The sequence below is a fragment of the Myxine glutinosa genome, chromosome 5 (genome assembly GCF_964187855.1).
Source record: "Myxine glutinosa chromosome 5, kmMyxGlut1.1, whole genome shotgun sequence".
In the NCBI taxonomy this organism is placed as follows: Eukaryota; Metazoa; Chordata; class Myxini; order Myxiniformes; family Myxinidae; genus Myxine; species Myxine glutinosa.
Window position 1 is genome coordinate 43,000,340 of NC_136265.1, and position 72,089 is coordinate 43,072,428.

General features: G+C 44.9%; 2 protein-coding genes across 2 annotated transcripts in view; both read right to left on the reverse strand.

The window, feature by feature from the left end:
• Window positions 1-18,059: 18,059 nt before the first annotated feature.
• On the reverse strand, window positions 18,060-52,320 carry LOC137427608 (uncharacterized; the record flags this gene model as incomplete). Its single annotated transcript, XM_078777280.1, has 18 exons — window positions 18,060-18,510; window positions 19,052-19,175; window positions 19,530-19,572; window positions 19,682-19,807; window positions 22,934-22,965; window positions 25,298-25,466; window positions 25,865-25,896; window positions 32,759-32,856; window positions 33,046-33,118; window positions 33,351-33,523; window positions 38,735-38,960; window positions 39,933-40,119; window positions 40,223-40,461; window positions 41,210-41,384; window positions 47,669-47,865; window positions 48,493-48,537; window positions 48,843-49,733; window positions 50,043-52,320. Coding segments are annotated over 18 exons (5,262 nt in total), but the record flags the coding sequence as incomplete, so codon positions are not given.
• A 16,213-nt stretch (window positions 52,321-68,533) lies between these two features.
• The window catches only part of LOC144892099 (mucin-2-like), an 11,988-nt gene continuing 8,432 nt past the window's right edge, over window positions 68,534-72,089 (reverse strand). Inside the window, exons 6-9 of the mRNA XM_078777281.1 lie at window positions 70,010-70,249; window positions 69,651-69,807; window positions 69,200-69,325; window positions 68,534-69,114 (exon numbers count right to left, since the gene is read on the reverse strand). Coding sequence (XP_078633407.1) covers window positions 68,963-69,114; window positions 69,200-69,325; window positions 69,651-69,807; window positions 70,010-70,249 — 675 coding nt within the window. The 3' untranslated portion in view covers window positions 68,534-68,962. The remainder of the gene's footprint in view (window positions 69,115-69,199; window positions 69,326-69,650; window positions 69,808-70,009; window positions 70,250-72,089) is intronic.

A 72,089-nucleotide genomic window follows, 5' to 3' on the forward strand; every position in this document is an offset into this window, starting at 1 on the left:
ACAATAACGAAGTGTATGGAGACACCTGGATGTGTGAGGAGAAAAAGGAACGAGTGGTGTGAGTATGTACGGGGAGCATCGAAGCTAAACGGAGCAGCGGTTATACCGACGGTTAGCCGACGCGAGCCCTCGGTCCGTGCCGGGCTTTGGGTACTGCGGGAACCGGCGGGGGTCGTAATCATGGCGGTTTCAAAAGAACCGCCGTGCACGATCTGGGCCGGGCCCCACCCCGCACGGTCGAGTCCGGGCTTTGCCGGGCAAGGTGACCGGTCCGGTTCGAGGGAAGGTAGGAGGGATTGGAATGGCGCCCCCTTGTGGTGGCGGCGTTCTACCCAGGCAAGGTTGGCCCATCGCGCTTGGGAGCGAGGGGCCCTGTGTAGGGATGGTGCTTTAAACCTGGGCCCAACCAAACCTCCTCCCCTGAACCGAATGCCGGACGGACCCAACCGTGGTAGACAAACCACCTGCATTCATTGCTCGGCTTTGCGAAGCCGAGCTTTGAAAATGTAACGACGTACCGAGAGGCTCAAGTTTAATGGACTGTGAAGATGATAGTGTTTCGATTCGAAATTGGGGGTAGGAAATTGATGATTGGCAAATTGGATTGGCAAATTTGATGGGCAATTTGATTGGCAAGAATTGGATGGGCGAAATTGATAGTGGGAGATGCCCGTGGTGGAGGGATGGCAAATCCACCATCCCTCACATCCAACCCGGGCACATGAGCATTAGTTATGGGGTTATGGCGGTGAAAACCAAGCCAGGGAGGGTTTGGATAAATGTATAGGGACCTAGAGATGACGATTAGTCTAGTAGGAAGACTAGGTCCCCCTGCACCCCCCGGAGATATACTTCTAATCAGTGTTTCTAGATTGGAAAAAATGTGTAGAAAATGACTAGCTATGGCCCCAAGCTGAAAAAATGTCCCACATACCATTTTTATGCAAATTACTGCTGCCATTATCAAAAAAAGACTAGGTCCCCCTGCACCCCCCGGAGATATACTTCTAATCAGTGTTTCTAGATTGGAAAAAATGTGTAGAAAATGACTAGCTATGGCCCCAAGCTGAAAAAATGTCCCACATACCATTTTTATGCAAATTACTGCTGCCATTATCAAAAAAAGACTAGGTCCCCCTGCACCCCCCGGAGATATACTGAAACTGGCAGTGACTGGTGATTGAAATGCGGTGCCTTTTTGTGTTTCAGGTCGAGGTACGTGAACTCCCCACGATCTACAGCAACCAGGAAGAGACTGATACCAGGGTGGTTCTGTACCTCCATCATGCTGCTACCATCGGATACAAGAACGCTGTAGTCAGAACACCGGACACAGACATCCTCCTGATCCTGCTCCACCATGCCCACAACATCAAGCTGACGGTGTACCTGGATACAGGGTCAGGGAAGCATCGCCAACTTGTCAACGTCTCTGAGCTGGCAGAATCCCTGGGAGAGGACTACTGTGCCACTCTCCTGGGGTACTATGTGTTCAGCGGAGAAGACTGCACCAGTGCCTTCAAAGGGAAGGGAAAAGTCGGGCCCTTGAAAAAGCTGGAGAAGAATCCCAGGTTTCACAGGGCATTCGGTGAATTTCACAGGGTATTTAGAAAAATAAAACTTTGTGTTAACGTCTGTGTAGACGGACCTTAATATGAGTCTATTATTTCGTAAAACTGTGATTATTTTGTAAATAAAGCACTAATTAGCATACTAGTATACCATAGACACATGTAATCATGTTATGAATAGTTCTATCATGATCTATGCCCTTCAAAACATGGGTCTAGACACCTTCATTTTTCAATTATCTGCAATATTGGCTGAGATATGTCAAAAATCGTTTTTTTGATAATGGCAGCAGTAATTTGCATAAAAATGGTATGTGGGACATTTTTTCAGCTTGGGGCCATAGCTAGTCATTTTCTACACATTTTTTCCAATCTAGAAACACTGATTAGAAGTATATCTCCGGGGGGTGCAGGGGGACCTAGTCTTTTTTTGATAATGGCAGCAGTAATTTGCATAAAAATGGTATGTGGGACATTTTTTCAGCTTGGGGCCATAGCTAGTCATTTTCTACACATTTTTTCCAATCTAGAAACACTGATTAGAAGTATATCTCCGGGGGGTGCAGGGGGACCTAGTCTTCCTACTAGACTAGATAGGTAACTGTAGGATTAAGTAGTGACATTGTACAAGTAGTGGGGGACGTAGAATAGATTAGGTAGATTATAACGACGAGGGAGCGCAATAATATAAGGGGCAACTGGGAAGCGTGAGTTTTAGAAGGGCACCAGGTAGATCAGATGATGCCGTGTGTGTGAGAATCTTTGTGTTGAGCAAATGAGGCAATGCTCGTGAATGGTGCAGTGTGTGTGAAGGAGGTGATGGAGCAGCGTATGGTGGAAAGTGCGATTGTGAGTTGTATTGAACGAATGGTCCTGGAGGAAGGAGGGTGCAGGGAGCACCAGGTGTGATGGCACAGGTGTGCAAGTGAACAGGTGTGCAAGTGAACAGGTGTATGGAGAATGTTGGATGAAATGAATGGTCTGGGAAACATGGAGTATGGAATGGATGGTGTGGAGTGAGTATGGTGGAAAACGTGGAGTGGAGTGGTTGGTGCGAAGGGTGTGGATGGGGAGGATGGACCCCTATCACGAATACCCGGGGAGGGTAGTTTAAGAGTAGGTAGAGGGGGTAGGTAAATTGTGGTGGATATTGGCATCTGTGGTGCATGTGGTAGAATGGTGTTTGGATGGGTGCATTAGTGACGTGGAAATGGCTGGGCGTGTGGCCTGTTAGTGTGTATGGTTAAATGGGCACTCCGCCACTGTGAGGATGTCGGCCAGGTGAGGCCGCAGGTGGGCTGTGGGAGCTGGTAGAATTGTGAATGGGGCCCGAGGATCCGGAGGACGGACCCGGGTAACCCAGTGTCAGAGAGGGCACCGAGTGGGGAGAGCGCCAGAGGGCCTTCCCCAAGTAGATAGGTTAGGGTAAGGAGCAGGTAAGCTCGGAGGCAACTGCAGTGGCGGAGGTGTGCAGGTGAGTGGACCTGCTAGGGGAGCCACACGACTCAGCCCCGAAATTGTGCGAAGACACAGGGAGTTGAACCGGGGGAGTGAGACCCCAAATTGGAGAGCACCACAGTATATGCAATGGGAGTTCGGTTTTTGGAACCGCATAGTGTAAGACGGCCAATAGTTTTGCAGGGAAAGACCCCGGGTAGAGTAAAAGTGTTAAAGTCATTTAGAGGATAGTTACTATGGAAATCTTCTCGCACCATCTACATTCACTCACCTGAGGTGACGACAGTGCTCCACGCCATGCCATGGTTTGATTATCTTTTTGTGCAAATGTTTTTGGGAATGTGAGACGCATCATGACGTGGGTGAGACATTGTGCTGGTTGTTCCATCTCTTCCTCCTTAAGAGGGATTGATGATGAATGGGTGATGGCAAATTTGGTTAAGAGGGATTGGGGACAAATTTGGTATAAGGAGATATGGGGAGGATGAGACAGTAGAGACGAATTTGTAAATTGTTGTGTAAATACGGGGTAAGGGGCGAGGGTAGAGTAGGTGACAAGGGGGGGGGGGGTGACGTACTTTAGGGACGAGCTTTCTCCGCTCGCTCTCCAGGCGCACCTCACCTCTGCATTGCCTTGTGTTGATGTGTACCCTTGCGGCCTTCCCGATCGCTGACTCTGCTTTGTCTTCCTCCCCACCCATGGACCGTGCTCTCTGGGCACTGAGGGGAAAGCGTGCGGGAGCCACATCTGTGTGCCCGCTGCCAGCTGCCTGGACCGATGCACCACTTTATGGACCGCACGTCTTGCGGCCAAGCACCGCACTTATGGACCACGGTTCTGTGGCCGAGCACCACTGATGGACCCCACGTTTTGGGGCCTGACCCCTCTGCTGGGACCAGCCAGGTTGGCCAGAAAAAGATCTTCGCTTGCGGACCTCGGTGAGGTGGCACTATGCCCTACAGGTGGACCACCATAGTTGGCCCCTGCTGGCCATAAAAAAAAAAACGGACGCGATCTGTGCCTTGTGTTTTTATACCCACCAAATAGGCCGCAAGCCAAGAACATGAAGAACACGAAGAAAGGTATAACATCAAGAACGACAGCCCAGCAGAGCAGGAGTGAGAAGACCATCAGTTTGTTTTCATTGGTTGTGTGCTTATTATTTTTGAAATGTAGCACTGGATGGTGCTTATTTGTGCTTTGGTGCTTGCATGCTCGGGGATGCATTGCAATATCAATTCTGCATCCCCGGGCATGTGAGGGTGGTGTATCGGTGCAGTGCATTCTTTTCCTCCCTCCCACAGGGTTCTTTTTGTTTCCAAAAAAATGACAGGTCCTGGGTTGCAATGTAAATACAAATAGTGTCTTGTAATTAATGCTCCCCACCGTAAATGTGTAGTTTGAGAATAATTCCGCAATTCGGTTATTCTGTGGGTGTGAATCTGTTTGGTAGGGTGCAACGTAGCAGGCGGGACATATTTAACTCTTTTTAAAATGTCGCACTCAGGGGAGAAGTTAATAGTAGAGGGTTACCACACCTGAGTGTCACATTAAGTAAAGTTTTCGGGCCGGGACGTCCCGTGAGGACTGAGGGTGCTGTGTTACGGTTTTTAGAACCTTCACATGTAAATTTAGTAGTAAATTCCCTTATAAATGACCCCTGTGTACATGTCCCCTAAATTGGCTGTTAATTAAAGATTGCACCTTAGTTAGTCCATGTACAACACGTAGGACACTTTAAGACCTCTCTATAGTTATGTCATTATTATGTGTTCCAGGTAAGGCTGTGTTTCCAATAGTTGACTCCACGTTGCATCAATCAAATAAGATAGGTCCCAATCGTCTCTTCAAAGTGCCAGAAAGGCAGCGTTTGTCACCGTTGCATTGGGCTGTTTTCGGCGAGGTTCGTCGCCGTTGCATTGGGCTGTTTTCGTTGGCGTTCGTCGCCGTTGCATTGGGCTGTTTTCGTTGGCACCACACCCCAAAACTCCATTGCACACGAGGCCAAGATGGGAGAAGAAGGGGGGAGGAGCCGCCGGATCACGGGCGTGGCACCACCTCGTCATCAAAGGTGGAGTCAGAGAGCCCTTACCAACCAACCATCGCCGAGGTGAGCCCACCGGTAGGCGTGTCAGCGGGGCCGGCGGCTTGATACGGCCAAGGCCAATAAAAGGGACTGCGAGGGACTGCTTATGGAGATGAGTGAGGAGAGGCAGCAGATGAAGAGAGGAGTGAGGGAGCACGAGAGTCGGTGAGAAGGCAGGAGAGACGAGCTGCGCGGAGCTGCTGCAGGAAGCCCCTGCCATGTAAAGCTGAATACGTGGAGCCGCCGGCTGCCCGCTTCCAGCCCGGAGCATGTAGCTGGAGCGGACCCTGCTTGCTGTACCCTGCCAAACCTTCCAGCCCTGTTGTCCCACCTGAACCATCTCCTCCAGCCATTCCTGCCTGCAATTCCCTATTCGTGTGTCTGTCTGTATTGTCCTGTGGGTTTAAGTAAGACTGTTTAAGGATTTGCGCTGTGTCTTCTTCTTCTTCTGTATATTGCTTTCGTTCCTTCTCTTTCTTTGGTTTTGGATAGTTAATTAATAAATATCTGTTCCTCCTTATTCCTTTGGTTTCATTCTCGTCCGTTCGCTTTAGTGATTTCCCGATTGAGTACCTGTGGCGCTATTTCGGCCAACGCTTTATAATCGGGTTTAGTCAATTGCTAACGGCTCGGATTCCGGATTGCTAAACCGCTCGGCAAACTCCATCTTGTCCGGGATTCAAGCGGTACTTGTCTCCCTGTTTTGCGGAGGGATTGCTAAAGGTATTCGGGATAATACCTGGACCAATAACCCTGATCAATCCCATCCCGCAAAAGAGCGTTACAAGTACCAGGACCGGTCGGACGGCCAGCTTAACAGGACAAGGGGATTAACCCCCCCTTGCTAACGGGAGTGCCGTCCCCCGGATCCGTAACAATATCTTTCATGTGCTGTCTTGTGTAAATACTAAGTAGGGAATAGAGTTTGTGAAACAAACAACAGAACTTCTTTGTCATCAAGTTACCCGCTGAGAAGATAATGGCTATCAGAATCCTTCGGCCCCGATCAATCCCCTCCCTACTTCTTGCTTCCTAATAAGTGATCCCCGTCCCCCATATCTACCCCTCCCTAATCCCTTATCAGAATCCCTCGGCCCCCGATCTCCTCCCCCCTATCCCCTCCTACGGTGGCGACAGTCATCATTCCCCTATTGTTCAAAATGATTTAAATTGAGCTAAGTTCGTGCAATCGAGGAAGAATGCTCATTTCCGACCCGGGTCCTGTGCTGAGTTTTATATAATGTATTTCTGTTGTAACCAAATGAGTATTTTTCCCAGTGTTATTAAAATATTTACAAGTGTTCATGGCTTTGTTTATGTACACAAAATTGTTCTTCAACAATGTGCTTTTGTGCATTTTTCTGGGGAGGGGTCCGTAGCTTTCATCAGATTCTCAAAGGGGCCATGACAAAAATGGTAAAGAACCCCTGATCTAGAAGGTCTTGGCTTCCACAGCGTGAAGCTGAGCAAGGTGTCAGGCAGTTTGCATTTGACCTTTGAGCCATCAGATAAAAATATAACACCCTCCCAAAAAATACCTACTGATATTGATGGTACATTCCGATACAGGCCCATAGCTGCAGGTCTGTCATCTCTCTGTTGCTTGTTTAACGAAGTTTTGATGCTGAGGTTGCAAGAAGTTCAATGGTAAGACAATTGCTGACGTAGAGAGATGTCCCTTCCCTTGCATCTGTATTTCCTTGTGCAATATTACACAACACAATATTTTGTTTGTTTTGAGATTTTTTTTCTGCTGTCAGCTAACTTGTCTTCTTTTTGAGCGATTGTTAGACCTTCGATGCTTATCATTTCAGGTACTTGGGCGCAAACTTCACTTCTCAGGTTGCACTTCTTGTTGAAGATGCTTAACGAATGTACGATACACATCCATTTATAGTAGAAGCACTCCCTGTCGAACAGATTGCCAATTCAGCCTCAACCAGGATACTCAGTACATGAACAATACCTGTTTATGATGGTGAATTTTAGGAGAGCTAGAGAAGCTGTGCCCAAAATGAAATGTCTGCTTCCAAAGTCTTTGGTGTCATACAGCGTTGCCATGAGCAGCTTATGGACTAAGCAATCAGAAATAATGCTACTGATGTCCCAAACGGTTGATCAGCTCACTGAAGTGCCTTAAAAAACTCAAACTTGTGCTGAAAAAATAATCGTCACATTGGCATCATCAGCCAACAGGGGACTATATGTCACATCAGCCATCAATATATGAAAGAAACTTAGCTAAGCAAAATAGACACAAGGCAAATAGCAAAATAGACACAAGGCTGCACAAATATGCTTGCCATGGGCGAGAGTTAAAGGCGTTCCTACATTCTGATGAGGCTCTGAGCCTGAGGCACTTCATTTGAAATGTTCAACATTTTGCAAATGAATCATGAAAACTTTTTCTTAACTCTGATGTTCAGTATGAATAATATTAAAAGTACATATATCTACAATGCGTCTATTGTTATAAACACCAATATTTGTTTAAAGAGACAAATGGACTTCATCAGACCTTCATCCGAAGGAATTATATCGGTTTTGGATGAAAATCCCCTCAGCCTAGATCTGTTCTATCCAGTTTGTTGCACAAATCGGTAATTTGAAATCTTGTGCCCCAAACCCATTGCTCTCTGTACCCACCTTACCCAGTTGGAAACAGTTGCTCTTCGACTCTGTGTCTTTCGCTCCCATCAAGGTGGATAAGTCGATGTCAAACATTGACTCCGATTCTGCAACCGGACCAAACGGCATCAGCCAATGTTTCCAAAAAATCCTGCTCTGCCGCTCTATCTCACCCTCTCTCTATTATCTTCACCCTCTCTTTTGCTCAAGATCATCTGCCATCAGCTTTGAAAACAGCCAACATTACCACTTTACACAAAAAGGTGCAAAAACAGATCCTTGCAACGACAGACCAATCAGCCTGCTCCCAATAATCAGCAAAGTCATGGAATCCATCATTGCTTCTGATATCAAATCCTTCCTCTTCTCCAATGGTTTGATCTCTGATCATCAATTTGGTTTCAGACCAGGTCACTCTACTCTGGACATGCTGCATCTGCTGTCTCAACAATGGATGGAGGTCCTCAATGCCAAACAGGAAATTAGAGCTGTCTCCCTTGACATATCTCGTGCCTTCAATACGATCTGGCACCCCGCCCTGCTCACCAAACTCTCTTCTGATGATATCCATGGAAATCTCTACTCATGGCGCACGGACTTCCTCTCCTGCTGAAGTTAACGTGTGGCTCTCAATGGAATTCTCTCCTCTCCTCTTCCTGTCCAGGCTGGAGTTCCTCAAACCAGTGTTCTGTGCCCTATGCTTTTTCTCATCTCCATCAATAATCTCTCCGACTCTCTGGAAATCCTCGATATTTTTGCTGATGGCTCCACTCTGCTACTCCATCTCTCATCCCTCAGATCGACAGGTAGCAGCCCTTTCACTCTCTGCAGACCTGGATAAAATCACAAACTGGTCAAACAAGTGGAACATGTCTTTCAATCCGAACAAATCTCACACTCTCACTTTGTCTCGCCATAAAGACCATCTGGAAAACCCTCCCATCTACTTTAACAACAATCCTCTCCAAGAAGTTCTGTCACTCAAGCTTTTGGGTCTCACTATCTGCCATGATCTTTCTTGGGAAAGCCAGATTGCAAAGCTGGCTTCCAAAGCCAGTTGCTGACTCAGCATCCTCCATCATGTGAAGTCCTTCCTTTGCAATTCTGAGCTCCTCACCACTTACAAAGATTTCATCTGCAGCTTGATGGAGTACTGCTCTCCTCTCTGGGCTGCTGCACCTGCCTCACGCCTAGCTCGGCTTCACGCTGTTCAAACCAAAGCTTTCAGAATCATTGGTATCTCCCGTGATAAAGCTGATTCTGAGGGCCTTTCACTCTCTCACCGCAGGCAGGTTGGTGGGCTTTCTATCTTCTACCGACTCCTCTCTGGCCTAGCTCCCCCAGCTCTGTCTGTGCTCTGTCCCCACAATATGTATGCAGGACACACAGGATCTGCCAGGAACCCTCTTATGGTTAAACTGCCAAAATCAAGACTCTCTGCTCACCTTCACTTTTTCATTCCTCTTTTCTCCCGCCTCTGGAACAAACTCCCCCACTCCCTTCAATCCCACTCCTCCCTACAGGTCTTTAAAACAGCTGTTCACCACCATCTCTTTTCTTCCCCCCCCCCCCCCCCCCCATCCAAAACCTTGATCTTTTCTACCCCGTTAATCCACCACAAAACCACCTCCTTCAAATTCCCTGTTTTCTTTCCTGAAATCCCCAGTAGTGTCCATCTTGTTTATCCCAGGTACCTCATCCCAGCCCTCTCTTCCACATATCTCCTGCTGTCGTGCTTTCCTCTCTCCCCATCTTGTCTCTCGCTCCCTTTATAATATTGTTGGGGATTTGGGAATTGTGTGTGTAATTTGATGTAAATTTTCCCCTTTTGTATGCTGTAAATATTCCCTGTAAATATCACCCTCCAATTGTAGTGTCAAAGATCAAAGGTCGTCTGTAGTTAGGCCATCGCACACACGTAGCAAATCTATGATTTCCCTCATTAGTTATGTCCTTAGTAAATGTAGTTGAAGGTTCTGTGATCCACTAGTTCATTACGTTGCACCAAATTAAATAAGATAGATCCCTCCGACATGGCATCTTCAAAGTGCCAGGTTTATCCACTTTGCCGCATTTTGACTCCTTTAGCCACTTTGCCGCATTTTGACTCCTTTAGCCACTTTGCTGCATTTTGACTCCTTTAGCCACTTTGCTGCATTTCATCCCCCGTCCACTTTGCTGCATTTGACTCCATTACGCACGAGGTAACCTCGGAGAAGAAAGGCGTGTCTCCACCTCGTCATCGGGGGGGGGGGGGGGGAGGAGTCAGCTAAGCGCGAGGAACAAGGCGTGGCTTTGCCAACGCCTCATCAAGAGGGGCGGGATCGGTGAGCCCTCGCACTAATCAAGGCTGAGGCGAGCTCACCGAGGGGCGGATCCAACGCACGCGGGTTGATCCCAAAAGCACGTCATAAAAGGGCAAGCGCGGGGTTTTATAGGAAAGAGGCGGACACGAATGGTTACGTGCGCGGACTGCCTCAACGTGCTGCCCCCTTGCGCTGGAGCTTGCACCGCCTCGTGTCGTCTTGGGCCCTGCTGACTGCGGAATCAACGCGAGAGAAACCAGCATCACGCCACCGGCCCTGACACCTTCTCGAAGCGACCTCCCTGGACCGTGCCCCGTCCTGCTGGCATTCAATCCAATCGGCCATTTCCCCCGTGTAAGTGTGCCCGTTTGTCCGTCTTTCATGTTGTCTTGTGGTTATAAGTAAGACTGTTCATAGATAAGCTAATAATTGCATTGTGTCTTCTGATTCTTCCATTTCCTTGTATATTACTTTGATTGCTTTTCTTCCTTTAGTTGTGTGTAAATAATAATAAATCCTGTTATTCCCTACTTTGTCTACTTCTTCATGCTCTTTCGGTCGCTTTAGAGCTTTCCATCATTGCACACCTGTGGCACGATTTGGCCAACGTTTAGGATCGGGTTTAGTACTGTTGATGGCTCGAACTTCGGGTTGCTAAAACCGCTCGGCAACTAGTCCATCTAAAACCGGGGTTCGAGCGGTACTTGTCTCCCTAGTCTGCGGAGGGACGGATAAAAGTATTCGGGATAAACCCTGGACCCATAACCCTGATCTGTTCCATCCCGCGGGAGAGCGTTACAAGTACCAGGACCGGGGAGACGGCCAGCTTAACAGGACAAGGGGCTAATCACCCCTTGCTAACAGGAGAGCCATCCCCCGTATCCGTAACAATATTGGTAGTCAGGAGTTGGGATTCGAACCTGGGACTAAATTTATTTAGCCCAAATTTTGGACACCAATTGTACTATTGGCCGTAACAATTGGTGTCTGGGAGTGAGATTCGGACCTGAAGCGCGAATAGCGTGCTCAAAATTTGGAGCGGCCGAGATTGTAATAAAATCCTAAATTTAACATCGTGCCATGGATGGTCAAGGTGACGGGATGCCGGTGGGGGAACTAGAAGAGGGGTTAGGGGTAACCCAGGACCAGAGGGAAGAAATGGAGGAGAGAAATGATGATGTGGTTGAGGAGGTATCAGGTACACAAGATGGCGCCCTCGCGCACGAGGGTTCAGGCGCACAAAATGGCGCCTCGCACGAGGGCGCGGTAGCCGAGCCCGCTGTGCCAGCGGGCTTTGACATGCAGCAGTTCATGGCATGGTTCAGCGAATATATGGCGGAGTCGAAGTGCGACAACGAAAAAAGACGCAGGGAAATGAAAGAATTAAGGGATGAGGTAAGGGGGAGCAGGTGTGAATTGACCGAAAAATTGGGAAATCTAATTGAAGGGTGTTGTAATAGAGTAAAAGGGGACAAATTGAAGGACATAACTGCCCAGGCCAAAGAAGTAAATGAGGGACTGGCGAGGGACAAGGCCAGGTATGAGGCAAAGCGGGTGGAAAGGGACAGAGACCGCAGGTTGGGCGAGCAGGTCCCACGGGTGCACGAGGAGGTAACGCGACTCGAGGAGCACTGGTTGGGCGAAGCGGAGAAAAGCGCGGGTAAAATGACGGGTATAGAGATCGCGACCCGGGGTATGGGGCAGCCGGCGACCGCTGAGGTAGAGGGAATTTTATTAAAGCCAGCGGTCGTCGTGGTGAATAAAGAAAAAGAAATAATGGGTATAATTGAAATTGAAGAGACGACGGAGGTCGCCCAGGAATCGGAGGAAGGAATGGAAACTGTACAAAGTCCGTGCTCACATCACGATGCTGTGCTTAAAAATCCTTATAAAGATTTGCAGGTGTTGGTGCAGGGAGGAAGAAGAACCCCGAAGGTGAGATGGGCTGTATGTTGTGCGGGAAGATTTAGCAGGAAGGTGTTCGGCGCGAAGAGAATTGTCACGCGCTTGGGCTCGCGAAAGCACCCGGGCGTACGTGGAAGGTCCTTTGTGTGCTGTGTTAAAGCGAATGGCACGCGTGTGAGGAAAAAGTGTGCGTCAAAGAGTGAGCATGTTACAAAGCGCGAGTGTGAAACCGAGTGCGAGCGAGAATGCACGTCGGGGTGTACGGAGTGTGACAAAGGGAGTGAGAGCGATACGGAGTGTACGTGCGAAAACGAGTGTGACACGGAGAGTAAGGTGGTGGTGGAACGTGTGCGAGGAAGCACACCTGAGTTGGTTGTGGTGCGAGTGTGAGGGAGCACATCGGAGTGCGGTAGTGGGTGGATGCAAGAGTGCACGCCCATGGTGAGTGGTACAGAGTACGTACCGAGTGAGGAGAGTGCGCAAGACGGTGCGTGAGGTGTGTTAAGGAAGTGTGCGAACGACGAGTGTGCGCGAGAGGTGTGGTGTGTAACAGGGAGTGCGGAGGTGGAATGGACGGAGTGTGTGGGATGCACTGGAGGCGCCGAGACGCTGGGTTTTGTGAGTGTGAAAAGGGTTGCGTGTGCGTGTGAGCATGCGATTAAGGCGTCGACGTTGACCGGGGCAGTGTTTAGGGCGACGGATAGCCGATGCGAGCACTCGGGGCGCGGTGCGCTTTGCTGGATGCGAGGCCCGGCGCGGGTCGGTGTTGCGTCGCTTCTCTTCGAAGCGTCGTTGCCGATTCGGGCTTGGCTCCGCCCCGCACGGTCGAGTCCGGGCCTTGTCGGGCGAGGCGACCGGTCCGGTTCAAGGGCGAGTAGGAGGAAGCGGACGGTGCCCCCTGGCGGGGGCGGGGTTCCGACCGGGCGAGATTGAGCCATCGGGCCCGGGACCGCAAGGTGCCGAGATGGTGCGTGGAATCTCAGCCCGACCAAGCCCCCCCCCCCCCCCCCAGAACCGAATGCCGGACGGATTCAACCTGCAGGCGACCAAACCACCCGAATTCATTGCTCGGTTGTGCGAAGCCGAGTTTTAATGATGTCATGACGCACCGAGGCTCAGATATAGAGGACTGTAATGATGATAGTGTTTTGGATTCGAAATTTTGTAATTGGAAATTTTTGATTGGTTGCAATTGGATGAGCCAAATTGGTAGTGAGAGATGCCCGATGTGGTGGGATGGCAACTCTGCCATCACTCACAGCGGGGGCAAAGGAGCACTAGTTATGGGGTTGGCAGTGAAAACTAGCCCGGGAGGGTTAGGATATAGTGTGTAGGGATCTAGAGAAGATGACCCTAGGTAACGGTAAAGTAAGTAGCAACATTGGACAGGTAGTTGGGGACATAGAGAGGGTAGTTGGATGATAATGACGAGGGAGCGCAATAATGTAAGGGGCGACTGGGAAGCGCGAGTTTTAGCAGGGCACCAGGTAGATTAGATGATGCCGAGTGAGTGAGTATTGATATCGGTGAAATGAGGAATTGCAGGGCAATGCTCGGGAGAGATGTGTGTGTGAGCGTGGGAAAATCTGGGTGCCTGAGGCAATGGTTTTGAGGATCGAAAGTGTATGGAGCAGTGCATGAGTGAGTGGTGGTGATTGAGTGTTGTGTTGACCAAATGGTCCTGGAGGAAGGAGGGTGCAGGAAGCACCAGGTATAGGAGTGATTGCACAGGTGTGCAACTACCGGTGTATGGAGAATGGTTGTGTGGAATACATGGTTGAGTGGAATATATGGAGTATGGAATGGATGGTATGGAGTGAGTATGGTGGAAACTGTGGAGTGGATGGTGCGAAGGTGTGAATGTGGGAAGAGTGGACCCCCATCACGAATACCCGGGGAGGGTAGTGTAAGTGTTAGGTCGAGGGTACAGGTAAATTGTGGTTGGATATTGGCATCTGTGGTGCGTGGTGGAAGAATGGTGGTTGGATGGGTGCATTCGTGACGTGGAAATGGCTGGGCGTGTGGCCTGTTAGTGTGTGTAGTTGGTTGAGCACTCCGCCACTGTTAGGATGTCGGCCAGGTGAGGCCGCAGGTGGGCTCTGGGAGCCGGTAGAGTTGTGGATGGGGCCCGAGGATCCGGAGGACGGACCCGGGTAGCCCAGTGCCAGAGAGGGCACCGAGTGGGGAGAGTGCCAGAGGGCCTTCCCCAGTAGATAGGTTAGGATAAGGAGCAGGTAAGCTCGGAGGCAACTACAGTGGTGGGGGTGAGCAGGTGGGTAGACCTGCTGGGAGAGCCACACGACCCAGTCCTGAAATTGTGCAAGGGCACAGGGAGTTGAATCGGGGGAGTGAGACCCCACATTGATGAAGCACCACAGTTTGGTCAATGGGAATTTGGTTCTTAAAACCGCATAGAGTAAGTTGGCCAACGGATTGGCAGGGAAAGACCCCGGGTAGTGTAAAGTGTGTTAATGTCATTTAGAAGGTAGTTAGGGTTGAGATCTCCTCGCACCATCTACATCCACTCACCTGAGGTGACAAAACTCCACACCATGCCATGTTTTTTTTTGTTATTTTATTGTGCAAATGGTTGAAATGTGAGACGCATCATGACGTGAGTGTGACATTGTGCTTTGTGTTCCATCTCTCCCTCCTTATGAGGATTGATGATGAATTGGTGATGGCAAATTTTGGATTAGTGGGAGTGAAGACGAATTTGGTATAGGGGAAATATGGGGAAGACGAGACATTCGTGACGAATTTGTAAATGTGTAGATTTTTGTACATATGGGGTAAGGGCAAGGGTAGAGTAGGTAACAAGGGGGGTGGGGGGGGGGGGTGACGTACGGTAGGGACGAGCTTTCTCACTTCGCTCTCCGTACGCACCTCGTCCTGCATTGCCTTGTATTGATGTGTACCCTTGTGACCTTACCCCTCACTCACCTGTCTTCTGTCTCCCTGTCTGCCAACCGAGGACTGTGCTCGCTGGGCACCGAGGGGAGCGTGAGGGAATCCGCCATGGTGTACCAGAACTCCCACAACCAGCATGCATTGCATTGATGCACCACTTATGGACCGCCGTCTTGCGGCCAAGCACCACTTTATGGACCCCACGTTTCGGGGCCTGGCACCTCTGCTGGAGCCGGCCATGATGGCCCATGGTCTTGCTTGCGGACCTCGGTAAGGTGGCACCTATGCCACACGGGTGGACCACCCTTAGTTGGCCCCTGTGGCCCTAAATAAAAATGGACACGTTTTGTGCTTTTTATTTCCAAGTAGGCCGCATGAAGCAAGAAAACATCAGGAAGAACATCGGCCCAGCAGAGAAGAGGAAGACCACCACCAGTTGTTTTTTTTCGTGTGCTTATTATGAACTAGGTGACTGTGCACCAAATGGTGCTTATGGTGCTTTTGGTGTTTTGGTGCTCTCTTTATAGTACTGGTGCATCGATGCAATGCGTGCTGTCTCCTCCCTCCCAACAGGAATTTCTTTTTGTCTCCCCAAAAGAAAAATCACAGGTCCTGGGTTGCGTTTTGTAAATAGTCAAATAATGCCAATGTAAATAATGCTCCCCCACCGTAAATGTTTTAGTTTGAAAATAATTCCGCAATTCGGTTAGCTGTGGGTGTGAAACTGTTAGGCAGGGTGCAACGCAATTAGCGGGACATATTTATTTGTTTTAAAATTGTCGCACTCAGGGTCAGGTTAATTGTAGAGGGAATTACACCTACGTGTCACACTAAAGGTAAAATTTTCGGGCCGGGCCGTCCCGTAAGGAAGGAGGGTGCAGTGTTGGGGATTTGGGAATTGTGTGTGTAATTTGATGTAAATTTTCCCCTTTTTGTATGCTGTAAATATTCCCTGTAAATATCACCCTCCAATTGTAGTGTCAAAGATCAAAGGTCGTCTGTAGTTAGGCCATCGCACACACGAAGCAAATCTATGATTTCCCTCATTAGTTATGTCCTTAGTAAATGTAGTTGAAGGTTCTGTGATCCACTAGTTCATTACGTTGCACCGAATTAAATAAGATAGGTCCCTCCGACATGGCATCTTCAAAGTGCCAGGTTTATCCACTTTGCCGCATTTTGACTCCTTTAGCCACTTTGCTGCATTTTGACTCCTTTAGCCACTTTGCTGCATTTCATCCCCCGTCCACTTTGCTGCATTTGACTCCATTACGCACGAGGTAACCTCGGAGAAGAAAGGCGTGTCTCCACCTCGTCATCGGGGGGGGGGGGGGGGGGGGGGAGGAGTCAGCCAAGTGCGAGGAACAAGGCGTGGCTTTGCCAACGCCTCATCAAGAGGGGCGGGATCGGTGAGCCCTCGCACCAATCAAGGCCGAGGCGAGCTCACCGAGGGGCGGATCCAACGCACGCGGATTGATCCCAAAAGCACGTCATAAAAGGGCAAGCGCGGGGTTTTATAGGAAAGAAGCGGACATGAATGGTTACGTGCGCGGACTGCCTCAACGTGCTGCCCCCTTGTGGTGGAGCTTGCACCGCCTCGTGTCGTCTTGGGCCCTGCTGACTGCGGAATCAACGCGAGAGAAACCAGCATCACGCCACCGGCCCTGACACCTTCTCGAAGCGACCTCCCTGGACCGTGCCCCGTCCTGCTGGCATTCAATCCAATCGGCCATTTCCCCCATGTAAGTGTGCCCGTTTGTCCGTCTTTCATGTTGTCTTGGGGTTATAAGTAAGACTGTTCATAGATAAGCTAATAATTGCATTGTGTCTTCTGATTCTTCCATTTCCTTGTATATTACTTTGATTGCTTTTCTTCCTTTAGTTGTGTGTAAATAATAATAAATCCTGTTATTCCCTACTTTGTCTACTTCTTCATGCTCTTTCGGTCGCTTTAGAGGTTTCCATCATTGCACACATGTGGCACGATTTGGCCAACGTTTAGGATCGGGTTTAGTACTGTTAATGGCTCGAACTTCGGGTTGCTAAAACCGCTCGGCAACTAGTCCATCTAAAACCGGGGTTCGAGCGGTACTTGTCTCCCTAGTCTGCGGAGGGACGGATAAAGGTATTCGGGATAAACCCTGGACCCATAACCCTGATCCGTTCCATCCCGCGGGAGAGCGTTACAAGTACCAGGACCGGGGAGACGGCCAGCTTAACAGGACAAGGGGCTAATCACCCCTTGCTAACGGGAGAGCCGTCCCCCGTATCCGTAACAATATGTTATATGTGTTAGCTCTTATACGAGCCTCGAGTAAGTATACAAAATAAAAAAGATATTTCATGTATCATTCTCAATACAGAGCATCGGTTGTGCCGACATAGTTTCTTGGCTTGGGTTACAACTCCAGACAGGTCACCACTGACACATGAAGTCAGGACATTAATTTGTAAAACATAGTTCACAAGTTCACATTAGTTTTTGTCACCACACTCCATCACATCCAGTTTCAAAAACAGCAATAAAAAAGTTGACACCTTTGTCGTGACAACTGGAAGCAGCCACGGGCAAAAAAATGCAGACAGGTTTGTTTAAACACCATGAGGTATGGGTGGTTGTTGGGAAGAACTTTGAAGATTACCTTTAATATTTTAAAATCAGCTTGTTGCTCCTGGATATGCGTCACATTTCAAATTACATTGTCTCTCCAAGTTATCATCGATATAGACGTATGAAAGACGATTTCAAGGCAGAAGATGCTTGGCTAGATCGTGGCATCACATATAGCTTGCAGTCTGACCTTGAAGTCTTTCAACCTTTGATGTTGGGCGACATTCATCAATCTTCAGCTCTGGGATTATGTTCAGTCATTATGGTTGAGCAAAGGTAGGAGAGAACGCGAGATGTTTACCCTCCACCCATGGACTCCACACGTCACGGTTTATCGTGAGGAGCTCAGTTTTCCTCATCTGCTTAACTTTTGGCAAAATGTTGAAAGGACTGAAGATTTATGCTAAGATCAATCTCATCTGTGACGTCAATTGTCAGTTTATTCCTTACATTACGTCTCAATATGCTTTATTGTGAGTGTGTCTCGGTTTATGTACAATTGCGAGTCATTTGTAGAACTTTTTGAATGTCCCCTTCTTGCACAAGAGTAACCCAACAAGGTGAAAATACAACAACCAAGGTGGGGATTTCACTCATAAATTTATTGAAAGCTTCACATGAGGCAATTCAAAAAAAATGCTTTTCCAATACAGCTGGTGGATGGCAGAAAACTATGGTGAAAAATGGAGAAAATGGAAAAAGAAGAAATTCAAGAAAAACAAGCAGAAGGAAGTAGGCAAAGTAATAATGAATAGCTTCTTTACTTCGGCAAACAACTGGCAACATGGCAAGGTCAAAGTTTTCAATACATACTTCGTCAGTACCTGGAGCCAGGATCTGACACCCTGCCCTTTATGCCAGAACGCTCGTCAAGAATGGCTCAGCAAGGAATGCAAGTGCAAGATTTGATGTAGATGTAAGACTTTGTCATCTCCGTGCCATTAGGGCATTTCAGCGTGGCCGAACGCTCTTCGACGTCACGTTCCTTGCAGCAGTTACACATGTGTGATATGCGGCCCATGGTTACGTCGTAGCTACAGACAAGAGGGAGCATACAATGGTTACATCATATTATGGCTTTTTAATTTTATATTGAGATTTCGGGCAAAATTAAGGTGTGGGTCAACCATTTATCCGTCGCCGTTAGTGAATGCGTATTTTGAGCAGGATTCAATTATTCGGCTTACTGGGTGATTGCATCATATTTAGGCATTGTTGTGCCCATGATGGAATGCCCATGCACATTATGGAGGGAATTTGGAACTACTCTTTGTGAAAGACACCGTGGGATCTTTAACATCCACCAAGTAACGCGAACAGATGGGTTATCCGGCTTAGCATGAGTTCATTTACTCATGGATACAACACCTGTTTGCAAAACACCACGGTGACAGTTCATGGTCTGGTTGAGGATTGAATCCAGACAAGACAGCTTAAGAACAAATGCAGTGAACAAGTAACTCAAAGGCCCTAGTTATTTTGAAAGGTTGATGCTGATGGTGGTGAAGATGATGAGGACGATGATGATCGTGATGACGAAGAGGAGGAGGAAAATAGTAATACAAAGGTACGTACCTGGAGTGAGAGCTACAGAATCCATTGCACTCTTGCAGTGTAACTGGCGAGCTCGTCGTGCACAGGTCATCTTGCAACACCTTCTGTATCTGCATCGGTTGGCATTTCTCAGAGATTGGCAGGCCTGTTTGTGATGTGAGGTGGTTAGTAGCATCACCACAATTAATTGTCCCTTTTTGGGGGTTTATATAACAAAATCATTTGTTGAAATCACCATTACTTTTGAGACTTTCTTGTATCTTCATCGTAAGGGTAACCTACATATTCCAAATGTAATATGTGAAAAGTTGATTTATTTCAGAGAAGGAAGTGGTCAAAAGTTCTGCCACATCGCATATGTAATATGTAAATGGACACAAGGTTATGCATTGAATTGCATTAGCAGCTGGATTTTCTGTGATGCAGATGGTCAGCTTGGGAAATTGCAGATTTGGGAAATTTCGGAATAACGATGTAAAATACTCGCTAAGGTACTCACATGAGATGGGGCAGCAGCCGCTTGAATCGTACATAATCGGGCCCTGGGACAACGGAAAGAAACTCATTCATTTTGGATCATTCAACATTGCAGGTTTTATTCCTGTAAATTGGAGTATAGGTCTTATTCATTCAAGATGTTAGCATACTTACTGTGCAGTTCAATGTATCCACAGGGCCACAAACGGTTGTGGATTCCGAGATTTTAACCACATTATCAAAAGGGTTACAGTAGTAGTGCGTGCAATTTGAAGAAGGGTCTGTCCATCTGTCCCCAGGCTGCCACACAAGGAAACAGTTCAAAATAGACAAACATAAATGACTTTGGTGTGGTATATCAATCTGATTTATGCCATTTCATTAACTCCATAAACAATTAAAATTGAGTTTGACCATTTCAGGGGATTCAGGAAATTCTGTCTTTTCAAAAAAAAGTTACTTATCCGAACAAAACCTGGAGACAATTTTCAGTACTCCAGATAATGACAGGTGCTTCTGGATTGTATAATATATTGTTTGCCACCTATTGTCATCCTTCAGGTTTCTTGAAGCATGTCTAAATTACCCGTTTGAATCGATCAAAAGGTGTCCGACCTCTTTTGTTAAGTGCAAGCAGAAGGAGTTAAAGCAAATTACTAACATGTTATCGTTTTAAAGTGGTGAAGCCACTTCATTATTTGGCTATGTCCTTCCTTCCATCCATCAAAAACGAAGAAACTTTCTAACCCACTGTGTGTGATTATTGAGGGTTCTAAAGTGTGATTCTTGAGGGTTCTAAAGTGTAATTATTGAGGGTTATAAAGTGTGATTATTGAGGGTTCTAAAGTGTAATTATTGAGGGTTCCAAAGTGTAATTATTGAGGGTTCTAAAATGTGATTCTTGAGGGTTCTAAAGTGTGATTCTTGAGGGTTCTAAAGTGTGATTCTTGAGGGTTCTAAAGTGTAATTATTGAGGGTTCTAAAGTGTGATTCTTGAGGGTTCTAAAGTGTGATTCTTGAGGGTTCTAAAGTGTAATTATTGAGGGTTCTAAAGTGTCATTATTGAGGGTTCTAAAATGTGATTCTTGAGGGTTCTAAAGTGTGATTCTTGAGGGTTCTAAAGTGTGATTCTTGAGGGTTCTAAAGTGTAATTATTGAGGGTTCTAAAGTGTCATTCTTGAGGGTTCTAAAGTGTAATTATTGAGGGTTCTAAAGTGTAATTATTGAGGGTACTAAAGTGTAATTATTGAGGGTTCTAAAGTGTGATTCTTGAGGGTTCTAAAGTGTAATTATTGAGGGTTCTAAAGTGTCATTCTTGAGGGTTCTAACGTGTAATTATTGAGGGTTCTAAAGTGTAATTATTGAGGGTACTAAAGTGTAATTATTGAGGGTTCTAAAGTGTGATTCTTGAGGGTTCTAAAGTGTAATTATTGAGGGTACTAAAGTGTAATTATTGAGGGTTCTAAAGTGTAATTATTGAGGGTACTAAAGTGTAATTATTGAGGGTTCTAAAATGTAATTATTGAGGGTTCTAAAGTGTCATTCTTGAGGGTTCTAAAGTGTAATTATTGAGGGTTCTAAAATGTAATTATTGAGGGTTCTAAAGTTTAATTATTGCAGGTTTTAAAGTGCAATTCGAAAGGGTTCTAAAGTGTAATTATTGACGGTTCTAAAGTGCAATTATTGAGGGTTCTAAAGTGTAATTCTGGCGGGTTCTAAAGTGTAATTCTTGCGGGTTCTAAAGTGTAATTCTTGAGGGTTCTAAAGAGTATTTCTAAAGGGTTCTAAAGTGTAATTATTGAGGGTTCTAAAGTGTAATTATTGACGGTTCTAAAGTGCAATTATTGAGGGTTCTAAAGTGTGATTCTTGAGGGTTCTAAAGTGTAATTCTTGCGGGTTCTAAAGTGTAATTCTGGCGGGTTCTAAAGTGTAATTCTTGCGGGTTCTAAAGTGTAATTCTTGCGGGTTCTAAAGTGTAATTATTGAGCGTTCTAAAGTGTAATTCTTGCGGGTTCTAAAGTGTAATTATTGAGGGCTCTAAAGTGTAATTCTTGAGGGTTCTAAAGTGTAATTCTTGCGGGTTCTAAAGTGTAATTCTTGAAGGTTCTAAAGAGTATTTCTAAAGGGTTCTAAAGTGTAATTCTTGAGGGTTCTAAAGTGTAATTCTTGCGGGTTCTAAAGTGTAATTCTTGAGGGTTCTAAAGAGTATTTCTAAAGGGTTCTAAAGTGTAATTATTGAGGGTTCTAAAGTGTAATTCTTGTGGGTTCTAAAGTGTAATTCTTGCGGGTTCTAAAGTGTAATTCTTGCGGGTTCTAAAGTGTAATTCTTGAGGGTTCTGAAGAGTATTTCTAAAGGGTTCTAAAGTGTAATTCTTGAGGGTTCTAAAGTGTAATTCGTGAGGGTTCTAAAGTGTAATTCTTCTGGGTTCTAAAGTGTAATTCTTGCGGGTTCTAAAGTGTAATTCTTGCGGGTTCTAAAGTGTAATTCTTGCGGGTTCTAAAGTGTAATTGTTGCGGGTTCTAAAGTGTAATTGTTGCGGGTTCTAAAGTGTATTTCTTGAGGGTTCTATAGAGTAATTCAAAAGGGTTCTAAAATGTAATTATTGAGGGTTCTAAAGTGTAATTCTTGCAGGTTCTAAAGTGTAATTCTTGAGGGTTCTAAAGAGTATTTCTAAAGGGTTCTAAAGTGTAATTATTGAGGGCTCTAAAGTGTAATTATTGAGGGTTCTAAAGTGTAATTCTTGCGGGTTCTAAAGTGTAATTCTTGAGGGTTCTAAAGGGTATTTCTAAAGGGTTCTAAAGTGTAATTTTTGAGGGTTCTAAAGTGTAATTCTTGAGGGTTCTAAAGTGTAATTCTTGCGGGTTCTAAAGTGTAATTCTTGAGGGTTCTAAAGAGTATTTCAAAAGGGTTCTAAAGTGTAATTATTGAGGGTTTTAAAGTGTAATTCTTGCGGGTTCTAAAGTGTAATTCTTGAGGGTTCTAAAGAGTATTTCTAAAGGGTTCTAAAGTGTAATTATTGAGGGTTCTAAAGTGTAATTCTTGAGGGTTCTAAAGAGTATTTCTAAAGGGTTCTAAAGTGTAATTATTGAGGGTTCTAAAGTGTAATTCTTGAGGGTTCTAAATAGTAATTCTAAAAGGTTCTAAAGTGTAATTATTGAGGGTTCTAAAGAGTAATTCCATAGGGGTTTTAAGGGGAATGATAATGGGCTCTAAAGGGTAATTCTAAAGGGTTGTAGAGAGTTTTTTTGGGGGGGGGGGGGGCATTTGAAGAGGTTCCAAAGGCTAATTCCAATGGGTTTCGTTCGTTTCTAGACTTTGCCTATTTCATATTAAAAATGCCAAACTCAACCGCTTCCTTCGGACATGGGTGCTATTTGTATATTCCATGGGGTTGTGCAAGCAGAAAATGTATGGGTTGTACATACCTGGTAAGTTACTCCTTCATGAATGCACGTAGCTGCAAACATCAGAGGGAAGGGGATATTCAAGACAAGATTACTGTGTTTGATTTTGTTTGGAGGTTTTTCTTATTTGCCGCAGCCTTTGGGTATCTGACAAACACAGTGTATCTTAATAGTGCTAATGCACGATTTTGTAGCTGTCAAGTATCTTGGTCTACACTTATATGCACAGCCCAGGAGGGGAGGGAGTGACGTATGATTTACATAAAGGTGGCTTTACCATTGACTAAAAGAGATGAAAAATGAATGAATGATCGTTTTAAGGCCATTTTCCCCACTAGAGCGGGGGTTAGCCTTGCGGGCCCCATGACAATCATGGTTCCCTGTTTGAGGCAATGTTTTTATGGCCGGATGCCCTTCCTGACGCCAACCCTTGGTCGCCTCTTACGATGCGCAGGGATACGGTGTACCTATTCTAAATCGGGGTACACACCGGGATCATTCATCCCAGCATGCTGGTACTCAATTTGCCGACCTCGGAAGGATGACAGGCTGAGTCAACCCCCCTGGCGTTAATTCAGCGATCGATCGCAGGACCCGAGGATCCCAAGCCGGCACCCTAATCGCTAAGCCAACACCAGGCTTACTAAAAGAGACTAAAAGAGATATTAAGGTCATATTCAAAGTCTGCCCATACTCTTCATAGCCCACTAAAAAAACAGTCACACACAGGTCACCATTCTGACACAGGGTGCTGTTGGTTTTATTGCAGGCATATGGCATTTATGTTAGGGTGACGGCTTCATATAAATTAATGCTTAGCATATGTGACACCTGGCTTCGTCATCCCATCTGAAGGATTGCTCACTCATCGATACAACTCACTGTCTGTGAAGCACCAGAAAAACAGCTTAAAATGGGTCAGGAATTTAACTGAGACGGGATGATTCAAAGGTGTATTTCTTGGGTAAACCGCATTTCAAAGTTGGCCTCCAAAGCCAGTCACTGACTGGGCATCCTACATTGTGCAAAATCCCTCCATGGCACACCTGAACTCTTATCCACCTGCAAGGCCTTCATCCACAGCTTGATGGAGTACTGCCCTCACCTCTGGGCTAGTGCTGTTGCCTCACACCTTGCATAGCTTGCCGCCGTCAAAACCAAGGCCTTCAAGATTATTGAACTCTCCTGCGATGAAGCTGAGTCTATGGGCCTATCTCTTTGTCATCGCAAATATTTCAGGGGTCTCTGTGTCTTCTGCCGCTTCCTTTCCTGAGAGTTTGCTTCTTATTTTTTTTGTATACATAGTCGAGGCTTGTGGAAGAGATAGTTCACTGAACGGATCAGGATGAACAGTGTACATTTTGTATCTCACGGATCTGGATCGGGACATATCCCAAAATCGAATTGGCTTGTTTTTGTCCGCTAACCAACTCAACCATTTAGTTTTGTCATAAGTCGTCCACAACTTTTTGAAATATCATGCTAGATATGCTTTTGGCCATATCACTCAATGGTGAAGAATCACTTTAAAATAAAATAAAATTCTCGTATCCGGATTCGGATCTTCACCAAAATGGAATAGGTTTGGCCTCGTCACACACCCAACCTGCAGACCAAGTTTCGTCCGAATGCGTCCACAACTTTTCGAGATATCCTATTCACAAACAGACAGACAAAGGACAGGGAAGAAAACATAACCTCCATCCACTTTCGGTGGCAGAGGTAAACAGGACACAAAACACGCATGCATAGGGTGGAAAAGATGGATACAGAAGGAAACTGCAAGGTGGGAAAACTGGAAAATTGGAAGGAGTATGGATTTGGGTGGAGTTAGCGAGGGTATCCATCTTGTCCATCCCATGTGTCTTCTCTTACCCATAATTCTTACTTGCATCCTTTGTTTGTCCGTCTCCATCTATTTTGTCCATCAGCCCTACTGTTAGCGCTTCACCCTTTCTTTCCGCAGTGTTCTAGCTCTTCCACCATCCATGACTTAGCATACAAAAAGGACTTAAAGGTGAGTTCACTACTTTTGAGCAATCCTGCCAGCCCCATTTGGGGTAGTGGTGTCTTTCAAAAAGCCGAACTTTGTTGTCTGGCCATAATTCCATCAACTTGGATGCGTTAGAACAAGTGAATATTCTTTGTTAATTTAAGCCTCTTTGGCGGTTTAAGTGTGGGACTTGGGACGGGGAAGGGGGAATCTTTTTGACAGATCTAATACGGGCTTATTAAATATTTGCCTGCTTTACCAGGGAGATCAATTTGGGTACAGCAACTTGATAATTATTGTCGAAGATCCTGCATTTCCCAAAATATAGTTCAACTTGTATTGGGGGAGTTATTTACAGTGTACAAAGCGTGTTTGAGCAAGGCAAGACATACGACATTTGTAGTCCGGGCAGCATTCTCCTTGCTGTGTTGGAGTGACCACGGGTGGTAGGTCGAATAGACAGTTCAACGATGGGATGGGGCATGGTGCAATTTCACACGTCGTCTTTTGCCCAAGGTTGCAGGTGCACATGGAACAACCCTCTGTCCATCTTTCACCAGCCTGGACACATCAGAAACCATCAATTTGTAAAGTTAAGTTCGGTCAAGCTTCAAGAAGACCAAGAACAGAGTCCAATTTGAAGAAGACAAATCAAGAATTAGAGTTAGAGTTTGGGTCAGCCGTTAAAGACTGTTATTACACAGATTGCATGTCAAGAGTTAAAGTCAATGTCAAGAGGTAGGGCGCATGTCAGGAGGTAGAGTGTGTGTCAGCTAGTATAGATCGTATGTGTCAGGAAGTAGACTGTGTGTCGGGAAGTCAAGATACATTGATAGTTTTGAAAAAAACGAGTCAAGATATATAGTGTGGTCAGGAGTGAGAGTCTGAGACAAAGAATAGCATCTCAGTCAATAATTCGATTCAATTTACAGAAAGTGAAGGTTACACATTAAACGTACCACTTTAGGCGTTCCATCACTGCTGTAGCACTCTGAGAAACACATCCAAAAACAAGCATTAGCATACCTGAACTGTCATAGAGACTCTTATTTATTGATTTCCATATGCACATCAGATGCTTTGTAATTAATTATATATTATGCAAGCAAAGCACTGGTGCGAGATTCAGTAGAAATATGTATGATCAATGTGAAATCCAAGCAATTCAAAAGCAAATCATCAAATAAACAAATTCTCAATTTTCCAACCCATCGGATGCAGCATTTCCTGGCATAGACAGTTTGACGGACAAACGTTGAGCGCATTTGAAACCGGGAGACATGATAAAATCAGATGACAAAATGCCGGCGTGTCTTGGAATATCTCATTACAAGAACTTTACGTATGCCCTTCGAAAGATGCAATAAATAAATGCCATGGTATTAGATGAGCGTTATGTTCATGTCTTTTAAGGAAGAGTTGATCTCTTATCTCATAAACGTCAACCACAAGGACCCCACCATTAAATAACACATATATCCCACTTTACTTGATGTGTAATGTGAAGATGTTAAACTTCTGTAACTTAGGTTTTTAAAATTAGTTGATAGCAATGTGACACACACACACACACACACACACACACACACACACACACACACACACACACACACACACACACACACACACACACACACACACACACACACACACACACACACACACACACACACACACACACACACACACACATATATATATATACATACATATACACAACAGGCATTTTAAGACCATTTTCCCTGCAAGAGCGGGGGTTAGCCTTGCGGTCCCCTTGACAATCTTCTCCGTTTTGCCCTATTTTCTGCATCTCCCCTTGTTAACCCCCTTGCCCGCATTTCTTCTTCGACCATCTTTAGCCAAGTCTTTCTCGGTCTTCCCCGTCCTCCACTTCCTTCTACATTCATTTCCATCACACTTCTCAACCAGTCACTTTCATCCTTGCTCAACACATGACCAAACCATCTCAACCTGTTCCTCTTCACAGCATCCATCACAGGCTCTATTGCCATCATCTTTGGCAATTCATCATTTGTCTTCCTCTCTCTCAACGATACTCCGCACATCCACCGAACCATTCGCATTTCCACCCTTTCCAGCCTTCGTTGCTGCTCTACGTTCATTACTCATGTCTCGCTCCCATAAATCATAACACTTCTCACACATGTAGCATACACCTTTCACTTCAGCTTCAACGACACTCCCCTCCTCGTCAGCACGCCACTCAGTTCCCGAAACTTCTTCCATGCACATCTCACTCCAGCAACCGTTGCCGAATCTGATCCACCTTCTCCATTCAGCATGTCTCCTAGGTAACAAAATGTTTTAACACCTTCCATCTTCATGCCGTCTCCAAGATCCAACTCAATATTTCCTCCATCTGCAGCTCCCTCTGTGCACACCTTACACTTGAATGTAGCTGCCACACTGGTTAATGACCCTCTCAAACCACTCCATTTTTGATGAACCCACTCAGCGCACATTGTACATTGAATGGAGTTCACTCCAACACCCTTCCTGCACACAGCACAGGGCCACTTCCCAGTTCTTTCCACCTCACCACATGCTTTACAACTTGCCATCACCTTTGTTTTTCCGATATTCACCTTCAGACCTTTTGTCTCCATACATTCCTTCCACTTGTTCATCTTCTCCTTCAATCCATCCATACTTTCTGCAATCAACACCAGATCATCTGCATACAACAACTCCCATGGTAAACCCTCATTTACGTTCCGAGCCAGCACCTCCATCACAGCTACAAATAGTAGTGGACTTAGTACCGACCCCTGATGCACTCCCACCTTCACCTCAAACTCACCACTGTTCCCGTCCTTCATCCTTACAGCTGCGCACGCTCTTTTGTACATTGCCATCACTACTCTGATCAACCATTCCTCCACTCCTAACTTCCTCAATGCCCATGTCACTACTTCACGTGGAACCCAATCGAATGCTTTCTCCAGATCAACAAACCCAAGAAACAACTTCTTCCTCTTCTCCATGTACTTCTCCTGCAACTGCCTCACAATAAAAAGCACGTCTGTCATTCCTCTTCCTGGCATAAATCCAAACTGCATTTCGTCAATCTTCACTTTCTTCCTTATCCTCCTCTTCAACACCCTTTCCAATACCTTCATTCGATGCCCCAATAACTTTATCGTTCGATATGAGCCACAGTCCAGAGGGTCACCTTTCCCCTTGTATAGAGGGACGAGGGTACTCAGTTCCCAATCCACTGGAATGCGGCCTTCTTTCACCACCAGATTGCAGATCTCTGTCATTCTCTTCACACCCCAATATCCCGCTGCCTTCAACATATCTCCCACAACTCCCGTCGGCCCTGCCGCTTTTATACTCTTCATTGCTTTTATCACTTCCTCCTCGGTTATCTTCTCTGCCGGTCCTAAAACTGGGTTACTCTCGATGTTGCCATCCCATTCATTCTCTGCATTCAACAGTATTTCCATATATCTCTTCCATCTTCCTTTAATTCCATCTGGGTCCACAACGATTTGTCCCACTTCATCCTTCAAGCAACTCACCCCCATCACATCACACCTCTCGTTCGCTATCTGCTTTGCAATCCTGAATACCGCTCTCTGACCCTCTTCCAAATCCAAGCATTCTCCGAACATTTTCCTACATGCCTCCTGCACCTATGCTACCTCTTTCTTTGCAGCCTTCTTGGCTGCCTTATAACTTTCATGCTCTGCCTTTTCTGCCCCCATACCCTTTGCCTTCTGCCACTCCTTGAACTTCTTCCTCTTCTCTTCAATCTTCTTTCCAACTTCATCATCCCACCAACATGTTTCCGAGTGCCTCGGTGGTCCTTTTGTCCATCCACATACCTCAACAACGGCTCCCAACAGACTATCTTTCATTGACATCCAACCACTTTCAAGCTCAACCACATCATCCTCTGCCATACTCAGCCTCTCTTTTAATGCCTCCCTCACTGTCACCTCTTTCAACCTCCACACCTTCATTCTCGGTTGGTACTTCACCCGCCGAGCTCTCCTCGCACCTTTCACCCTTATGTCGCAGACAACCAAGTGGTGCTGTGAAACAGCCTCCTCCCCCCGGGATCACCTTTGTGTCCCGGAGGTGCCCCCTATCTCGCCTACGCAGCAGCAGGTAGTCAACGGTTGTCGTCGACCCACCTGACGTGTATGTAACAAGCTTATTATCCTCTTTCTGGAACTGAGTATTACAAATCAACAAATCAGCTCCATCAGGAAACTCCAAAATCCTTTCACCTTCTCCATTTCTCACACCATATCCGTAACCCCCATGAACTCCCTCAAAACCATCCATACTCCTTCCTACATGTCCATATAGGTCTCTTCCTACCACAACAACTTCCTCATCTTTCACGTTTTCCATCAGGTTCTCTATTGCACACCAGAACTTGTCCTTCTCTTCATCGCTCCGACCAACCTGCGGAGCATATCCTGAGATGAAGTTCACCAAGAGCTTTCCAATCATAATTTTCACCATCATCAACCTTTCACTCACTCTAGTCACACTCACCACACTGTCTACAAACTCCTCAGAAAACAGGACACCAACACCATTCACACCTTCTGGGCACCCTTGCCACACAAACTTGTATTTCTGTCCCTGCCTACCCTTCACCATTCTCACACCACTTCCCTTCCATCTCGTCTCCTGCACACAACATATGTCCACTCTTCTTCTGACCAACACTTCCACCACTTCTCCTGATCTCCCTGTCATTCTCCCTGCATTCCATGTCCCAAACCTCAGAAACCGATCTCCACGTCGGGCATCAGACGTTTCGTCGTCATAAATGGAGTGATTTCCACCCTTGCTTCGATCGGGTTCCCCACCTTGAGTTTTGACGAGAGGGAGTGGGGTCCCCCACGGGGTACTTCGGGCTGTACCCTGCCCATATGTAGTTGTAATTGTCATGGTTCTATTTTTGAGGCAATGTTTTTTTATGGCAGGATGCCCTTCCTGCCGTCAACCCCTTTAGTCGCCTCTTACGACACGCAGGGATACAGTGTACCTATTCTAAACCGAGGTACACACCGGTTATATATATATATATATATAGTATATACAGTCACGTGAAAAAGTAAGTACACCCCGTGTGAAGGTTTGGCTTTTTCAACATATTTCACCATACAGCTATTTGATCTTCATTTCAACAATATTGATAGATAAAGGTGATATAATATAACAAATATCATGAAACATTTACATTTTGTAGTCCATTGTATAATTTAAATGAACATAAATGCAAATTTCGCATGTGGAAAAAGTAAGTACACCCTTGGCTCTTATTGGTGGTATTGCCCCTTTGGCAGAAACAACCTCAAGTCGGCGTTTCTTATAACTGTCTACCAGTCTCTGACATCGACTGGGAGAAATTTTTGCCCACTCCTCCATGCAGAATTCTTTCAGCTGTGCGATGTTTGAAGGGTTTCTTGCATGCACAGCTCGTTTCAAATCCCCCCACAACATCTCGATGGGATTTAGATCCGGGCTTGACTTGGCCATTCCAGAACCCTCCATTTCTTTCTTTTCAGCCATTCCTTGGTGGATTTACTGGTATGTTTAGGGTCATTGTCATGCTGCAAGGTCCACCTTCGGTGAGCTTCAACTTTCAGACAGATGGCCTCACATTATCCTCAAGCACATATGAGTGGATTCTATGATGGTGAGCTGTCCAGGCCATGATGCAGCAAAACTGCCCCAAACCATAATATTTCCACCACCTTGTTTTACAGTTGGTATCAGGTTCTTGTGGTCAAATGCTGTCTTTGGTTTTCGCCAAACATGTCTTCTGGTACTGTGGCCAAATAGCTCTACCTTTGACCCATCTGTTCAGAGCACATTGTTCCAGAAGTGCTGGTCTTTGCCTAGGTGTTCATTGGCAAACTTTAGTCTTGCCCTGATGTTCTTTCTGGACAGCAAAGGTTTCCTCCTGGCACACCTCCCATGTAGATCAAATTTGTGCAGCCTCTTTCGAATGGTAGACTCGTGCACTTTGACATCAACAGTAGCAAGAGCTACCTGTAGGTCCTGTGATGACATTCTGGGGTTCTTATAGACTTCTTTCAGCATATTGTGGTCTGCTCTCGGGCTGACCTTGCTGGGGCGGCCTGGCCTGAACAAGTTGACAGTTGTTTGGAATCTTCTCCACTTGTCGATGATCTTCCGGACAGTCGAATGATTGATTTCAAATTGTTTGGAGATCTTTTTAAATCCCTTCCCAGACTCGTAGGCATCTATAACCTTATTTCTGAAGGCCTCAGAGAGCTCTTTTGATCTAGGCATGGTGACGCCACACACTTCAACAACAAAGAGCAAACCAAACTAAATGTCTGAGGTTTAAATAAGACAGGTTCCTCCAAGATCCTCTCAAATGATGTTTTAATCATTTGCACCTGAGCTGGTGCACCTGATTCTAATTTTAGGTATTTGAAGTAGTGATAAATGTAGGGGTGTACTTACTTTTTCCACATGCGAGATTTGCATTTATGTTCATTTAAATTATACAATGGAGTAGAAAATGTAAATGTTTCATGATATTTGTTATATTATATCACCTTCATCTATCAATATTGTTGAAATGAAGATCAAATAGCTGTATGTTGAAATATGTTGAAAAAGTCAAAACTTCACATTGGGTGTACTTACATTTTCACGTGACTGTATATACTGTATATACTGTATATGTATGTATGTTTGTATATATATATATATATATATATGCTGGACCCATATCGGAACTGGTATTTGGCGTAGGCAGATATCGGCAATTATTCGGTCATCTGAACATCGGAGTGCCGATTACTGATTTCAGTTGCACTGTATAAAACCCAAAAACAAGGTTGAATTATTGACGCTTCAAGGAGATGTGCACAAACATTATTCTTTATAAACATCTCGCAATTGTCGTGTGACAGGTAAAACTAAATTTAGCCAATTAATTTTCGTTTTGATTTCATTTTTAAGATCGAGACTCATAAAAGAGCAGGGTGAGTAAGGGTGAGTTAGGGGGAAAGGAAATGAACTGACAGTGGGGCAACAATTAAACAGACTAGCGTGACTGGGCGCGCGGAGCGCACCTCACCACACGTCGTTTCAGAGAGGTAGGCATCTTTGACCATTTTGTGTCTTTTGGATCTTCAGGGTCTTTTGGATCCTCTGGGCCTTTAAGGGTGTTTTGGGTCTTCGGGGTGTTTTGGGTCTTCGGGGTGTTTTGGGTCTTCGGGGTGTTTTGGGTCTTCGGGGTGTTTTGGGTCTTTGGGGTGTTTTGGGTCTTCGGGGTGTTTTGGGTCTTCGGGGTGTTTTGGGTCTTCGGGGTGTTTTGGGTCTTCGGGGTGTTTTGGATCTTCGGGGTGTTTTGGGTGTTCGGGGTGTTTTGGGTGTTCGGGGTATTCAGGGTCTTTGGGTATTCAGGGTCTTTGGGTATTCAGGGTCTTATTGAGCCTCAGGGCCTTGAAGGGTATTTTGGGTCTTTGGGGGTCTTCATGGTATTTTGGGACTTCAGGGGTCTTGGTGGTCTGAAGGGTCTTGGGGGAATTAAAGGGTCATCAAAGGTCTGAGGGGTCTCAGCAGTCTTAACGCAATTAAGAACGTGGTAATTATATTTGAAGAAGAATAAGACGTTTTCGTCATATACATACATACATACATACATACATACATACATACATACATAGCGAACTATATACGTTTGCTCTATTATAATAAGAAGATGAAGCAGGGAATGAATGAACAATAAAATAGGAAAGAGACAGGAGGGCAGGAAACACAGCAAACTATAAGTAAGAGGGCTGATTGGGAAAGATGGTTTTGCCTCTTTAATTGGGTCTTACCGGGACATTCATCAACACAGATGTCAGAAGTGATATTCAACTGCTTCTTGTCCCCAGCGCAGAAGCAGCCTTCTGGGACAACTTCGTTTGTGGGCACACTGCAGAAATATACACAAGGAACCAAATTGAGATGCAAGTGTACAGAAAGTCTTCATTAATTGTTATTGTCACTACAAACTGAATCAACCTGACGATCATCATCATTATTATTATTAGTTGTTGTTTTTGATGTTACCACCATCACACTCAATTTGCCTATACACTTGCTCTTAAGAAGCAGTACTTACGAAGAAGTACCACAGATGTTCACAGGCATGGCGCGACATGGACGGTGTACCATATCGGGCGGACACTCGTATGCTGTGAAGACATGCCGCACAAACACAATGTATACATGCCATAATTCGCACACCAACAACAGGATCTCAATGGGTGTTAGGTCCACAAAAGGGTACTGAGAGTGATGTATCGCAGGCACACAATTCGGAGCAAGTACTGTTAATGCCGTGTGTCAATGAAAATAATCAGTCATATACAGCCGGGTGGGCGCATTCTTTAGGACATAAGCAGAGGACATTTTCTAGGTGTATACCGCAGAATTCTGCCAAAGGAAGCCAGTCCACACAGATGCCCTCTGCACCGCAGGCAAAGGCAGCAGTCTTCAGCAGTTCACAAAGATGCTCCGTTTCATCCACACAAGGGTTCATCTGGCACCCTTCAAGGTAGAAGTCGACATTGATCTTCCCCATGCATTCAGTGAAAACTCTGTGATATTAGGTTGGGTCAAGGAAGAAACAAAAAAAGAAGGCAAATGAGTTTCATATTCTTCATAAAAATTATGGCAATAATTTACCATTAAAACATGCATGACGAAAGTAAAATATATGTGCAAGTAAAACATTTGGGGAAATGGAGAATCGTTTCAAAAAACATTTACCTTCAACACATATATACTGTATATATATATATATATATATATATATATATATATATATGTTGTTTTTTTTGTCGTTTTTTTCATACAAGGTCAGGAGTCATGCCAGGAGCATTCTGAATGTTCCTGGAATAAAATACTCATGACAGTGCGAGACACAAGAGACAACTTTTTCTTTTTTGTATTCTTTCAGAGTAAATTAATAATTAGTAAGGAAAACCTTCCTTACTAACCATGTATACTTACTCCCATTGTAATTTTTGCATGCGTTTCCAAATTATGAGCTAGGGTTCAAATGGAAACAGTAAACAGGCCAACCTATCTGGTTATACACAGCCGCAAGCACGGTCAATCATTTTGCATTTATCCCGAACACAAGTTTAAGGACATCTGTGATACAGACTTCATTCAGCAGATTTATCCCTTGTTGTTTGTCCTTTCTCTTTCATTCGTCGGGCTGTTGGATAGTGATTAGCTAACAGGCTTTGAATGGGTTTTTGTGCACTGCAGGACTTTTCTCATTTCTACAAAGCAGAAATGATTCGCTGCCATGTTACTTGCGATTTGAATTCCTAAAACAGCGAATGTCGAAATTTTGTGCACAGAGAGGCTTTCATCCAGAACTTTGTAAGCCACCTGGACCAAATAGTCCATGAGGCAAGGAGGTGATTGGTATCATCTCAGATGTCAATTGTTTGGAATATTTTTCAAGTTGCTGTGTGTCTTTGACATTGGTTAAGCCTGGTTAACCGTGTCAGTTTGATAGCTTAAGGGCAAATACCCACATTCTAATATTTTCGGCAATGAAGAATATATGAAAAATACAACATTTCAGTTGCTTCTCTTGATGGCTCCTTAAAATCTCGAAATACACCAAAACACACTTCAATCGACTAATAATAAATCCTTGATGGTGGTTCAACCAAAGAGTATCCAATAATGTTGTTATATTGCATGGAAATCCCATATTTATTCGTGAATGTGCCCTAAATTCTTATTAATATCGGTTTCCAGCCCTCATTTTCATTCATATGTCAACAATTGATAGTCCATTGCTACTCTAAAAATTTAATCAATTGTTGCCGTGAAATGACTGATTTGAACCAAAATCATTCTTGGGACAGGAATATATATCTAATTTATTTAACACATGGTGGTGGGATGATGAAGTTGGAAAGAAGATTGACGAGAAGAGGAAGAAGTTCAAGGAGTGGCAGAGGGCGAAGGGTACAGGAGCAGAAAAGGCAGAGCATGAAAGTTATAAGGCAGCCAAGAAAGCTGCAATGAAAGAGGTAGCAAAGGCGCAGGAGGCATGTAGGAAAATGTTCGGAGAATGCTTGGATTTGGAAGAGAGTCAGAGAGCGGTATTCAGGATTGCAAAGCAGATAGCGAAAGAGAGGTGTGATGTGATGGGGGTGAGTTGCTTGAAGGATGAAGTGGGACAAATCGTTGTGGACCCAGATGGAATTAAAGGAAGATGGAAAAGATATATGGAAATACTGTTGAATGCAGAGAATGAATGTAATGGCAACATAGAGAGTAACCCAGTTTTAGGACCGGCAGAGAAGATAACCGAGAAGGAAGTTGAAGAAGCGATAAAAGCAATGAATGAATGCGGGAGGGTCGACAGGAGTTGTGGGAGATATGTTGAAGGCAGTGGGAAATTGGGGTGTGAAGAGAATGACAGAGATCTGTAATCTGGTGGTGAAAGAAGGCCGCATTCCAGTGGATTGGGAACTGAGTACCCTCGTCCCTCTATACAAGGGGAAAGGTGACCCTCTGGACTGTGGCTCGTATCGAGCGATAAAGTTATTGGAGCATGGAATCAAGGTATTGGAAAGGGTGTTGGAGAGGAGGATAAGGAAAAAAGTGAAGATTGACGAAATGCAGTTTGGATTTATGCCAAGAAGAGGAACGACAGACACGCTTTTTATTGTGAGGCAGTTGCAGGAGAAGTACATGGAGAAGAGGAAGAAGTTGTTTCTTGGGTTTGTTGATCTGGAGAAAGCATTCGATAGGGTTCCACGTGAAGTAGTGACATGGGCATTGAGGAAGTTAGGAGTGGAGGAATGGTTGATCAGAGTAGTGCTGGCAATGTACAAAAGAGTGCACGCAGCTGTAAGGATGAAGGACGGGAACAGTGGTGAGTTTGAGGTGAAGGTGGGAGTGCATCAGGGGTCGGTACTAAGTCCACTACTATTTGTAGCTGTGATGGAGGTGCTGGCTCAGAACGTAAAGGAGGGTTTACCGTGGGAGTAGTTGTATGCAGATGATCTGGTGTTGATTGCAGAAAGTATGGATGGACTGAAGGAGAAGATGAACAAGTGGAAGGAATGTATGGAGACAAAAGGTCTGAAGGTGAATATCGGAAAAACGAAGGTGATGGCAAGTGATAAAGTATGTGGTGAGGTGAAAGAACTGAGAAGTGGCGGTGTGCTGTGTGCAGGAAGGGTGTCGGAGTGAACTCCATTCAATGTACAATGTGCGATGAGTGGGTTCATCAAAAATGTAGTGGTTTGAGAGGGTCATTAACCAGTGTGGCAGCTACATTCAAATGTAAGGTGTGCACAGAGGGAGCTGCAGATGGAGGAAATGTTGAGTTGGATCTTGGAGACGGCATGAAGCTGGAAGGTGTGAAAACATTTTGTTACCTCGGAGACATGCTGAATGGAGAAGGTGCATCAGACTCAGCAACGGTTGCTCGAGTGAGATGTGCATGGAAGAAGTTTCGGGAACTGAGTGGTGTGCTGACGAGGAGGGGAGTGTCGTTGAAGCTGAAGGGAAAGGTGTATGCTGCATGTAGAAGTTTTATGATTTATAGGAGCGAGACATCGGTAATGAACGTAGAGCAGCAACGAAGGCTGGAAAGGGTGGAAATGCGAATGGTTCGGTGGATGATGAATTGTATCGTTGAGAGACAGTATCGTTGAGATGTATCAGAGTATCGTTGTATCGTTATCAGAGTATATCAGAGTATCAGAGTATCGTTGAGAGAGAGGAAGACAAATGATGAATTGCGAAAGATGATGGGAATAGAGCCTGTGATTGATGCATTTTTCCCTGCAGAGCAGGGGTTGGCCTTTTCTGGGCACCGTGGTCCCCTTTTTGAAGCAATGTTTTACAGCCGGATGCCCTTCCTGCCACCAACCCTGTTAGTTGCCTCTTGCGACACAGGGAATTACCAGTGAACTGGTACTCAATTTGCCGACCTCAGAAGGATGACAGGCTGAGTCAACCCCCCTGGCGTTAATTCAGCGATTGACCTGGATTCGAACCCAGGATCCTCGGATCCCAAGCCGCACCCTAACCGCTAACCACAAATGTAACAATATTGAATACAGTATAAGTGTCTCCATCTTGTTGTTCACAAAAGTACATTGGTTGTATTTTCCCTCGTTTTTATAGTCATACAATTTCAAAAACAATTGCTTTGATAAAAAAAAGAAAAAAAAAAAGAAAAACATTTGATATACCTTATCAAAACCTAAATCTATCATTTTTCAGCACATTTAACCCTCACTAACATTTTGTGTCCAATTTCTAATGGTCTGAATGCTATTAATTTTGGTCAATGAGACAAACTTAGGAAGAATATATATCAACATTCTTTCCTTTTTGGCATTTTCCATATATTCCATCAGTGCAGTTCTAAAACAGATTTACTGAACAATTCACTTGCTCATGCAACCAGGTAAAACTTATAATAAACCTACTGAAAAGAATGATCATTGAACAACTGTTACAGGAAAACCTGTTTCAAGTAATCATCAGATGAGCAGAAAATAGTCACCTCTTCCAATTATTCAACAATTTTGTTACATGGCATGTACAATTTTTGAAACGTATCAGCAATGGTTGCTTGAGCAGAATGACTATGATGGATTGACATACATTACTCATAAAAACGTGCACATAAATTACCAATTACTCATAATTTGTGGACATGTGAACAAATTGACCGCTCACAATTACGAATGGTTACTGGAGTTATGGCTTTTATGAATGGTTACAAGATTGAATGAATTATGAATGGTTACTAGAGTTATGGCTTTTATGAATGGTTACTACAATGAATGCATTATGAATGGTTACTAGAGTTATGGCTTTTATGAATGGTTACAAGAATAATTGAATTATGAATGGTTACTAGAGTTATGGTTTTCATGAATGGTGACGAGAATAATTGAATTATGAATTGTTACTCGAATAGTTAATTATAAATGAATGGTTCACAATTATGAATAGTTACACGAGCAGGAGATTGAATGTGTGATGGACAAACATTAAAATCATGTCTCATGAACTTTATTGAAATATAAATAATACGATGGTTCACAACGAATAGTTGCTGCAAGAGCATATGGACTTGGATAGATTAACATACATCACTCATACATGCTATATCATATATATATTTAGTAATTTATGCTCATAGAATATCAAAATGTGATGGTAAATGACAATAAGCTACTACACTGACTGGGTTACCCTGCCAGAGGCATGTAGGAACTCAAAAAACATCATTGGAATGTGCCACCTACGATGATATCAATAAGGGGATTTTGGGGCCTTGGCTCGTGCACAAAAATTGATGTTACGCACTTCTGGAGTGCTGGGGCAATTACTCGCTTACTCTTCAGACCCATGGGGGAACAAAGGGTGAGGGGAAAGGGAGGCGGCCACCCGAGGCCTGTGGGATTGAGGGGCATTTAAAGTAATTTCCAAAAATTTAATTGGTACTTAATTATCTTTGATCATTTCATTATCGACTAAAATGAGCACAGGGCCTCAATGAATCAAAGATAAATGGTTAATCCATTGTGCCCTGATACATCTGGGAGAACATGAAGGCTCTATAATACATTTAATGAAGATTTGAGGGAGAGTTTGAGCCGAACAGACAAATACACAAGCCAAATGAGAATAAAACCAAAAATAAAGTCACTGTTGGAAAATGACTAGTTAGGACAAGATCCAATCGTTGCATGAAATTATTCTGATAAACATGGAGTGTTTAAGGGATAAAAAATGGAGGGACTCACTCATTCCTGATCAATTCGCAATATTGTCCTTCCGGCTGGGTGCATGATGGAGGGGGTGTGGGAGGTGGCACACATAAATGGTTCTCCTCAGGGAGTGCCAGCTGGCATCCAGCTTTGGTGGCATCTGGGACCACCCAGTCCATTGCTGTATTAGCACAGCAATCTTCCTTCTCCACAGAGCCATCACGCCAGACACAGTCGTCCGTGGTGGAGTTGGTACAGGTTCCTGCGGAGTTGGAGAAGCAAGGATATCGCAAGGCGATCACGATACTTCACTGTGAAAAGGATATGTTATGGTGTATGTACGGCAACCTAACATTAAAAGCCACCACGTGATATACACAGAAATATGTTGTGGATTGCTTGGTCAAAATATTATTGCCAAGAGGCTTCCAACATTGTGGGATTAGCCACACAGATTGCGAAAGAGTTGGAAAATGTGCTGTACTTGGAAAATGTGCTGTACTTGGAAAATGTGCTACACATAGATGGGTACAGTGAGAGTCTAAGCCACTGGCAATAGTCCGAGTGATCAGGATTCTGAACTGGCATTTCCGAAAATGCGAGTTTGAATCGAACCAAAGGCAGCAATATTAAGCATTTGCATTCCAGGTATCAGGCAATGTGTTGAGGCAGTCCCCAGAAAAAAATGGACACGCCTGTATCAGATTGGCAATAGCCTGCCTCATCTGTCCTGAATTTGTCCTGTGGTATCTGCTTACATATCCTCAAGACAACGTTTGCACACACTTTATAGCTGCACATTGGCACAGTATTGCCTTGCGCTTCGGCCGAAAACAGTGCCTTTATGGCTTTAAAGAGAGAGCATGATGAAAGGGTTTGCATTTTGTACACAATTGGACCCTTTCCAAAACCTAAATCAATTCCTTTCATTATGATTCTGAGTCTAATGAACTGTAGATGATAAAAACAAAATTTCCTTATGAATTATACACACTTCTTTTATTTTGAAAAATATAACATAATAATATATAATAATATATATAATAATATATATATATATATATATATATATATATATATATATATATACACATGCGAAATTTCATTTAGATCTGCATACATAGATATATATGTATAATGGCTCTCATAATGAGAACATTTACCTGCGGTTAGCCTAGATGAAATAGGAAATCTACACTGTGGAACTTTGTGTAAAATAAGCACTTTTACGTACCACACAGCCCTTCAGTGTTGCCATTAAATATGGCATTTGGCAAATCAATGCTGAAACTTTGGCCCATAAGCATGACCGAAGCCTTTATCTCAGGCATTTTGATATAATGGGCATTATTCTTCACAAAACCCACAAAGCCGTCCTCGTTAAAAGGCATCTTCAGAATCTCCGCTTGATTTCTTTGGAACTGTAGGGGAAAGAAGTCGGTTTAGTGAAGTGCGTCACAAAACATATGATCTGGAATAACATGTGCTCAATAATACCATGTGCAAGACCAGCGTCCAACTCACCTGTGTCTCTCCAGATGATAGAATCAAAGCTTTGATGGAATTCCCCCTGAAGTTGATATTGAGGCCTCCAGAGCAGACAGTGGTTCGTGCGTCACAGAAATAATTAATCATTTCCACGGACAAGTCAAACACGCTATTGATCTCCTGAACCAAGATGTACGAGCAGGAGTTACCAGGATAATCGAAGATAACGCCGTCAAAGGTTTTCATTTTTGAGTTATCATTACTCATGCAGGCACCTGGTGGAGGAAGGGACAATTGATTTGAGTCCAGGAAACAGGGAAAAGGATCCACCGCACACTGCAATACCATAAACAAACCACAACTCGTTGCTTGAGGTGGTCATACAACATCCAACCATTGCCCAATTTATTGTCTTTGTGTCACGTCGGACAAAGATGGCCAGTGGGTGCCACCCCACCACAAGCAATGTACCATATGTTTTGCGTCATGGAAAAGTCGGATATTAAACTTCATAACGACATGCCTGTGCCTTTGACGAATGGATTTTTTTTTTACTTATCTCTGAGGTCTCGGCTCAACGAAAAGGAAGGTGAAACAGACAATATGACAATATGTTCATATGAGAATGAACTAACAATAGGGCGATGGGACAACTATTCGACACAATAAGCAAGAGAATAAAGAAACAGATGTAGAAGAAGAAGAAGAGGGAGAGGAAGGAAGGAAGCAAGTAAACACAGTCACCCACAAATAAGAGAGTTGGGTGAGGAATATCTCTTTGCAAAAGTCTGTGAAAGTATGCAGGCCATCTTGTACGAAACAAAAGTTGCATAAAACCACAAGAGATGGGCTATGCAACATGTTAGCCATTGCTTCCAACCGTTGGATAAAATTTCTTAATTATCTTGCCGTCTCTTTTGAACCTGTGCTCTTGTATTTAACAGGCACAACAAACTTTTCAAAAGTGGACACCTATTATGCAGTCATGATGTGGGACACTCAATCAATGAAAAGCAAACTTACATCCGCATTGCCACTGAAAGCAGCAGCCATCAGCATCCAACACCTTAGTGGCTTTCTTTCCGGAGGCACATGGTGGCTCCACCACATCAGGACAGGACTTTGGTGTCACTGAAACGTCCTTGCCGTTGCCAATGCAAGTGTAGGTATTGCAATTCTCGGTCCATGTTTCTCCAGCCTGAAGGGTGAAGAAGAACCAAAGTCAGTACAAACATGTTGCTCTTTTAATGGCCAATACAAGTGATGTGGGACTTGAGTAAAGCATTTAAACCAAACATTTCCTCTTGTTAGACGAGATGTTTAGCAGTAGTGTATGATGAAATGCTTCTTGACTTCCGGTTCCGGGTTGCTCCACATGTTGGTCGAATCTGTAGCTGCTCCCTCCACCTAAATCAAAGTCAAGTTTTCCAAACCTGATCCATTGCGTTTTTCTGTTATATTTTCGTCCCTGTTTTGCTGTTTGCGTTTTCGTACAATTTTCCATGTTAAATCATATCCTGTTGTGCTATACTGTCGAACTCGTTTTGTGTAGTTTAAGCCTACTCCTCGGATAACCGGGAGCAAAATAGTCTCGGTTTTGAGCCTGTTTATAGTTTGAACCTTTTTTTTTTCTCCAAATTTTCATGTTTTATGTCTCTTCAACATTATCCTATTCCCTCTCCTCGCCTCAAAACAAGAATGACCACACTATAGTCACAACATGCGACACAAAATGTATAGATTTTCACCTCCTCTGTCCACTCAACTCCCTCATCCTTGCCGTCGAAAGTATTATACAATTCACCTTCACGGATCTTCACAGTTTGGTTCAATATCAATTGCATGGGACTAGTTTCAGGCAACGAGTGCACCACTCTGCCCAGGTGCGGCAAGAGGGGTTGCGTTATTATCCTCTCTGGGACATACATACATACATATATATATGTATATATATATATACAGGGTGAGTCAAAAGTAGCGCCCGATTTCTGTTTATATATATATATACAGTCACGTGAAAAGGTAAGTACACCCCATGTAAAGTTTTGACTTTTTCAACATATTTCAACATACAGCTATTTGATCTTCATTTCAACAATATTGATAGATAAAGGTGATATAATATAACAAATCCATGAAACATTTACATTTTGTAGTCCATTGTATAATTTAAATAAACATAAATGCAAATTTCGCAAGTGGAAAAAGTAAGTACACCCTTGGCTCTAATAGGTGGTATTGCCCCCTTTGGCAGAAACAACCTCAAGTAGGCGTTTCCTATAACTGTCTACTAGTCTCTGACATCGACTGGGAGAAATTTTTGCCCACTCCTCCATGTAGAATTCTTTCAGCTGTGCGATGTTTGAGGGGTTTATTGCATGCACAGCTCGTTTCAAATCCCCCCCATAACATCTCGATGGGATTTAGATCCGGGCTTTGACTTGGCCATTCCAGAACCATCCATTTCTTTCTTTTCAGCCATTCCTTCATGGATTTACTGGTATGTTTGGAGTCATTGTCATGTTGCAAGGTCCACCTTCGGTTGAGCTTCAACTTTCCAACAGATGGCCTCACATTATCCTCAAACACCCTCTGGTACAAGGAAGAATTCATCGTGGATTCTATGATGGAGACCTGCCCAGGCCCTGATGCAGCAAAGCTGCCCCCAAACCAAAATATTTCCACCACCAATCTTTACAGTTGGTATCAGGTTCTTGTGGTCAAATGTTGTCTTTGGTTTTCGCCCAAATGTCTTCTGGTACTGTGGCCAAATAGCTCTACCTTTGAGTCATCTGTCGAGAGCACATTGTTCCAGAAGTGCTGGTCTTTGCCTAGGTGTTCATTGGCAAACTTTAGTCTTGCCCTGATGTTCTTTCTGGACAGCAAAGGTTTCCTCCTGGCACACCTCCCATTTAGATCAAATTTGTGCAGCCTCTTTGTAATGGTAGACATGTGCACTTTGACATCAACAGTGGCAAGAGCTACCTGTAGGTCCCGTGATGACATTCTGGGGTTCTTAGAGACTTCTTTCAGCATCTTGCGGTCTGCTCTCGGGCTGAACTTGCTGGGGCGGCCTGGCCTGAACAAGTTGGCAGTTGTTTGGAATCTTCTCAACTTGTAGACGATCTTCCGGACAGTCGAATGATTGATTTCAAATTGTTTGGAGATCTTTTTAAATCCCTTCCCAGACTCGTAGGCATCTATAACCTTCTTTCTGAAGGCCTCAGAGAGTTCTTTTGATCTAGGCATGGTGACGCCGCACACTTCAACAACAAAGAGCAAACCAAACTAAATGTCTGAGGTTTAAATAAGACAGGTTCCTCCAAGATACTCTCTAACGATGTTCTAATCATTTGCACCTGAGCTGGTGCACCTGATTCTAATATCAGGTATTTGAAGTAGTGATAAATGTAGGGGTGTACTTACTTTTTCCACATGCGAAATTTGCATCTATGTTTATTTAAATTATACAATGCACAACAAAATGTAGATGTTTCATGATATTTGTTATATTATATCACCTTTATCTATCAATATTGTTGAAATGACGATCAAATAGCTGTATGTTGAAATATGTTGAAAAAGTCAAAACTTTACATGGGGTTTACTTACTTTTACACGTGACTGTATATATTTCTGTCAGTTGATTGTTTGTTTGCCATTTGTATTGCAGTGTACAAGAAGGTATAAATAAATGAATGACATGTTTATCTAACCATTTATTCGGGGGAAAATTATTACGGAAGTGTACCAAGCTGTTTTACTTGCAATTTTCAAAGTGCCCTCCCTCGTGATCGATGCACAATTGCAGCCGAGCAGGCACAGAGTGGCACACACGCTTGCAGAGTTCGATATCAATTTCCTCAAACTTTGCAGTGATTTGAGCCTTCAATTCCTGAATGGTACGAGGCTTTTCACGATAAACAAGGTCTTTCATGAGCCCCCAAATAAGGAAATCTGGAGGTGTAAGGTCTGGGGAGCGTGCCGGCCACTCGATCGGACTGCGGCGGCCGATCCACTTTCCGGGAAAGTTTTCATCAAGCCGAAAGCTGATAAACTTTCGAAAGCTGATAAAGATAAACATGTCATTCTTTTATTTATACCTTCTTGTACACTGTAATACAAATGTCAAACAAACAATCAACTGACAGAAATATATATATATATATAAACAGAAATCGGGTGCTACTTTTGACTCACCCTGTATTTATATATATATTTACATTTCCCGAGGTTGATTACTTCTAAGATATCCTGAGTTTGGCTTGTTCTCTGACCCATTTATTTGTCTTTCTGTCCTAACATATTTCGTTCCTTGTTGTGTTGTGCTGCTGTTAACTTTTTCCCCATTTTTGTTAACGTCCAGGTGATTGCCCCGGAGATGATAGTGGGAACAACACTAATTGAAAATGTTGTTTTACAGACATTTTGGTAAGCTACCTCTCATCATGTTGCTGAGCATTCCACATTGTCTCCATCCAAGTATGATTCTTCTCTTCATTTCTTGTTCTTGATTCTTTTCCTTCAGGGTAAAGCTTTGCCCTAGGTATAATCATCCACTTCTTTCTTTTCTTTTTTTTACCCTCGCCAGAGGAGAGGGTATTGCATTTGGGTCCGTTTGTCTGTCTGTCTGTTTGTTTGTCTGTTTGTTTGTCCGCACGGAATGTGTATGCTTTTCTCTGCAACCGTCGATCTGATTGCCAAGAATTTTTCACCATATGAGTGCCTCCTCCAGTATAATTTTTTAATGATAATTATGACGTCAAGTGTCACGTGGTATGGGCACCATCTTGGGAAAAACGAAAAACTGCATCTCTATATCTCCAAAACCGCTCCATGGAAAAAAATGAAACATTTCTCATTGTCAAGTACTCCCCATGGGGAACAACATATATTCAGGATGATGTCATCGGTGCCTTCGCTTGATCGTCATCGGTGCCTTCCAGTACAACGCTTGATCCGATCAGTTTGAAATTTCTTGAGCATGATCTCCACAAAAATGCTATGGGAGAATTAAATTAATGACGTCATTGGTCACGTATTTTTGGAAGCCGTATTGGATTGAACATAAATCTACGTCGTCAATAAAGCACACAATCACAGCTGCTAACGAGAACGGCACTCGGTGGAGCGCATACCTCCGCCAGGCTGAACAGTTTGTTTTATATCCCACTAATGGGCCTGAAACAACTCACTAATGGGATCTGGATTCGGACCTGAAACAAAATCGAATTGCTTGTTCTTGTCACCTAACGAACTAACCCCAAGTTTGGTCATAACTCGTCCACAACTTTTTTAAATATCACACTTTTTTTCAGATATCGTGCCATGTATCGTTTTTGGCCCGATCACTCAATGGTGAAGAATCACTTTTAAAATGATATGAGCCCAATCCAGATACAGATCTTCACCAAAATCTAATCATTTCGTCCTTGTCACATACGCTACCTCTACGCCAAATTTCGTCCAAATCTGTCCACAACTTTTTGACATATCTTGTTCACAGACAGACAGACAAACATACAGGGGTGAAAACATAACCTGCATTCGTCTTTGGTGGTGGAGGTAATAAACACCACACCACACAATATCTGATTGCTCTTTCTTGTTTCTCTTTTCTATTCCTCTACTAGTTTCAATCTTCTCAAAGCTTTCTACGATGACAACGATGTCATCTGCAAATCTTAGATGGTTGAACTTTCCTCCATTAATGTTGACATCCTTATCATCCCCCTGAAGTGAACGAAAAATATGCTCCAGTAGTTGCTCATTAACGAATATTAAACATATATATATATATATATATATATATATATATCTATATATATATCTATATATATCTATATATATATATATATATATATATATATATATATATATATATATATATATATATATATATATTGGATACAAGATCGAGGCTCATGGAAGAGCGAACATTAATCACACAAAAAGTCAAACCGACACATAAAACACAAAATAAGGGGAGCGGTAGACAAGATGGGGAGAGAGGGGCAAGGACACAACCACAGCATTTGAGAGCAGGGACATCGAGAGAACTGTGGGAGGGAGAGGGCTTGGGGGGAGGTGGGAGAGGTATAAAACATATGGACACTGCAAGGACTTCCAGGAAAGAAGTTGGAATTTCAAAAAAAGTGGATCTGGGGTGAATTAGCGGGGGTAGAAAAGATCAAGGTTTTGGATGGGGGAAGATAAGAGATGGTGGTGAACAGCTGTTTTAAAGACCTGAAGGGAGGAGTGGGATTGAAGAGAGTGGGGGAGTTTGTTCCAGAGGCAGGAGAAAAGGGGAATGAAAGAGAAATTTTGGTTTTTACTTTTTATCTTGCCAAAACGAAGTTTTTGCAAGATGTATTAGTCAGCTTGTATGTTTGTCTGTTTGTTTGTTTTTTTGTTTGTGGTTAATCATTTTTTTTTCACGTTTAGATCACTCTGTAGACCACAGTTATTATTGGAAACTCCTGTAACTTCGCATATCAGAGTCCTATAGAGATACCCTTCAGCACACAAAATTTTGAAGGTCAAGGTCAAAGGTCAAGGTCACTTTGTGGTCAATCATGGAGGTCGACGAAACACTAATTTTTTGAGTAACTTTGATCGGATCGTCTCCAAACTTCATGGGAATCTAGTATATGGTCCGGCGCTCAGCTGATTAGTTTTTGGTGGCGATCGGCCTTGACCTTCATGGTTAGCGCTGGAGGTCGAAAATTATTGACCCCAAGGTCAAATTTTGAAATCGTAGGTACCATATCGAGTAATACCTCATATGAATGCCCTTGATGAGTGCTTCCCAGATCTGTAAACAGTTTGACGCTATGACGTCATTTGATGACGTCATGACGAAAAAACGGAATTTTCACATTTTGGCAAGATACGGTTCACCCTGTGGGTGACATATTTTTATTTATTTTTCTTTTGGTGAGCTCAGGCTAACAGTGTAGCTTGAATATAATTAATATTAATTATTATATAGATCTCTTCCACAGATCTCCCGATGCCCCTGTTCTCCACTGTTGTTGTGCCTCCCTCTCTCTCTCTCTCCCCCTCTTGTCTCCCACTCCCTTTATTACATGTTTCGATGTGTTAGCTCTTATATGAGTCTCGACTTAGTAGGCAAACAAAAGAATAATAATCATGTAATAATAAATGAGTGCGAAAACATTTTCGGCCATAATTGTCAATACAGTATAATTATCCCATCCAGGCTGCAGTAGTGCTATAGAAGGGGCATTCCATAAGTTATAGGAACAAAATAATAATCATAGTATTGAGATACCTACAACAGGTTGTTAAATTGTTCAAAATATGTGAATGTATCATGAGCAATAAAACTTTTCTTTATTCATTACATGTACAAATATAATGAAATATAAAACGTTGACCTTTCGAGGAGTACTGTGAGTTTCTCGTTCTGAGAACGTTTTGAACTCCCCTTATATTTGTCCGTTTAGTTTGGGAACTCACCATTCGTGGTGGAATCAGTTCTGTACAGTCAGCCGCAGGTGTTCCAATAGTCGGTGATACTGATGGTGGTGCTGTGCTCACAGTTGGCTTGGGTGTAGTCATGCAAGGTACTTGACTGGCTGTGACCTGGCAATTTTCATTGCATTTGGCAATTCGACACAGGCCATCGACAATGGTGCTGTTGTACACGACATCTCCTACAAGGAAGATCAATATTAAAACAAGAAATATATCGTGCAAAGCACGAAACTTGCGAAATCCATAAAATACGTTTTTGGCCTATGATGACCTCAAAAATAATTGGTGGTTGAATTCAGTGACCTGGTATGCAAATCCTCTTCAAATTTCAAGTTAATCGGATAAAAATTGAGGATTTTAGAAATTTGGCCAACTTGTAAGAAATAAATTGAGAAAACCACATATGAGGACCAACAGGTAAAACTCAAAAGAGCAAGTAGGTGTGTGTGGGATGTATCACAAAAAAATAGAGTTGTGCAAATCAAGTACATGAGTTTGGCTTCAATTACTCTCGGAATGTTTGCAACCACGTGGAGTCCTTTTTGGTAACCAAAGGCTGATACCAATGCCATTGTTCATATTTCCGATTTGCACAAAAGAATCGCAATTTCCTTCCAACTTTTGATGATGGAAACAATTTGCAGTTCCTAACACATTCATGTTTTTCACATTGTAACTACCAACATTGAATTTCAAAGCATAATTAGATCTACAATACTATCGTTGTTTTTTGTCATCATATTAATAAAAGGCACACGGCAGTGTGCAAAGTTAGTTCAATTTAAAAAAAAGGAAATCCTTCTCACCCGGTGCTAAAATCTCTCCACTCGGAAGTTGACAAAAGCAACCAACTAAAATGGGACAAGAAAAGGTCGTGTTTTATAAGAAAAGAAGTATTTGAAAAAAAAGATATTTCGTCAGCAATTGCAATCTTTCGACGTCATCAAATTATGTGGGGAAGAAAAAACAAAAGAGACGAAACAATCAACCGAAGTCAAAAGTTAAAAGTAAAAGACACACAACAATATTTTCATTTAAAATTGCGAAGTGTTTGTCGAAAACACAGAAGACAATTTCTCCCTCAAAATATTGTAGGAATGAAGAAAAGCATGGAGAGAACATAATTGTCATGAAATCCAGATGCATTGCCACTCGCCTGGTGTAGTCGGTGGTGAAGCTCCTGTTGGTACTGCTGTTGTTGGAACAGGAGGTAAGGTTGAGATAACTGGACCAGTTGGAACAGTGACAACTGTGGTGGATGGAGGTGCAGTTGGGACCGTTGGTGGAAGAGTTGGTAAAGTTGTCGGCACTCCAGTCGGTGGTGGAGGTACTGTTGGTACTGCTGTTGTTGGAACAGGAGGTAAGGTTGAGATAACTGGAACAGTTGGAACAGTGACAACTGTGGTGGGTGGAGTTGCAGTTGGGACAGTTGGTGGAACAGTGACAACTGTGGTGGGTGGAGGTGCAGTTGGTACTGCTGTTGTTGGAACAGGAGGTAAGGTTGAGATAACTGGAACAGTTGGAACAGTGACAACTGTGGTGGGTGGAGGTGCAGTTGGGACAGATGGTGGAACAGTTGGTAAAGTTGGAGTCACTCCAGTCGGTGGTGGAGGTACTGTTGGTACTGCTGTTGTTGGAACAGGAGGTAAGGTTGAGATAACTGGAACAGTTGGAACAGTGACAACTGTGGTGGGTGGAGGTGCAGTTGGGACAGTTGGTGGAACAGTGACAACTGTGGTGGGTGGAGGTGCAGTTGGTACTGCTGTTGTTGGAACAGGAGGTAAGGTTGAGATAACTGGAACAGTTGGAACAGTGACAACTGTGGTGGGTGGAGGTGCAGTTGGGACAGTTGGTTGAACAGTGACAACTGTGGTGGATGGAGGTGCAGTTGGTACTGCTGTTGTTGGAACAGGAGGTAAGGTTGAGATAACTGGACCAGTTGGAACTGTGACAACTGTGGTGGGTGGAGGTGCAGTTGGGACCGTTGGTGGAAGGGTTGGTAAAGTTGTCGGCACTCCAGTCGGTGGTGGAGGTACTGTTGGTACTGCTGTTGTTGGAACAGGAGGTAAGGTTGAGATAACTGGAACAGTTGGAACAGTGACAACTGTGGTAGGTGGAGGTGCAGTTGGGACAGTTGGTGGAACAGTGACAACTGTGGTGGGTGGAGATGCAGTTGGTACTGCTGTTGTTGGAACAGGAGGTAAGGTTGAGATAACTGGAACAGTTGGAACAGTGACAACTGTGGTGGGTGGAGGTGCAGTTGGGACAGTTGGTGGAACAGTGACAACTGTGGTGGATGGAGGTGCAGTTGGTACTGCTGTTGTTGGAACAGGAGGTAAGGTTGAGATAACTGGACCAGTTGGAACAGTGACAACTGTGGTGGGTGGAGGTGCAGTTGGGACCGTTGGTGGAAGAGTTGGTAAAGTTGTCGGCACTCCAGTCGGAGGTGGAGGTACTGTTGGTACTGCTGTTGTTGGAACAGGAGGTAAGGTTGAGATAACTGGAACAGTTGGAACAGTGACAACTGTGGTGGGTGGAGTTGCAGTTGGGACAGTTGGTGGAACAGTGACAACTGTGGTGGGTGGAGGTGCAGTTGGTACTGCTGTTGTTGGAACAGGAGGTAAGGTTGAGATAACTGGAACAGTTGGAACAGGAGGTAAGGTTGAGATAACTGGAACAGTTGGAACTGTGACAACTGTGGTGGGTGGAGGTGCAGTTGGTACTGCTGTTGTTGGAACAGGAGGTAAGGTTGAGATAACTGGAACAGTTGGAACAGTGACAACTGTGGTGGGTGGAGGTGCAGTTGGGACAGATGGTGGAACAGTTGGTAAAGTTGGAGTCACTCCAGTCGGTGGTGGAGGTACTGTTGGTACTGCTGTTGTTGGAACAGGAGGTAAGGTTGAGATAACTGGAACAGTTGGAACAGTGACAACTGTGGTGGGTGGAGGTGCAGTTGGGACAGTTGGTGGAACAGTGACAACTGTGGTGGGTGGAGGTGCAGTTGGTACTGCTGTTGTTGGAACAGGAGGTAAGGTTGAGATAACTGGAACAGTTGGAACAGTGACAACTGTGGTGGGTGGAGGTGCAGTTGGGACAGTTGGTGGAACAGTGACAACTGTGGTGGATGGAGGTGCAGTTGGTACTGCTGTTGTTGGAACAGGAGGTAAGGTTGAGATAACTGGACCAGTTGGAACAGTGACAACTGTGGTGGGTGGAGGTGCAGTTGGGACCGTTGGTGGAAGAGTTGGTAAAGTTGTCGGCACTCCAGTCGGTGGTGGAGGTACTGTTGGTACTGCTGTTGTTGGAACAGGAGGTAAGGTTGAGATAACTGGAACAGTTGGAACAGTGACAACTGTGGTAGGTGGAGGTGCAGTTGGGACAGTTGGTGGAACAGTGACAACTGTGGTGGGTGGAGATGCAGTTGGTACTGCTGTTGTTGGAACAGGAGGTAAGGTTGAGATAACTGGAACAGTTGGAACAGTGACAACTGTGGTGGGTGGAGGTGCAGTTGGGACAGTTGGTGGAACAGTGACAACTGTGGTGGATGGAGGTGCAGTTGGTACTGCTGTTGTTGGAACAGGAGGTAAGGTTGAGATAACTGGACCAGTTGGAACAGTGACAACTGTGGTGGGTGGAGGTGCAGTTGGGACCGTTGGTGGAAGAGTTGGTAAAGTTGTCGGCACTCCAGTCGGAGGTGGAGGTACTGTTGGTACTGCTGTTGTTGGAACAGGAGGTAAGGTTGAGATAACTGGAACAGTTGGAACAGTGACAACTGTGGTGGGTGGAGGTGCAGTTGGGACAGTTGGTGGAACAGTGACAACTGTGGTGGGTGGAGGTGCAGTTGGTACTGCTGTTGTTGGAACAGGAGGTAAGGTTGAGATAACTGGAACAGTTGGAACAGTGACAACTGTGGTGGGTGGAGGTGCAGTTGGGACAGTTGGTGGAACAGTGACAACTGTGGTGGGTGGAGGTGCAGTTGGTACTGCTGTTGTTGGAACAGGAGGTAAGGTTGAGATAACTGGACCAGTTGGAACAGTGACAACTGTGGTGGGTGGAGGTGCAGTTGGGACCGTTGGTGGAAGAGTTGGTAAAGTTGTCGGCACTCCAGTCGGTGGTGGAGGTACTGTTGGAACTGCTGTTGTTGGAACAGGAGGTAAGGTTGAGATAACTGGAACAGTTGGAACAGTGACAACTGTGGTGGGTGGAGGTGCAGTTGGGACAGTTGGTGGAACAGTGACAACTGTGGTGGGTGGAGGTGCAGTTGGTACTGCTGTTGTTGGAACAGGAGGTAAGGTTGAGATAACTGGAACAGTTGGAACAGTGCCAACTGTGGTGGGTGGAGGTGCAGTTGGGACAGTTGGTGGAACAGTGACAACTGTGGTGGGTGGAGGTGCAGTTGGTACTGCTGTTGTTGGAACAGGAGGTAAGGTTGAGATAACTGGAACAGTTGGAACAGTGACAACTGTGGTGGGTGGAGGTGCAGTTGGGACCGTTGGTGGAAGAGTTGGTAAAGTTGTCGGCACTCCAGTCGGTGGTGGAGGGACTGTTGGTACTGCTGTTGTTGGAACAGGAGGTAAGGTTGAGATAACTGGAACAGTTGGAACAGTGACAACTGTGGTGGGTGGAGGTGCAGTTGTGACAGTTGGTGGAACAGTGCCAACTGTGGTGGGTGGAGGTGCAGTTGGTACTGCTGTTGTTGGAACAGGAGGTAAGGTTGAGATAACTGGAACAGTTGGAACAGTGACAACTGTGGTGGGTGGAGGTGCAGTTGGGACAGTTGGTGGAACAGTGACAACTGTGGTGGGTGGAGGTGCAGTTGGTACTGCTGTTGTTGGAACAGGAGGTAAGGTTGAGATAACTGGAACAGTTGGAACAGTGACAACTGTGGTGGGTAGAGTTGCAGTTGGGACAGTTGGTGGAACAGTGACAACTGTGGTGGGTGGAGGTGCAGTTGGTACTGCTGTTGTTGGAACAGGAGGCAAGGTTGAGATAACTGGAACAGTTGGAACAGGAGGTAAGGTTGAGATAACTGGAACAGTTGGAACAGTGACAACTGTGGTGGGTGGAGGTGCAGTTGGTACTGCTGTTGTTGGAACAGGAGGTAAGGTTGAGATAACTGGAACAGTTGGAACAGTGACAACTGTGGTGGGTGGAGGTGCAGTTGGGACAGTTGGTGGAACAGTGACAACTGTGGTGGGTGGAGGTGCAGTTGGTACTGCTGTTGTTGGAACAGAAGGTAAGGTTGAGATAACTGGAACAGTTGGAACAGTGACAACTGTGGTGGGTGGAGGTACAGTTGGGACAGATGGTGGAACAGTTGGTAAAGTTGGAGTCACTCCAGTCGGTGGTGGAGGTACTGTTGGTACTGCTGTTGTTGGAACAGGAGGTAAGGTTGAGATAACTGGAACAGTTGGAACAGTGACAACTGTGGTGGGTGGAGGTGCAGTTGGGACAGTTGGTGGAACAGTGACAACTGTGGTGGGTGGAGGTGCAGTTGGTACTGCTGTTGTTGGAACAGGAGGTAAGGTTGAGATAACTGGAACAGTTGGAACAGTGACAACTGTGGTGGGTGGAGTTGCAGTTGGGACAGTTGGTGGAACAGTGACAACTGTGGTGGGTGGAAGTGCAGTTGGTACTGCTGTTGTTGGAACAGGAGGAAAGGTTGAGATAACTGGAACAGTTGGAACAGTGACAACTGTGGTGGGTGGAGTTGCAGTTGGGACAGTTGGTGGAACAGTGACAACTGTGGTGGGTGGAAGTGCAGTTGGTACTGCTGTTGTTGGAACAGGAGGTAAGGTTGAGATAACTGGAACAGTTGGAACAGTGACAACTGTGGTGGGTGGAGTTGCAGTTGGGACAGTTGGTGGAACAGTGACAACTGTGGTGGGTGGAAGTGCAGTTGGTACTGCTGTTGTTGGAACAGGAGGTAAGGTTGAGATAACTGTAACAGTTGGAACAGTGACAACTGTGGTGGGTGGAGTTGCAGTTGGGACAGTTGGTGGAACAGTGACAACTGTGGTGGGTGGAAGTGCAGTTGGTACTGCTGTTGTTGGAACAGGAGGTAAGGTTGAGATAACTGGAACAGTTGGAACAGTGACAACTGTGGTGGGTGGAGTTGCAGTTGGGACAGTTGGTGGAACAGTGACAACTGTGGTGGGTGGAAGTGCAGTTGGTACTGCTGTTGTTGGAACAGGAGGTAAGGTTGAGATAACTGGAACAGTTGGAACAGTGACAACTGTGGTGGGTGGAGTTGCAGTTGGGACAGTTGGTGGAACAGTGACAACTGTGGTGGGTGGAAGTGCAGTTGGTACTGCTGTTGTTGGAACAGGAGGTAAGGTTGAGATAACTGGACCAGTTGGAACAGTGACAACTGTGGTGGGTGGAGTTGCAGTTGGGACAGTTGGTGGAACAGTGACAACTGTGGTGGGTGGAAGTGCAGTTGGTACTGCTGTTGTTGGAACAGGAGGTAAGGTTGAGATAACTGGAACAGTTGGAACAGTGACAACTGTGGTGGGTGGAGTTGCAGTTGGGACAGTTGGTGGAACAGTGACAACTGTGGTGGGTGGAGGTGCAGTTGGGACAGTTGGTGGAACAGTGACAACTGTGGTGGATGGAGGTGCAGTTGGTACTGCTGTTGTTGGAACAGGAGGTAAGGTTGAGATAACTGGACCAGTTGGAACTGTGACAACTGTGGTGGGTGGAGGTGCAGTTGGGACCGTTGGTGGAAGGGTTGGTAAAGTTGTCGGCACTCCAGTCGGTGGTGGAGGTACTGTTGGTACTGCTGTTGTTGGAACAGGAGGTAAGGTTGAGATAACTGGAACAGTTGGAACAGTGACAACTGTGGTAGGTGGAGGTGCAGTTGGGACAGTTGGTGGAACAGTGACAACTGTGGTGGGTGGAGATGCAGTTGGTACTGCTGTTGTTGGAACAGGAGGTAAGGTTGAGATAACTGGAACAGTTGGAACAGTGACAACTGTGGTGGGTGGAGGTGCAGTTGGGACAGTTGGTGGAACAGTGACAACTGTGGTGGATGGAGGTGCAGTTGGTACTGCTGTTGTTGGAACAGGAGGTAAGGTTGAGATAACTGGACCAGTTGGAACAGTGACAACTGTGGTGGGTGGAGGTGCAGTTGGGACCGTTGGTGGAAGAGTTGGTAAAGTTGTCGGCACTCCAGTCGGAGGTGGAGGTACTGTTGGTACTGCTGTTGTTGGAACAGGAGGTAAGGTTGAGATAACTGGAACAGTTGGAACAGTGACAACTGTGGTGGGTGGAGTTGCAGTTGGGACAGTTGGTGGAACAGTGACAACTGTGGTGGGTGGAGGTGCAGTTGGTACTGCTGTTGTTGGAACAGGAGGTAAGGTTGAGATAACTGGAACAGTTGGAACAGGAGGTAAGGTTGAGATAACTGGAACAGTTGGAACTGTGACAACTGTGGTGGGTGGAGGTGCAGTTGGTACTGCTGTTGTTGGAACAGGAGGTAAGGTTGAGATAACTGGAACAGTTGGAACAGTGACAACTGTGGTGGGTGGAGGTGCAGTTGGGACAGATGGTGGAACAGTTGGTAAAGTTGGAGTCACTCCAGTCGGTGGTGGAGGTACTGTTGGTACTGCTGTTGTTGGAACAGGAGGTAAGGTTGAGATAACTGGAACAGTTGGAACAGTGACAACTGTGGTGGGTGGAGGTGCAGTTGGGACAGTTGGTGGAACAGTGACAACTGTGGTGGGTGGAGGTGCAGTTGGTACTGCTGTTGTTGGAACAGGAGGTAAGGTTGAGATAACTGGAACAGTTGGAACAGTGACAACTGTGGTGGATGGAGGTGCAGTTGGGACAGTTGGTGGAACAGTGACAACTGTGGTGGATGGAGGTGCAGTTGGTACTGCTGTTGTTGGAACAGGAGGTAAGGTTGAGATAACTGGACCAGTTGGAACAGTGACAACTGTGGTGGGTGGAGGTGCAGTTGGGACCGTTGGTGGAAGAGTTGGTAAAGTTGTCGGCACTCCAGTCGGTGGTGGAGGTACTGTTGGTACTGCTGTTGTTGGAACAGGAGGTAAGGTTGAGATAACTGGAACAGTTGGAACAGTGACAACTGTGGTAGGTGGAGGTGCAGTTGGGACAGTTGGTGGAACAGTGACAACTGTGGTGGGTGGAGATGCAGTTGGTACTGCTGTTGTTGGAACAGGAGGTAAGGTTGAGATAACTGGAACAGTTGGAACAGTGACAACTGTGGTGGGTGGAGGTGCAGTTGGGACAGTTGGTGGAACAGTGACAACTGTGGTGGATGGAGGTGCAGTTGGTACTGCTGTTGTTGGAACAGGAGGTAAGGTTGAGATAACTGGACCAGTTGGAACAGTGACAACTGTGGTGGGTGGAGGTGCAGTTGGGACCGTTGGTGGAAGAGTTGGTAAAGTTGTCGGCACTCCAGTCGGAGGTGGAGGTACTGTTGGTACTGCTGTTGTTGGAACAGGAGGTAAGGTTGAGATAACTGGAACAGTTGGAACAGTGACAACTGTGGTGGGTGGAGGTGCAGTTGGGACAGTTGGTGGAACAGTGACAACTGTGGTGGGTGGAGGTGCAGTTGGTACTGCTGTTGTTGGAACAGGAGGTAAGGTTGAGATAACTGGAACAGTTGGAACAGTGACAACTGTGGTGGGTGGAGGTGCAGTTGGGACAGTTGGTGGAACAGTGACAACTGTGGTGGGTGGAGGTGCAGTTGGTACTGCTGTTGTTGGAACAGGAGGTAAGGTTGAGATAACTGGACCAGTTGGAACAGTGACAACTGTGGTGGGTGGAGGTGCAGTTGGGACCGTTGGTGGAAGAGTTGGTAAAGTTGTCGGCACTCCAGTCGGTGGTGGAGGTACTGTTGGAACTGCTGTTGTTGGAACAGGAGGTAAGGTTGAGATAACTGGAACAGTTGGAACAGTGACAACTGTGGTGGGTGGAGGTGCAGTTGGGACAGTTGGTGGAACAGTGACAACTGTGGTGGGTGGAGGTGCAGTTGGTACTGCTGTTGTTGGAACAGGAGGTAAGGTTGAGATAACTGGAACAGTTGGAACAGTGCCAACTGTGGTGGGTGGAGGTGCAGTTGGGACAGTTGGTGGAACAGTGACAACTGTGGTGGGTGGAGGTGCAGTTGGTACTGCTGTTGTTGGAACAGGAGGTAAGGTTGAGATAACTGGAACAGTTGGAACAGTGACAACTGTGGTGGGTGGAGGTGCAGTTGGGACCGTTGGTGGAAGAGTTGGTAAAGTTGTCGGCACTCCAGTCGGTGGTGGAGGGACTGTTGGTACTGCTGTTGTTGGAACAGGAGGTAAGGTTGAGATAACTGGAACAGTTGGAACAGTGACAACTGTGGTGGGTGGAGGTGCAGTTGTGACAGTTGGTGGAACAGTGCCAACTGTGGTGGGTGGAGGTGCAGTTGGTACTGCTGTTGTTGGAACAGGAGGTAAGGTTGAGATAACTGGAACAGTTGGAACAGTGACAACTGTGGTGGGTGGAGGTGCAGTTGGGACAGTTGGTGGAACAGTGACAACTGTGGTGGGTGGAGGTGCAGTTGGTACTGCTGTTGTTGGAACAGGAGGTAAGGTTGAGATAACTGGAACAGTTGGAACAGTGACAACTGTGGTGGGTAGAGTTGCAGTTGGGACAGTTGGTGGAACAGTGACAACTGTGGTGGGTGGAGGTGCAGTTGGTACTGCTGTTGTTGGAACAGGAGGCAAGGTTGAGATAACTGGAACAGTTGGAACAGGAGGTAAGGTTGAGATAACTGGAACAGTTGGAACAGTGACAACTGTGGTGGGTGGAGGTGCAGTTGGTACTGCTGTTGTTGGAACAGGAGGTAAGGTTGAGAAAACTGGAACAGTTGGAACAGTGACAACTGTGGTGGGTGGAGGTGCAGTTGGGACAGTTGGTGGAACAGTGACAACTGTGGTGGGTGGAGGTGCAGTTGGTACTGCTGTTGTTGGAACAGAAGGTAAGGTTGAGATAACTGGAACAGTTGGAACAGTGACAACTGTGGTGGGTGGAGGTACAGTTGGGACAGATGGTGGAACAGTTGGTAAAGTTGGAGTCACTCCAGTCGGTGGTGGAGGTACTGTTGGTACTGCTGTTGTTGGAACAGGAGGTAAGGTTGAGATAACTGGAACAGTTGGAACAGTGACAACTGTGGTGGGTGGAGGTGCAGTTGGGACAGTTGGTGGAACAGTGACAACTGTGGTGGGTGGAGGTGCAGTTGGTACTGCTGTTGTTGGAACAGGAGGTAAGGTTGAGATAACTGGAACAGTTGGAACAGTGACAACTGTGGTGGGTGGAGTTGCAGTTGGGACAGTTGGTGGAACAGTGACAACTGTGGTGGGTGGAAGTGCAGTTGGTACTGCTGTTGTTGGAACAGGAGGAAAGGTTGAGATAACTGGAACAGTTGGAACAGTGACAACTGTGGTGGGTGGAGTTGCAGTTGGGACAGTTGGTGGAACAGTGACAACTGTGGTGGGTGGAAGTGCAGTTGGTACTGCTGTTGTTGGAACAGGAGGTAAGGTTGAGATAACTGGAACAGTTGGAACAGTGACAACTGTGGTGGGTGGAGTTGCAGTTGGGACAGTTGGTGGAACAGTGACAACTGTGGTGGGTGGAAGTGCAGTTGGTACTGCTGTTGTTGGAACAGGAGGTAAGGTTGAGATAACTGGAACAGTTGGAACAGTGACAACTGTGGTGGGTGGAGTTGCAGTTGGGACAGTTGGTGGAACAGTGACAACTGTGGTGGGTGGAAGTGCAGTTGGTACTGCTGTTGTTGGAACAGGAGGTAAGGTTGAGATAACTGGAACAGTTGGAACAGTGACAACTGTGGTGGGTGGAGTTGCAGTTGGGACAGTTGGTGGAACAGTGACAACTGTGGTGGGTGGAAGTGCAGTTGGTACTGCTGTTGTTGGAACAGGAGGTAAGGTTGAGATAACTGGAACAGTTGGAACAGTGACAACTGTGGTGGGTGGAGTTGCAGTTGGGACAGTTGGTGGAACAGTGACAACTGTGGTGGGTGGAAGTGCAGTTGGTACTGCTGTTGTTGGAACAGGAGGTAAGGTTGAGATAACTGGAACAGTTGGAACAGTGACAACTGTGGTGGGTGGAGTTGCAGTTGGGACAGTTGGTGGAACAGTGACAACTGTGGTGGGTGGAAGTGCAGTTGGTACTGCTGTTGTTGGAACAGGAGGTAAGGTTGAGATAACTGGAACAGTTGGAACAGTGACAACTGTGGTGGGTGGAGTTGCAGTTGGGACAGTTGGTGGAACAGTGACAACTGTGGTGGGTGGAAGTGCAGTTGGTACTGCTGTTGTTGGAACAGGAGGTAAGGTTGAGATAACTGGAACAGTTGGAACAGTGACAACTGTGGTGGGTGGAGTTGCAGTTGGGACAGTTGGTGGAACAGTGACAACTGTGGTGGGTGGAAGTGCAGTTGGTACTGCTGTTGTTGGAACAGGAGGTAAGGTTGAGATAACTGGAACAGTTGGAACAGTGACAACTGTGGTGGGTGGAGTTGCAGTTGGGACAGTTGGTGGAACAGTGACAACTGTGGTGGGTGGAAGTGCAGTTGGTACTGCTGTTGTTGGAACAGGAGGTAAGGTTGAGATAACTGGAACAGTTGGAACAGTGACAACTGTGGTGGGTGGAGTTGCAGTTGGGACAGTTGGTGGAACAGTGACAACTGTGGTGGGTGGAAGTGCAGTTGGTACTGCTGTTGTTGGAACAGGAGGTAAGGTTGAGATAACTGGAACAGTTGGAACAGTGACAACTGTGGTGGGTGGAGTTGCAGTTGGGACAGTTGGTGGAACAGTGACAACTGTGGTGGGTGGAAGTGCAGTTGGTACTGCTGTTGTTGGAACAGGAGGTAAGGTTGAGATAACTGGAACAGTTGGAACAGTGACAACTGTGGTGGGTGGAGTTGCAGTTGGGACAGTTGGTGGAACAGTGACAACTGTGGTGGGTGGAAGTGCAGTTGGTACTGCTGTTGTTGGAACAGGAGGTAAGGTTGAGATAACTGGAACAGTTGGAACAGTGACAACTGTGGTGGGTGGAGTTGCAGTTGGGACAGTTGGTCGAACAGTGACAACTGTGGTGGGTGGAAGTGCAGTTGGTACTGCTGTTGTTGGAACAGGAGGTAAGGTTGAGATAACTGGAACAGTTGGAACAGTGACAACTGTGGTGGGTGGAGTTGCAGTTGGGACAGTTGGTGGAACAGTGACAACTGTGGTGGGTGGAAGTGCAGTTGGTACTGCTGTTGTTGGAACAGGAGGTAAGGTTGAGATAACTGGAACAGTTGGAACAGTGACAACTGTGGTGGGTGGAGTTGCAGTTGGGACAGTTGGTGGAACAGTGACAACTGTGGTGGGTGGAAGTGCAGTTGGTACTGCTGTTGTTGGAACAGGAGGTAAGGTTGAGATAACTGGAACAGTTGGAACAGTGACAACTGTGGTGGGTGGAGTTGCAGTTGGGACAGTTGGTGGAACAGTGACAACTGTGGTGGGTGGAAGTGCAGTTGGTACTGCTGTTGTTGGAACAGGAGGTAAGGTTGAGATAACTGGAACAGTTGGAACAGTGACAACTGTGGTGGGTGGAGTTGCAGTTGGGACAGTTGGTGGAACAGTGACAACTGTGGTGGGTGGAAGTGCAGTTGGTACTGCTGTTGTTGGAACAGGAGGTAAGGTTGAGATAACTGGAACAGTTGGAACAGTGACAACTGTGGTGGGTGGAGTTGCAGTTGGGACAGTTGGTGGAACAGTGACAACTGTGGTGGGTGGAAGTGCAGTTGGTACTGCTGTTGTTGGAACAGGAGGTAAGGTTGAGATAACTGGAACAGTTGGAACAGTGACAACTGTGGTGGGTGGAGTTGCAGTTGGGACAGTTGGTGGAACAGTGACAACTGTGGTGGGTGGAAGTGCAGTTGGTACTGCTGTTGTTGGAACAGGAGGTAAGGTTGAGATAACTGGAACAGTTGGAACAGTGACAACTGTGGTGGGTGGAGTTGCAGTTGGGACAGTTGGTGGAACAGTGACAACTGTGGTGGGTGGAAGTGCAGTTGGTACTGCTGTTGTTGGAACAGGAGGTAAGGTTGAGATAACTGGAACAGTTGGAACAGTGACAACTGTGGTGGGTGGAGTTGCAGTTGGGACAGTTGGTGGAACAGTGACAACTGTGGTGGGTGGAAGTGCAGTTGGTACTGCTGTTGTTGGAACAGGAGGTAAGGTTGAGATAACTGGAACAGTTGGAACAGTGACAACTGTGGTGGGTGGAGTTGCAGTTGGGACAGTTGGTGGAACAGTGACAACTGTGGTGGGTGGAAGTGCAGTTGGTACTGCTGTTGTTGGAACAGGAGGTAAGGTTGAGATAACTGGACCAGTTGGAACAGTGACAACTGTGGTGGGTGGAGTTGCAGTTGGGACAGTTGGTGGAACAGTGACAACTGTGGTGGGTGGAAGTGCAGTTGGTACTGCTGTTGTTGGAACAGGAGGTAAGGTTGAGATAACTGGAACAGTTGGAACAGTGACAACTGTGGTGGGTGGAGTTGCAGTTGGGACAGTTGGTGGAACAGTGACAACTGTGGTGGGTGGAAGTGCAGTTGGTACTGCTGTTGTTGGAACAGGAGGTAAGGTTGAGATAACTGGAACAGTTGGAACAGTGACAACTGTGGTGGGTGGAGTTGCAGTTGGGACAGTTGGTGGAACAGTGACAACTGTGGTGGGTGGAAGTGCAGTTGGTACTGCTGTTGTTGGAACAGGAGGTAAGGTTGAGATAACTGGAACAGTTGGAACAGTGACAACTGTGGTGGGTGGAGTTGCAGTTGGGACAGTTGGTGGAACAGTGACAACTGTGGTGGGTGGAAGTGCAGTTGGTACTGCTGTTGTTGGAACAGGAGGTAAGGTTGAGATAACTGGACCAGTTGGAACAGTGACAACTGTGGTGGGTGGAGTTGCAGTTGGGACAGTTGGTGGAACAGTGACAACTGTGGTGGGTGGAAGTGCAGTTGGTACTGCTGTTGTTGGAACAGGAGGTAAGGTTGAGATAACTGGAACAGTTGGAACAGTGACAACTGTGGTGGGTGGAGTTGCAGTTGGGACAGTTGGTGGAACAGTGACAACTGTGGTGGGTGGAAGTGCAGTTGGTACTGCTGTTGTTGGAACAGGAGGTAAGGTTGAGATAACTGGAACAGTTGGAACAGTGACAACTGTGGTGGGTGGAGTTGCAGTTGGGACAGTTGGTGGAACAGTGACAACTGTGGTGGGTGGAAGTGCAGTTGGTACTGCTGTTGTTGGAACAGGAGGTAAGGTTGAGATAACTGGAACAGTTGGAACAGTGACAACTGTGGTGGGTGGAGTTGCAGTTGGGACAGTTGGTGGAACAGTGACAACTGTGGTGGGTGGAAGTGCAGTTGGTACTGCTGTTGTTGGAACAGGAGGTAAGGTTGAGATAACTGGAACAGTTGGAACAGTGACAACTGTGGTGGGTGGAGTTGCAGTTGGGACAGTTGGTGGAACAGTGACAACTGTGGTGGGTGGAAGTGCAGTTGGTACTGCTGTTGTTGGAACAGGAGGTAAGGTTGAGATAACTGGAACAGTTGGAACAGTGACAACTGTGGTGGGTGGAGTTGCAGTTGGGACAGTTGGTGGAACAGTGACAACTGTGGTGGGTGGAAGTGCAGTTGGTACTGCTGTTGTTGGAACAGGAGGTAAGGTTGAGATAACTGGAACAGTTGGAACAGTGACAACTGTGGTGGGTGGAGTTGCAGTTGGGACAGTTGGTGGAACAGTGACAACTGTGGTGGGTGGAAGTGCAGTTGGTGCTGCTGTTGTTGGAACAGGAGGTAAGGTTGAGATAACTGGAACAGTTGGAACAGTGACAACTGTGGTGGGTGGAGTTGCAGTTGGGACAGTTGGTCGAACAGTGACAACTGTGGTGGGTGGAAGTGCAGTTGGTACTGCTGTTGTTGGAACAGGAGGTAAGGTTGAGATAACTGGAACAGTTGGAACAGTGACAACTGTGGTGGGTGGAGTTGCAGTTGGGACAGTTGGTGGAACAGTGACAACTGTGGTGGGTGGAAGTGCAGTTGGTACTGCTGTTGTTGGAACAGGAGGTAAGGTTGAGATAACTGGAACAGTTGGAACAGTGACAACTGTGGTGGGTGGAGTTGCAGTTGGGACAGTTGGTGGAACAGTGACAACTGTGGTGGGTGGAAGTGCAGTTGGTACTGCTGTTGTTGGAACAGGAGGTAAGGTTGAGATAACTGGAACAGTTGGAACAGTGACAACTGTGGTGGGTGGAGTTGCAGTTGGGACAGTTGGTGGAACAGTGACAACTGTGGTGGGTGGAAGTGCAGTTGGTACTGCTGTTGTTGGAACAGGAGGTAAGGTTGAGATAACTGGAACAGTTGGAACAGTGACAACTGTGGTGGGTGGAGTTGCAGTTGGGACAGTTGGTGGAACAGTGACAACTGTGGTGGGTGGAAGTGCAGTTGGTACTGCTGTTGTTGGAACAGGAGGTAAGGTTGAGATAACTGGAACAGTTGGAACAGTGACAACTGTGGTGGGTGGAGTTGCAGTTGGGACAGTTGGTGGAACAGTGACAACTGTGGTGGGTGGAAGTGCAGTTGGTACTGCTGTTGTTGGAACAGGAGGTAAGGTTGAGATAACTGGAACAGTTGGAACAGTGACAACTGTGGTGGGTGGAGTTGCAGTTGGGACAGTTGGTGGAACAGTGACAACTGTGGTGGGTGGAAGTGCAGTTGGTACTGCTGTTGTTGGAACAGGAGGTAAGGTTGAGATAACTGGAACAGTTGGAACAGTGACAACTGTGGTGGGTGGAGTTGCAGTTGGGACAGTTGGTGGAACAGTGACAACTGTGGTGGGTGGAAGTGCAGTTGGTACTGCTGTTGTTGGAACAGGAGGTAAGGTTGAGATAACTGGAACAGTTGGAACAGTGACAACTGTGGTGGGTGGAGTTGCAGTTGGGACAGTTGGTGGAACAGTGACAACTGTGGTGGGTGGAAGTGCAGTTGGTACTGCTGTTGTTGGAACAGGAGGTAAGGTTGAGATAACTGGAACAGTTGGAACAGTGACAACTGTGGTGGGTGGAGTTGCAGTTGGGACAGTTGGTGGAACAGTGACAACTGTGGTGGGTGGAAGTGCAGTTGGGACCGTTGGTGGAAGAGTTGGTAAAGTTGTCGGCACTCCAGTCGGTGGTGGAGGTACTGTTGGTACTGCCGATGTTGGAACAGATACTGTTGTGCTGTATTTTGGTGTCACTTCTACAGTAAACATGGTTTCTGTCATAATTGTTATATAGGTAGTTGGTGGTGGAGTCGTAATTGGCGCCTTTGTTGTTATTGGAGTAAATGTTATTACTGGGGTAGGAGTTGGAATTGTTGTTGTGGAAACAGGAGGTATGACAGTTGTTGCTGGTAGAGTAGTTGTGGTGATGCAATCGACCGTCGTTTCAACATTTCCGTCAATGGTACATGTTGTGTTATATGTGCACAGATCCAGTTCATCCACTTCAACGGAAATTTCTGTTCCTGGACTGTAAATTTCCCCACCATAGCAACATCCATCTGTGAAAGAAAGGACCAAACATTAAATAATAATTTCACAACAAGGTTTGAGAAATTTATCGTATGTGCATGACGTTCATGTTCAACAATCATGTCAGAATACAAGAGAAACGTTGATGTCAAACTGGGTTTTAAACCTGTGTTGTCTGCATAATTATTATTTTTTTATGCTGTGTCAATCGCACATTATTGATATCGATGAATGGATATTTAGTCATGCAACATTTTCTTGGAAGATGCCGTGTTTACACCAGAGATCCTGCATGATTCCATCAGAGCTTTTCGAGCGATGGTGTCATTGCAAGAGGTTTAAACAAATGCGTATGTGACATATCTCAGAGTACAAGTCTTGTTTTATGAAGGGCTTTCATATGGAAGAGCTGTCACATGGAAGAGCTGTCACACACAGATCAAGGACAAAGCAGACATGCAGATAGAGATACCAGACAACACAGGGCTTGACTTTTAACACAAAGCAAACACAGCCATTGACCTTGAAGAAATAGTTTCCTGGAACACACTGAGTGTTGGTGCTGCCATCCCGAGGCTTCGCTTTTCTTTGCAGTCCGGGTATTTTAATGAGAACTATCTCTCTCCACTGTCCCTCTGCCCCTTACACCATGGTATGTCAATCCATGGTTTTGTCCATGCTCTATCCTCTAAATGTTGAGCATCAAGTGAGCAAGCAAAATGTACAATTTTTGTAATCTTTGGTATGACCCAGCCACGGTTGCAATCAAAATACCGACTTTCCAAACCCAGAACGGATGCTCTGACCACAACGTCACCGAGTGTGAATGCAGAGCAAATGCGTAGTTTAATTTGTAATAATGCTGTCCAGATTTTTAAAGTACAATTATTATTCATTTTGTTGTTGTTATTGATATCAAATTCAGTTAAAACATAAATCTCATCACCTGCTTTGGAGCACGTCAAGTTGCCATTTGTGCAATTGCTGCAACACAACAACATAATGTCATGTTAATCAATCAATCAATTTCAAGCTCAACAACCAAAGCACTTCCCAAAAACAGAGAAGTTAAGAAAGGTTAAAAAAAAACACAAAAATAATTTAAATGATTTTTTTAAACATCAAACAGAACAAGAGAATAAAAAGAGAAGATGAAAAAGGAAATTGATGACAGTATAAACAACGCAGCACGTTGGTAGATGTGGATTCTAGCAGGAATTTGAATGTAACTACTGTGGTTGAGAATGTTGTTCAGAGAACCATATGTAAGATGAACAAACATGACAACTCCGGAAAGAGGCAAGTTGAAGATGATCACAATGACAAATGTTTTTGGGCATTGAAACCTATTATTAATTTGTTTTTTAATCCAGAGCTAACAAGGATGTCAGGATAAATCAATGTACTTTTGCATAAATTAGAAGGACTTTAGGGGAAGAAGAGAACAAGACCGAAAGTCTAACAGCGGCGTAGCTGGGCTTGTAAAATATTATAAACCACAAACACATATGATTTGCTTTTTAAACAGTCGCTAATGCTGTTTATAACATTAAACAAAGACATTTGGAGGAATCCAGACATCCGGGAGGTAAGTTTTACTTACAGAACTGAGGGAAGATCTACTGTAATCTATATACCTCACAAGCGTTGGGTTAATAACATGCTATCAAAAATCCGAGGCGAATTCCTTACTTCCACGGTTGTTAGTACCGTACACCGCTTATCATCGATTCATGACCCACACACCGCTTCAATCCATTAACCTTGTATTCACGACATTGGGATTAAAGTGTTATGGTCATATTTGCTATATTATTATTATTATCACTATTACGAAAACGATACGACTGAAACAATACACGACTGTATTAAGAAACCTGGGCTTAATTTGTCTGAAGTGGTCCGAAGGGTAGGCATAAAGCCCAAGGCCTATACGTACCGTTTTGTTGCAAGAAATGTAACGCCGATGCTTTCGATATTTGATGATCATTTTAACAATCGGTTTATTTGTGTTTCACACTGAATGAAAAATGTAAAGGTCGAGCATGGCGATTGTGATACATGACAGGTTCGACGATATGTTTGGCTTGAACGAAATTGGAATCAAAATGGTGGTGCGTGGAGTCAGCCGCCATGCCGCCGTACCGCCATAATGCCATCAGACGTAACCACATCACCCTGTCATGTGAGCAGATCCTTAGCTCTGATAGATATACGTTTGAGGGGACACACATACATATATACAGACGGACAAACAGTGTTCTAGACGGCTTTGCCCAATGGGCCACGCCGTAAAAATTGACATCAGCACTGTATAGTTGTGCACTATGAGAGACTCGAGCCAGCATCATGAGTTGTGTGCTCAGAATGGAGTGCCAAACAGACAAAGGCAACACTAAAGCACTCATCTAAGAAATTCATACAGTGATCTGTAAAAGTATTTACCCCCTGACAATAACGCCACATTTAGATGAATTACAAATTAGGTAGAAATAATTTTCCCAAAAGAACATTTTTATTCATAACTGAATCAGATCAGACTCAATGATGTTGTAGTTCAATGAGGTTGCATGTCAGTAATACCAACAAAAAAAATGTACAAATCAAAATTCACTGGTTGCAAAAGTATTCAGCCCATTCGGCCAGTACTTGGTGAAAGCACCTTTTGCAGCAATTACTGCTATGAGTATCTTTGAGTCGGTCTGTACCAGGTTTTCTCAGTGAGATGGTGAAATCTTTTCCCATTCTTCACGTGAAAATTGCTCTCGTTCTGCCAAGTTCGATGGGGATTGTTGATGGACTCCAGTTTTCAAGTCTCGCCATAAATGTTCAATTGGGTTCAAATCAGGACTTTGACTGGGCCACTCAAGAACATTTATTTTCTTCTTATTCAACCACTCCAGTGTGGCTTCAGCTTTGTGCTTCGGATCATTGTTCTGTTGAAATGTGAATCTCCTACCCCGTTTCAGATTCATGGCTGACTCAAACAAGTTTTCATCAAGGATTATCCTGTACATTGCACCGTCCATTGTCCCTTGTACCTGGACAAGCTTGCCAGACCCTGCTGATGAAGAGCAGCCCCATAACATTATGCTGCCACTACCATGCTTCACAGAACTGGGTGATGTGCAGTGTTAGGCTTGCACCTTTGAAAAAAGCCCAAAAACATTTTTTGTCTCATCTGACCACAAACCGTTTCTCCACCTGCCTGCAGTATCATTAAGATTCTTTTTTCGCAAACTCCATACGAGCTTTCAGTGAAGAGAACGGGATATTGTTGATTGATGAACACTGACCCCCATCTCGGACATGGAGCCTTGCAGGTCTTTCAGTCATTGTTGGATTTACAGTGACATCCCGAAACGTTTCCTGCTTGCCCGACGAAGCCAACACCACTGTTGACGTACATTAATCAGTTTCCTGTTTTCCTGGCTGCTGTGTTTGGATGGGCGACCTCATCTGAGTATGTGGATCCTGATACTGAGTCTCGGTAGTATGATACGTCTTCCACTTCTTAATGATGGATGTCACCATACTCAAAAGGATAACAAGTGACTTTGGAATCGTCTTATAACCCTCTCTTAAATGGTGCTTCTCCATCACTTTACATCTGACTTCTTTGGAAAGCTAATTTGGTCTTTATGTTTGCCTTGTTTGTTGACCACGTGAGTTGCACCTTAAAACTCCTTGGATCGCAATTTTGTTTTGAATTTTTTTTATACCAAAATACCAAACGAGGTATTTTTTTTTGTTTGTTTAAAGTCTTGTGATTATGAATGAATGATCGTTTTAAGGCCATTTTTCCCCACTAGAATGGGGGTGAGCCTCGCAGGCCCCATGACAATCATGGTTCCCTGTTTGAGGCAATGCTTTTTTTATGGCCAGATGCCCTTCCTGACGCCAACCCTTAGTCGTCTCTTACAATGCACAGGGATACGGTGTACCTATTCTAAAACGGGATAAACACCGGGATCATTCATCCCAGCAAGCTCGTACTCAATTTGCCGACCTTGGAAGGATGACAGGCTGAATCAACCCCCCTGGCATTAATCGGCGATTGGCCGGGATTCAAACTCAGGATCCTAGGATCCCAAACCTGCGCCCTAACCGCGAAGTTAACACCAGGCTCATAAAGTCTTACGATTATGTTAGTATGATTCTACATGCTGTCCTGTCTTCTAGAAACCATTGAAATTGGTTTTAAATACCTTTAGTCAATGCAGTATACTGTTTATTCTGCCAGGTGAGCCCTCGGGGTATTGCCCCTATTTTTTTATATTGGCCTGTAAAATATATTGCACTTTAATCATCTCACGTAACATAAACTTGTTATTTAAACATAATTCCGAAGAGGAGCATAAGCTTTTATTTACTCCCGACTCCAAGCAGGAAGTTATACATTTTATCTAAAGAAGTTTACCTCCCTCCCCTTTGTACTCTGATTTAAACAGAAAACCTCAACTCCTCACTTTCTGATCCACAAATGCAGGCCAAACAATTGAACTTCTTGGTTTAAATCTTCTACAAATATTTGTAACTCCTCAATTATAATCAAGGTTGAATCTGCCCAATCACGTCCTCTTTTGAAGTAATTTGCAAGCACTTCTTTTCCAAACTAATGAGCTTGTAATTTCCCAAAAAAATAAAAGTACGACTGACATGCGATGTCACTATAGATAGAGCTGATTAAAATAAACCCACATAAAATTCAAGAGCGTTACCATTCACTACAGGTTTCTGGGAAGAAAACAAGAGTCCCTGGAAGGACCACTTTGTCTCCAATGTAGCAGCTACAGCTGGACAAAGGTACACAGGTCATGGAGTTTTCATCCAGGTATGGGGCAGAATCCGGACAGGTGGGGTAGCAACCTGTAAAATACAGCGGGATTATTTTTGTAATTGGGTTAAAATAAATAATACAAACAACGAGGAGTCTCAGTGCTCAGGTCTTTACCTTCAAGAAGTGGTGGCTGTTGGAACTTTGCTTTGTAAAGGTTATTGCAGGTTGAAGGCATCGTTCCGCATGGGTTGTAGTGCCAGACACACTGGTCCGGTTTATTGTAATAATCACAGAAAACAGCTGTGGTTGGAAGATAAAAATAACTCGGTGAGAAAAAGAGTAAAACAGTCAACGCCAACTCAGTTTTTAGTGCAGCATCACAGAGGAGGTTCAATAAGACCAAACAATAAGACTTTCGTCAAGGAATTTAAAGCTTATTGGTGACCAAAGGTACGGAGGAAATCCTGAAGGTCACCTGAGCATGTTAGTGTGGTACTTGACAATCCTGATGGTATATTATCTCCGAAATTCCGAAAAAATCTCAGGTTTATTAAAGATTATATGAAGCAAGTCATATCGGCTTTCCTCGATAAATACATTTGAGGCACAGAAAGTTCTAACTTACGGCACAGCTCAGGTGTCCTCCAGCGTAAGCAGACGCCAACTTCATTGCAGGCAGCGGCATACGCAGCAATGGCCGTGCACAGGCATTCACAGTCACCGCCCGAGTCACAAGCGCACGAGTCGCGCACACAGGCTTCATAGTAAGGTATGTGGTATACCTAGTTGTTGGATCGGAGTGTCAGGAGATGCAAGAGAGGAATTATATTCAAGGAAGAATAACCATTAAATAAAAATGGGAATTTTTCATGTGCACAATTTCCATACAATTCTGAAACTATATTATCAATCCTGCAATAATTTACATCCATCATTCTCATTTAATACAACTTTGGATCCCAACAATGGGGAAGCAAGCTGTACCTCCTTATGACAATCCTTGAAGGTGTCGCCCTGGATAATGCTGCACTTCCTCTCGGCCCAGACCTGTCGGTAGATATTTTTCGTGCAGGGGTCTCTTTCCTCTGTAATATCTGGACAATCGTCAAACATTTTCCAACTGTTTCCAAAGTCCAGGGCACTGGTAACCGGCATCCCAGCACGTGTGCTCAAGTCATCCAACACATCCCCATTGAAGTTGGCACAGAGGCCACAAACTTTGCCCTGTCAACAACAAAAGGAATTGTGTTTAAAAAAACACAAACATACATTTTGTGTCAAAAGCAAGATAATTGTTGTACTATCTGATTCGATGTACCATACTCTATGAAATAGAGCATTGGTTCTGCTGAAGCAGTTTCTCGGACTGGCTCTTTGCCGTCCCTCTTCTCTCAGTAGTTTACACAGGGATTTGGAATTTGGACATGGTGCCAGCGATGGCTTGCCTACTCTTCACGGAGAACAGTGTGGGATCTTTAACATCCATCAAAAACTATTGGCACATGGGTTGCCAGTTAAATATCCATCCAAGGGACGGCACACACAATGATGAATCACCCTGCCTGTGAAACACCGCGATGACAGTTTGTAGCTAGGTCAGGATTCAAACCCAAGCTATACAGCTTGGAGGTGAGTGTGCGTACATTTAGACCATCTTCTCAGCCCTGTTGTAATAAATGTATCAAAAACATGTGGAGCATGGCGAGCACTCCCATCCAATCTTTCATCATCTGATCATATACTTGCTTCATACATTTCATCTCTTCATATGCTTTTTAAAATGAGGTTTTCTGTTGTTGCCACTGTCGGACTGTGTGTAATATTCTGCCATTAACCACACCCATTTAGGTGTGATTGGCCCTCGGGCAATTGTGCCACCTGCGGCTCTGCCCCCACCAGGTTGATTGACAGGCGCTGTCCCGCTCACCACTCTTTTTCCCCTCCATTACAATGTGCAGTTATACAGTTAAACAAATTTTAATCCTGAGCTTAAACTAATTTTTAATTAGGCTGTCTGAAAACTAAAAGAAGAAGATGAAGAAGGGAAGAAAAAGAACAGGTACAGTTACATTCAAAGTACACTGCCGCCAGGACAAATAAATAAATATCCTCCAGCACGGTATTGCTGGGGCGGCTTTGGCATTGCTGGGGCACCTCATAGAGACCGTATTGGGAGGGAGAGGTGCACAACAATTGATTGATTAATTTCATAATTAAAAAACAAATAATGATCATACAATATTTTCTTCAACAATTAGCTAATAGCATACCTAAACCACCAGTACTTCATCAACTTTTTGAAAATTAATTGAAAAGTCATGAATCAGAATTTTTTTTTTGATTAATCAAGCAATAATTAATAGATTAATTGATTAATCAATAAATGAAAAATGTCCTCTATAGCCACATCACTTGGTCACTGTCATGTCCAAATATCACCTTCTGAGCTCAAAAGGTGCCTGAGATATTGCCCAGATGAGAAAGGAAATAAATAAGTACTTAATTAATCGATAATAATTAAGTGATTGATCAATTAATTGATTAATCAAAAAACACAAAAATACCGTTTTTGCCAAAGCACTTCCTCACTATTGTGCCAAAATTTCAGCTTCCGAGCCCAAGGGATGGCTGAGAAATTTCCCGGACAAACAAACAAACAAACAAGTACAGATACATTCAAAGTACACCGCCCCCATGCCAAATAATTAAAAATCCTACAGCGCAGCATTGCCGGGGCACCTCTGGTGCCCGGCAATACCGCAGTGCAGCTCATAGAGACTGCATTGGGAGGGAGAGGTGTACAATAATTGGTTGATTAATTGTATAATTAAAATCAATAAAAGATTATCACAAAATATTTTCTTAATCAATTGGCTAATAGCATGACTAAACCACTAATGCTTCATCCGAAGATGTATCTTTTAGAAATGTAATTAAATAAGTCATTAATAAAAAAATAATTAATTAATTGATTAATCAATAAATAATTAATTGATTAAATGATTAATCAATAAATCAAAAATATCCTTGATAGCCACAACACTTGGTCACTGTCATGTCCAAA